The 60948-nt window shown below is 45.9% G+C and overlaps 2 protein-coding genes across 3 annotated transcripts; one reads left to right on the top strand and one right to left on the bottom strand.

Moving 5' to 3' along the window:
• Positions 1-10337: 10337 nt before the first annotated feature.
• Positions 10338-21966, bottom strand: NDUFB9 (NADH:ubiquinone oxidoreductase subunit B9). The gene is made up of 4 exons (XM_068238008.1): positions 21822-21966; positions 17101-17293; positions 14096-14209; positions 10338-10559 (listed from the first exon to the last, which is right to left on the bottom strand). Exons 1-4 carry the CDS (start codon positions 21905-21907, stop codon positions 10428-10430), a joined length of 525 nt encoding a protein of 174 aa, XP_068094109.1. The 5' UTR covers positions 21908-21966; the 3' UTR covers positions 10338-10427.
• A 16-nt stretch (positions 21967-21982) lies between these two features.
• Positions 21983-56911, top strand: TATDN1 (TatD DNase domain containing 1). 2 transcript variants are annotated; one of them, XM_068238007.1, is made up of 12 exons: positions 21983-22069; positions 29858-29923; positions 31838-31887; positions 32764-32827; positions 35191-35334; positions 41735-41777; positions 45080-45165; positions 47913-47953; positions 49839-49915; positions 50754-50824; positions 51237-51363; positions 55465-56911. In XM_068238007.1, the coding sequence occupies exons 2-12, from the start codon at positions 29884-29886 to the stop codon at positions 55565-55567; spliced, it is 846 nt and encodes a 281-aa protein (XP_068094108.1). In that variant the 5' UTR covers positions 21983-22069; positions 29858-29883; the 3' UTR covers positions 55568-56911. The 2 variants fall into 2 exon arrangements, with proteins under 2 accessions (XP_068094108.1, XP_068094107.1); XM_068238006.1 differs by lacking the exon at positions 21983-22069 and adding an exon at positions 22076-22292.
• Positions 56912-60948: the final 4037 nt, after the last annotated feature.

The raw sequence follows: 60948 nt of genomic DNA, 5'->3' as shown, positions 1-60948 counted from the left end.
CCTGTAGGGTCCCCCAAGGTGTCTCCCCATCCCAACTCTTGCTCCCAGGGGCCTCTGCAGAGTTTTTGGCAGAGTAGCGTATGACCTGTGCTGGCGAGCAGGTGAGACACTGTACTGCCAGAGACTCTGCAGGGGCCCCAGTAAGCACAGTTAAGATGGGATTGGGAGGGAGGGTCAGGAGCCTTCTCATGGGCCCAGGAGGGAATTTTTGCTGCAACAAATGGCCCCTAATTCTGCTTTTTGTTTGGGGGGTGTTAGGGCCCCCCAAACTAGTTTTGCCCTGGGGCCCCACTGTCACTAGTACCGGCCCTGTGTATAGATCAGACTACAAGATGAATGCTACTTTGGCTTGTAGTATTCTTTTTGAAAATGTACAACTGGCTGCAGACTGATATGTACAACATTTGTAAAGCCTTTTTATCCTGTAAGACTCAAAGTGCATAAGCATGGCTCAGACTATTGGTTGATCAGTAAATTGTGGTACAGAGAAAGAATTCTACAAGTCTGCAAATGCCAGGCTAAACAGTTTGCTTTTCAGTCTGGATTTGAATAACTCCAGGGATGGGGTTGTCTTATTAAATGGGAGTGGTTGGGAATTCCAAAGGGTAGGGGCAGCATGACATAAAACTCAGGGCCCGTTTCCACTCTCGCGGAAACGGCCGCGAATCTGCAGAGTTTCCCCGCAGGCAAATCGCGCGGGGAAACTCTGCCATAGGGGACAACGGCGCCGCCGGCCGAATCGCTTGCAGTAGCGATTCGGCCGGAAACCCCCACAGAATTCGCGGCGGAGGCTGCGATTCCCATAGCCGTGCATGGCACGGCTGATGGGAATCGCCTGCGATCCCGCCCACCCGCTCAGTGCCGGCGTGCGTCTACGAGACGCACGCCGCACTAGTGGAAACGAGCCCTCAGACTCCAAAGGTTTTCAGGTGCACCCTGGGAGTGACCACATTCATGGATCCTGCTGATCTGAGGCTGTGAGAGTTGTGATGCGGTCCTAGCAAAGATCTAGACATACTACTGTTATAGGGCTGGTGCACACCAAAAGCGGTTCTGAGCGTTTTTTTAAAATGCTTTCGAGGGGAAAACCGCTTGGCTACACAAAAACGCTCCAAAAAACGCTAGGCATGTTTAGAAAATCTCTCTATACATGCCTAGACTCGCTCTGAAAAACTGCTTCAAAAAACGCTAGCGTTTGTGGATCCGCTAGCTGTTTTTGGTGTGCACTGGCCCATATTGATATCAAATTCATGCAGTCCTGATATTGGAATTTCTCTTTCACAGTTGTGACACCCAGGTCAAAGCTATGAGCAGAGGCAGATGAAAAATCACCAGTGATGGTGGCATTAGCCACTTGAGTACTGCACCAAAGCAGTGTGCGTTAAAAAAATAAGTTCTGCCGTCAGTAGGGCCGGATTTCTGGAAAGGCCACAAGGCGTGGCCCTTGGGCGGCTGCAACCCTAGGGGGCACCTGAATATGAAATAGGGGTGTTACATATGAAAGAGGAGGCTGAAAACGGAGAGCAACACATGAAAAAGGGAAGCTGATGCCCAAGGGAGGTGTACATGAAAGAGAGGGGCTGCTGTACATGGAAGAAGGGGCTGCTGCTGTACATGGCATGGGAGGGGCTATAGTACATGGATGACATCAGTGGTGCTCGGTGACCCCTTTTTAAAACTCGAATAGATTCGGATACCCAGATATCTGGATCTGAATCCGAACTTTTGGGTATTCGAATAGAATCGGATTTCCGAACCCAATATCTGGTCGGATTCGGATATCCGGATTGAAAACCAGACGTGGCCTTTAAAATGCTTCTAAAACGGTTTGGAAGGTAAAAAATCTCTCTCTCTTTCTCAGTCTGACTGCCATCAAAAGGGATTTTTGCCATTGAAGGTGATTTTGGCTTCTGCTCGGATATCAGAACTAACTATCCGCCCGGATTTCAGATGGGAAATCCAAGTTTGCTCAGATAGTCTATTCGGATTTTAAAAAATATCCGAATTGCTATTCAAAGTTCGAATAGTGGAAAAAGTTTGGATTATCTGGGTAACTCGGATATATCCGAAATCTTGCTGAGTAGCATTGGATGACAAAAGGGGGCTGCACATGGCATGGGAGGGGCTACAGTACATGTATGATACACATGGAAGAGGGGGCTGCACATGGCATGGGAGGGGCTACAGTACATGTATGATACACATGGAAGAGGGGGCTGCACATGAAGGGGGAGCTAAAGCATTCTTGGCTTAGAGGCACAAAACATATACAGCCAGCCTTGCCCATCAGCAAAGACCTGGGAAGAGGTTACCAGGAAGTGTGGGCAGAGTGTACACATTCCCATTGGCAATAGAAAGGATCCATAAAGCCTAACAAAATCTCACCTCATTCAAATATAAATGCTGTGTACTTATTGCTTTTTATCCCAAATTTAAAATAGAGATGTCACTAGGGAAGGTCAGTGATCTGCTCATAACTGAGTTGATACCAGTGTTATGTAAATGAATGCAGTGGAAATGCACTACTCCTTTCCGTTGTTGCTGCATTTAATTAGGCCAATGCCAAGCTGCATAAATATGCATACAATTAGCATAAATTGAGTTATTCGCATCTCATTGCCCATCAGCACATACCTCCCCCAGCTGACACTTGCACAGTATTGTTGCTCTGTGCCTGTTCTGATTGTAAGCAGTAAAATACATTTTTATTTTTTGGACTATAAGACTCACTTTTCTTCCCCAAAAGTGGGGAAACAAAAGTCACTGCGTCTTATAGTCCAAATGCAGGGAGTTCCTGCCTAGTGAATGCCTGCCAATACAAACCTCCAACCCGCTGCAATGTCAGGGACTCCCTGTACTGTGCCCATGCAGAGGAGGACACAAAGGGGCATAGAGAAGGACACAAGGGAGACACAGGAGGATACATACAAGAGGTACAAGGGGGCATAATCCACAAGATGCCCCTTCACCATGGATGCACCAGGTTTAGTATATATTCCCCCCCCCCCCCTAGTTTTTGTCCTCTAAACCTAGGTGCGTCTTTTGGTCAGGAGCGTCTTAAAGTCCAAAAAAAACGGTAGTCCATGCTGTACACTTGTGTTTGTGGTCTTTGACATTTCCAGAGACGGCAGGACACTCCAGATGTATGCACACGTGTACCATTATATCTCTTTTCGTTAATTTTCTGGTAATGACATATCAGTGACAGTGCCCATCCTTACTTTTTTTTTTTCTCCTAGTACATTCTCCATCCTCACCTGTTTTGGTTTTTCATATGGGTCTGCTCTGCTGTTTGTGCACATTGGTGACGCATTCAAAAACACCCATTGGCGGTATGCAGCTGCCAACTTCTTTACTCCCACCCCCTCCACTGGCCTGGGTAACCCACAATGCACAAGTAACGTCTGGTTTGCTGTGAGCAGATTTGTGGAATACAGTATACAGCACAGGTTGCTGCTCTCCATTGCCACCTTTCTTTTACTGCAGATGACAGGACGCTGCCTTCCCATTCGGAGGAGCCCACCTGTACAGGGGCCACATTTAGATTTTGCGCGTGGCGTATTTAGGGTGCCCACCGGAGACCCCTTCAACCCCCTTTTAACCTCCTGAGCGATTATCCCGAGCTGAGCTCGGGGTATATCGCGCAGGAGGATTTCTCATGCCCTGGTGGGCCGATTTGCATAATTTTTTTTTTTGTTACACGCAGCTAGCACTTTGCTAGCTGCGTGTAACTTCCGATCGCCGCCGCTACCCGCCGTGCCGCGCAGCCCCCCTCCCTCCCCAACCCCTTGCGCAGCCTGGCCAATCAGTGCCAGGCAGCGCTGAGGGGTGGATCAGAACTCCCTTTGACGTCCATGACGTCATCCCACCCCGTCACCATGGGAGACCGGGGAAGCCCAGCAGGAAATCCCGTTCTGAACGGGATTTCCTGCTTACTCTGATCGCCGAAGGCGATCGGAGTGGGTGGGGGGATGCCGCTGCGCTGCGGCTATCATGTAGCGAGACCTGGGCTCGCTACATGATTTAAAAAATAAAAAAAAATAGTGCTGCGTCACCTCCTGGGCGATATAATTGTATCGCCCAGAGGATTAAATGATGCCCGGGCAGCACAGTGGTGTAGTGGTTAGCACTACCGCCTTGCAGTGCTGGTTCCAATCCAAGCCAGGTCAACATCTGCAAGGAGTTTGTATGTTCTCCCCAAGTCTGTGTAGGTTTCCTCTGGGCACTCCGGTTTCCTCCTACACTTAAAAACATAGATAAGTTAATTGGCTTCCCCTAAAATTGGCCCTAGACTACGATACATACACTACACTATATACATGCATAGACAAATTACTATGGTAGGGATTTGATTGTGAGCTCCTCTGAGGGACAGTTAATGACAAGACAACATACTCTGTACTGCGCTACAGAAGATGTTAGCACTATATAATAATAATAATAAAAGCTAAGACTGTGTTCCAAATTTCGTCTCCTTCTGTGATTGTTTGACCCCTCTGCTCTAAGCCATACAGGTGAAACTCCAAAAATTTGAATATTGTGCAAAAGTCCCTTTATTTCAGTGATTCAACTTAAAAGGTGAAACTAATATATGAAGTAGGAACCCTTTGCAGGTGTTTTGGATGAATTCGCTGATTAGAGTCTGACACTTTGAACATTTTCACAATATTCTAATGGGCTGAGATTTTGATTTTAGGGTTTTATAATCCGTAAGCCATAATCCTCAACATTATAACAAACTAGTAAAGAGGCCCGCCAGTTAAAAAACGGGCGCTAGGTCACAGCCACTACCCCCCGCAATGCGCGCACATGCGCGTCCCACTTGCTCGTTCCCCACCACTGTCTGAAGTATACAGTATGCACACAGGGAGTTGCTTGCTTGGCTGTTGGAAAAAGCTGTGGTACTTATCCGTTAGCCGGGCGCATCCGGCAGGTGGCGCTAATTACTATTCCCCCTCCAGGCCGACATGGATAGTAGGGAAAGATGTAACTCTGGTGGAGTTTTGTCGCCACCTGCCGGATGCGCCCGGCTAACGGATAAGTACCAAAGCTGTTATTTCCCATATTATAGACTCCAATGAATGCCTATGGGAAAATCTGCATCAGAAAAATCGCGTTTAGTGGAAACAGGCCCATAGACATTCATTGGTATCAGTTTTTCTGCATTCAATCTACGTGTAGTGGAAACAGGCCCTAATGCAATGAGAACATCTGTGAACCACACACAGCAAACTGTCAGGTCCGGCCCTGTGTCCTAACTACCCTGGCTGCGCACATGCTCAGTACAAAAAAGCCAGGGACACACAACCATTCAGTTGATGACGCAGGGACACTTGCATTTTATTGTATAGGATAAGGGCTGGTGCACACCAGGAGAGCTTTTCTGAGAGCTTTGTGATTTTAAAAGCTCTTGTTAATGTTACCCTACGTGTGTGTGTGCGCATTGGGCCGATGTGATTTTGTAAAAATCTCCTGTAGGATTGCATTAGCAAGAGCTTTTAGGTACCTGTGTATTATCCCGTCTAGAAGGAGACATGTAAACAGTTTGTCAGTTACACAGGCTGGGAAAGTGTATACAATGTTTCTTCAACAGCCGATTCCTCACTACACAGCAGCTGTTAAAGAGGAACTCCAGCCTAAACAAACATACTGTCCTAAAGTTACATTAGTTATGTTAACTAAAATAGATAGGCAATATAATCTCTTACTCACACTGTTTTAAAAGAACAGGCAAATGTTTGATTTCATGATGGTAGCCATCTTTTTGGTTGAAAGGAGGTGACAGGGAGCATGAGACACAGTTCCAAATGTCCCATGTCCTAAGCACCTCTCCCAGTTGCTAGGCAACGTGAACAACATAGGAAATCCCATCATGCTCTGCACAGCATCAGGGAAAAAAAGCCCAGGCTTTTTTTCTTTTATGGGTGGAGCTTAGCTAAAAATGCAGCTAAAAATGATGCTTTTGTAAGAAAAACAAAGTTCTGATGCTGTGAAACTGTTAGACACCAAGCCTTTTCAGTTCTGCTGAGTAGATTTAGTCCGGAGGTTCACTTTAAGCTACGTTGATACACAGCCTGCTTTCTCGTTCAATAGAGGTGCTGTGGCGCCTCTTAGTGGACAGAAGTGAAACGTGTGGGGCCTAGCCAAAAAAAAAACACACACAAAAAAAAAAAAAACAGCGCGTCAGCATCTGGAGTCCTAGCTCAGCGAATTCATGTGGTGCAGACTGCACAAAGACGACGACTATTTATTCCCATTTTATTGGCTATTCGGGACTTTCCCCTTGAAAACTGAATATTCATGGCCTGTAAACACCAAATAGTTAAGGCCTGTGAACAATTAATATATTTATTGCCTGTGTCTTATTAAATTGTTTACAGCCGATTTCTGTATTAAACTCTTTTTTTTCCCCAAATTGAAATGACATTCTGTATATTATGACGTAAATAAATATGTTCACTCTTCATGTATTTAATACACTTCGCATTTATATGAAATTTTCACTTCTGTCCACTAAGAGGCGCAACAGCACCTCTATTGAATGAGAAAGCATGCTGTGTATCAATATAATAACAGCTGCTGAGTAGTGAGGAATCGGCTGTTGAAGAAACATTGTATACACTTTCCCAGCCTGTGTAACTGACAAACTGTTTACATGTCTCCTTCTAGATGGGATAATACACAAGTACAAGCTTTTAAATTCTCTAGTGTTTAACCGCCTTAGCGGTCTGGCCGCTCAGACCCTGCTGGGCCGATTCGTTCCAAATAAAAAGGAGCACACGCAGCCGGCACTTTGCCAGCCGCGTGTGCTACCTGATCACCGCCGCAGCGCGGCGGCGAAAGAGGGTCCCTCCAGCCGCCCGAGCCCAGCCGGAACAAACAGTTCCGGCCAGCGCTAAGGGCTGGATCGGAGGCGGCATGACATCCATGACGTCACTCCGCTCGTCACCATGGTGATGAGGAAAGGGAAACAAGGAAGGCTGCTCATTGCAGCCTTCCTTGTTACTTTCCGGCGATCAGAAGTACCAACTAGGAGCGCCCTCTAGTGGGCTTTCATGCAGCCAACTTTCAGTTGTGTATTTTGTATTTTATTTCACAGTAATATACTGCACCACAACATCAGCGTATGCGCCGGCCAGGTGTAGCTGCTGTCCTCACTCCTTAGCGTGTAAGCGTGTGTACGTCCAAGCTCCGCCCTACGCGCTTCGTCACAGGGCGTGACTCATCAGGGGCTGGCTATTTCTGGTAGTGGGTGAAGTGGTACCAAGGGTGAACCTAGTACATACATTACACCCTATGTTTTGCTTTTCTCTTTTTTTCTCCTACATGTGACACTATTGGATATATATGAGGAGTACAAGCGCAGCAGTATTGACAAGACAAAACATTTATATTGCGCTTTTCTCCTGGCGGACTCAAAGCGCCAGAGCAGGAGCCACCAGGGCGCGCTCTATAGGCAGTAGCAGTGTTAGGGAGACTTGCCCGAGGTCTCCTACTGAATAGGTGCTGGCTTACTGAACAGGCAGAGCCGAGATTCAAACCCAGGTCTCCTGTGTCAGAGTCAGAGCCCTTAACCATTACACCATCCAGCCACTATTGGACATATAAAGCCTGTAGATCAGATGATGGGAGCACACTTGTCTGTGGGGAAAACCAAACCTTTCCTGCTATATGCGTTTTGGGTTTTTGAGTTGCGTTTTTGTATGCGGGTGTGCTTGCCTTTTTAATAATGAGCCATTTTGTCCATTTTTTTCCTTTATCAAAACCCATGCGAATCGCATCTTTTTTCCCAAACCCAAAGGAAAGCATTGAATGCAAATCACATACAGTACGTGGGAAGATCCAACATGCTGTGCATTTTCTAATTATTACATTGCAAATCGCAGATAGCTGTGATAGGCAATGTGGCCCATAGACTTTCATTATGCGCAATGTCACATGCATTTCTAGCACTGGTGGAACCCGCCCACGGTTTAAACAGCTCTGCTGCCAGCCTGAAGCGTGACTGGATAAGATGCATGCTTGTTTGTGTGCGATTCAGACACTACTGCATTCAAAGAGGTCAGCAGGGCTGCCAGGCAACTGGAATTGTTTAACGTGGCAGCCTCAATATAACCATATTTGCTGCCGTATAAGTTGCTACAGAATATAAGATAGACCCAGGTTTAACCACCCTGGCGTTCTATTAACATCGCCAGGGCGGCTGCGGTAGGGTTTTTTTTAAATAAAAAAAAAACTATTTCATGCAGCCAACTGAAAGTTGGCTGCATGAAAGCCCACTAGATGGCGCTCCGGAGGCGTTCTTCCGATCGCCTCCGGCAGCCAGAAGTAACACGGAAGGCCGCAATGAGCAGCCTTCCATGTTTGGCTTCTCCTGTCGCCATGGCGACGAGCGGAGTGACGTCATCCGCCTCCGATCCAGCCCTTAGCGCTGGCCGGAACTATTTGTTCCGGCTGCGCAGGGCTCAGGCGGCTGGGGGGACCCTCTTTCGCCGCTGCTCGCGGCGGATCGCCGCAGAGCGGCGGCGATCGGGCAGCACGCGCGGCTGGCAAAGTGCCGGCTGCGTGTGCTGCACTTTATTTGATGGAAATCGGCCCAGCAGGGCCTGAGCAGCCATCGGCGGTGATGGACGAGCTGAGCTCGTCCATACCGCTAAGATGGTTAAAGGGCAAAAACCAGGGGGGAAAAAAATCAGGGCTGTGGAGTCGGAGTCGTGATTTCATAAACTGAGGAGTCGGATGATTTTTGAACAAACTCCACAGCCGTGGTATAAGACTATCCACTACACGCAGATTGGATGCAGAAAAACTGACTCCAACGAATGCCTATGGGAAAATCGCGTGTGGTGGAAACAGGCCCATAGGCATTCATTGGGGTCAGTTTTTCTGCATCCATTCTGCATCCAATCCGCGTGTAGTGGAAACAGGCCCTAAGGAGTCAGAGCCATTTTGGGTACCTGGAGTCGGTGGTTTCATAAACTGAGGAGTCAGAAGATTTTTGTACCAACTCCACAGCCCTGAAAAAATATATATGTTATGGCCAGAACCCAGAGTCTGGCCACTTCGGGTTCTGGCCAGTCAAAATGCGAAGTGGCCGCGTCACTGCGGCCAATGTGAGAAATAGATTGAATCCTGCCGGCTCTGTTCCTGTCCCCAAGCTCTGGCTCCTCCCCCGCCTATTGACTTCTGGGCTTCTGTCAGCCGGGGACACGCATGCCCCCCGAGTCGTTCATCGCAGCAGGAAAGCAGGGATTTCCTGCAGAGTGGGTTCTGGTAGAAGCAATGACTGCAGCATTTCCGCTCTGCTTTCCTGCCGCGACGAACGACTCATGGGGGGGGTGTTTGAAGGGGGTGGCATGTGTCACCAGCTGCAGAAGTCAATAGGAGGTGGGCGGGGGAGGAGCCAGAGCCGGGGGACAGGAACAGAACTGGCAGGATTCCATCCGTTTCTCACATTGGCTGCAGTGGCCAGACTTCAGGTTCTGGTTGTAACATTTATACTAAACCTGGTGCATCCATGTTCCAGGAGCGTTTTGTAAATGTTCTCCCCCAATCATCCACCTCCTGTCCCTCGCATGTGTCTCCTTCTGTCCCCAATGTGTGTCCGCACCCCCCTCACCTAATTCATGACTCCCTCGGTGATTGCAGACATCTCTCCAGCACTGCTCCTCTAGCGTTGGCTTTTGCTGATTGCGTCATCAGCAGAAGCTGTCACTAGGGGGAGCCGTGCATGACAGGAGAAGTGTGATCCCCGCGGGAGCCATGGATTAGGCAAGACATGCTGCAGCCACACTGCAATTATACACTGGGGAGCAGAGGGAGGGGAGTGGACACAAACTGGGGAAGCGAAGAGAGAGCAGACACGCACCGGGGGGGACCGTTGGGGGGTTGGTGGATGGGCTTTGAGGCTTCGGTGGGTCATATCGGCGGGAGTTCGTAAGTCGGGGTTTTCCTGCATTCAAAGTATGAGAAAGACGCAGGGACGTTTCCTCCACATTGTCTGGAAAGAAATAGTGCGTCTTATACGGCGGCAAATACGATACCTCGCAATGCTGTGCAAAGTTCTGCCTAGAGAGTGGTATTGTCCTGGAGGGGTGGAGCCAGAGCTGGGTGTGAACAATAGAGGTCATTGCCACATTCCTCCAGTTGTGCAGTAAATCTGTCCTGTGTCCCCCCCCCCCCCCCCCCACTACGGTTTGATGTTGCTCTGTAAAGTATGCCCTGTACTGTAAGCCACCATTCACATATCTGCGTTGCCCGCTGCAGACAGACTGACCTGGATTCATTTCAGGGGACAGAGGCAGCTACTCTGCTGGAGAGAGAGATAGAGCAGGCACTTTTTAGGTATACATTTACATTTATTATTACTCCTCGTAGCTAGAGGATATAAGATGAGTCACACTGTGATCAGAAACGGCTCTGCCCTCCTAGAAGGGTCTCTGGCGAGGTCGGGTCACGTAATCCCACCACAGCGGCGGAAGGTCGCCCTCCTTGCGGGCAGGCGGGAGTGCCTCAGTGCGGGGACCGTCCGGTGGGATCTCCTCCATCAGCTGCTGAACCTGAGTGATGACAGAACAAAAAGGTGGTCTTTACACACTGCTACTGTTTTCCCGAAAATAAGACCATGTCTTATATTAATTTTTGCTTGAAACGTTCTGCTAGGGCTTATTTTCAGGGGAGGTCTTATATTTGTATGAACACACAAGTTCCTGTGCTGTGTGTCCTCCTGCCTTCCCCGCTGTGCCACCTCTTCCTCTGCTGGATCCACCTCTTGTCTACCCAGAGTCACCCTTGTACCTTCAGTGTCCCCCTCTGTCTTCCACTTTATCCTGTGCCCTATGTACCCCTGCATTTTCTTCCTCCCCCCCCCCCCCCCCAGCTCTATGCCGCTGTGTCCCGGAGCTTCAGTCTATGAGGAAAAAGTACAGCAACTTGTGGCTCTACTGGAGCCGATGGTCTTGCAAGCAGGGCCATGGCTCAGTTATTGGGCCAATCACTGCACTCGCTGAGTAGCCATGGTCCTGCCTGCGAGACCATGGGCTCCGGTAATAACACAACTTGCCATACTTTTTCCCCTTACTGCCACTAGGGCTTACTTTCAGGTAATGTCTTAATTTCGTGGGCAACACGGTACATCTAGAGCAGTGGTTCCCAACCTTTTATGAGGTATCGCCCCTTAGGGGAAGACTACTCACCCCCTGTCGCCGCCCTTCTCTTAGTACGGTATACCTTTACGCCAGGTGGTGGTGCCAGTGGAGGGGGTAGCGCTGTGACCTTCCCATTTTTCCCGTTTATTACACCGTTTAAATTATGTCCCTATCACAATGTTTGGCGCCAATATTTTATTTGGAAATAAAGGTGCATTTTTTTCAGTTTTGCGTCCATCCCTAATTACAAGCCCATAGTTTATAAAGTAACAGTGTTATACCCTCTTGACATAAATATTTAAAGAGTTCAGTCCCTAAGGTAACTATTTATGTATTTTTTTTAATTGTAATTTTTTTCTTTTTATTACAAAAAAAAAAAAATTGGGGCGTGTGGGAGGTAATGAGTTATTTTATAATGTAAAACTAGGTATTTATGAAAAATGTTTTTGGATGTAGTTTTACTATTTGGCCACAGTAATTTTTTGTTCATGTGACCTGGAAGCAGGGATACTCATCCAGATCCGGGTACCCGACCATTTTTACGCTATCCGGGTCGGGCAGAGTACTGCAGTTAGTTGTTAGAGAGAGTAGTACTGTGTTAGCTTACTACAGATTACTGCAGTGCTGCTGTGCTGAGCATTGTCAGTGTGACAGTTAGACAGATAGTGTGCACTGTCTGTCCTCTACTCTGCGGTCTATCACTCCGTGCTGATTTGATTCAAAGAGAACCCGAGGTGGGTTTGAAGAATATTATCTGCATACAGAGGCTGGATCTGCCTATACAGCCCAGCCTCTGTTGCTATCCCAAACCCCCCTAAGGTCCCCCTGCACTCTGCAATCCCTCATAAATCACAGCCACGCTGCTGACAAACAGCTTGTCAGAGCTGGCTGTGTTTATCTCTATAGTGTCAGTCTGCTGCTCTCCCCGCCTCCTGCGGAACTCCAGTCCCCGCCTGCATCCCTTCCCTCCCTGATGATTGGAGGGAAGGGACGGGGGCAGGGAACGGAGCTATGCAGGAGGCGGGGGAGCAGCTGAGACTGACACTACAGATGTAAACACAGCTTCACAGCACGGCTGTGATTTATGAGGGATTGCAGAGTGCAGGGGGACCTTAGTGGGGTTTGGGATAGCAACAGAGGCTGGGCTGTATAGGCAGATCCAGCCTCTGTATGCAGATAACATTCTTTAAACACACCTCGGGTTCTCTTTAAAGTCCAACCCCGATTTCATTAAAGTAAAAGTACCCCACATCATCTGGTGACATCATCACGTATAAGTTGTACTATGTCTGCTGGCACCGGCAGCCGGGGGAGGGGCAGCAAGGGCAAGAGGACAGGGAGCAACATTACGGCCACCCTCAGAAGGTTTGCCGTGTCAGTGTCGACCCCAGCGGGCAGCCTACCCTAAGTCAGCGAGCTTTTCGCTTCAGGCGGAGGGAGGGTATGATGTTGATGATGGGATGAAGGACCGTGGCTACCATTCACAGGATGGGGATGTCAGCTCTGACTTTGAGGAGGATGCATCGGTGGGTTTGGCACGGAGGATCAGCATTGCAGGCAGTGGCCATGGAATGCGGGACCCACCACATCCTTCTGCCGCTACCACCAGCCGCACCACTCAACCCCCAACAGCCACAGGGAGAAGCAGCATCCCATTCAGGCCGCAAGGGAATCTTCACCTCCCCAATCTGGCGGTTTTTCACTCTGCCCTCATTGGACAGCAAGTTTGCCATATGCAATGTGTGCAAACTACAGATGAGCAGAGGTTGTGACCCCTACAAGTATGGCACCTCCAGCTTCATCACCCATCTGGCCAAAAAACATGTTGTTGAGCATGAGGAGTTCATCAGGCTAAAGCAAGCTGGTGCTGTCTCCCACCGCCACAGTGCCACAGGCCACTGCTGCTGATACCACCACCTATATTCAACCCAAAACACAATTGCGGTGTCATTTTTTTGGAGGTGTCTGGGCTGAAAACTGTTATGTCCCAGTTGTGCTATTGGACTTTGGACACAATGTGGGCTGCACGACCGCTGTCTGGAATCTAGTCCTGATGTTAATTGACAGCTTTTTTTTTTTTGTTTCCCATTTTATGTTCACCAAATAATAAATTAGTGTTTCCCTTTAAAAAACATGATGGTACATGCATCATTTACCCTAAAAACCCTTTTTAAAGCTATTTAAAGGGCACTTCCGTTTTTTCTATGCAGATACCCGAATAGGTCGGGTACCCGCGGGTAATTTGGTCGGATACCCGAATTCACTCGGGTATCCACAAGGTCGGATCCGGGTACCCGAATCGGATCCAGATATCTGGGTACCCGGATCCGGGCGGGTATTAAAGAGTACCACCCGAGCAACCCTGCCTGTAAGCGTCCGGAAGTACACTTACAGGAAGCACAATGAGGCTGGGAAAATCACAATGATCGCGCTGCTTCTCATAGAAGCAGCCGATCATTGCTGGGGGGCTGAGATCAACGAATGGGAATGGTTTTTCCCGTTCATTGATCTCTGGGCGAGCGGGCAACGGCGGGAGCGAGCGAGCGTGAGCACGGACAGCGGCGGTACCACCAGGGGAGGTACGTGTTTCTACGCCCCTGGTGGTAAAGTGGTTAATGTATAGTGTTAAAATACATAGATTTTTAAATGCCGGGGCATGTGGTAAAAAGCTGAATGCAGTTGGTGTTTTGTACAATGCAAACATGAAAACGGAATCACAGACAGACGCAAAACAAAAAAGCAGATTTGGAGCAGATCACAGCGATACCCTGTGTGTGTGGCTCTCTGCGTCCAACGGAAAAGTAGCTGTGATTTTAGCAAGTGCACACCCAGCCTCTATCTCCCATGTTCTCATCTGTATCTGCTACAAACAGGATCTATATCCACGTCTGTGTTTTGTAGGCTGGAGTTCCCCCTTAAGCTATAAAGCAGCAGGTGGACATACTGACCTCTTTGTCCCAGCTCTCCTCCTGCAGCTTCTTCCATTGCTCTCGCTTAGCAAAGTAATCCGGGTACATGGCCTTCTCCGAGGGGTGCCAGTAGTCTAGAGCCCACTCCGGAACCTGTCCAACGCCAGAGAGGAAAGGATGTCATGAGATCCACCACCACACAAAGCTACATTATTAGCCACAGGTCACATGACATCAGGAAAAAGTCCACAAGTGCAAATATACCAGACAAGGTATGAATACTGGACACCAAACTATAGAGGTCAGTACAAACAGTAGAGGAAGGAACCTTCGCATCCAGACCTTGTTTCTCCCTTATGGACCAGAGCAGTTTTGACATTTTAGCTATGTCCCAATTTAATCAGGAATAATTTTATCCTTACTTATGACACCTAAGTGAAATAAAAAAAATATATAATAATAATAATAATAATAATAATAATATATAGATTTTTTTTTTTTCTTCAAGACTAACCCCTAGTTAGTCTTGGAAAAAAGAAAAAAAAAAAAAAAGATATACATTTCATTGTATGGCATTTTTTCCCCTCTCGAACAATTTTGTTTTCTATGCATTTTAGTAGGAAAAAAAAAAAAAAAATAGTACAAAAAAAAACAATATTTCTCAGTTTTACCCAATCCAGTTTGAAAATAAAAAGTGCTACTGTAGATAATTTCTACAGTTTCTTCAGATACTGTAGGCTATTTCTACTATTTATCACAAAACTTAAATTATGTTACTGTCACAATTAATGGTGAAGATATTTGAGGTGGCTGGATGGTGTAGTGGTTAAGGACTCTGCCTCTGACACAGGAGACCCGGGTTCGAATCTCGGCTCTGCCTGTTCAGTAAGCCAGCACCTATTCAGTAGGAGACCTTGGGCAAGATTCTCTAACACTGCTACTGCCTATAGAGCGCGTCCTTGTGGCTGCAGCTCTGGCACTTTGAGTCCGCCAGGAGAAAAGTCATTTATGGCTCATTTTACTCTGAAAAAAAAATCTACTTCTCATTTGTATGTGTTTAAATATATTTTAAACTTTACAATTTCTCGTGATATTGGTCCTTTAACCACTTTTCCCACCATTACAGTATATCTACGTCCTCTGACTTCATCTAAGACTTCATCTAAGCCACAAGGACATAAATATACGTCTTGTGCACGATTGAGTTTGCTCCTGTGCAAAACCTCTGACACTATCTGCTGCAGCACTAATTGGTGAAAGGGAATACATGTTCCCTGAGCCAATACAATTGATTTTTACCATTAAAATATACTTTAATTTTCTCAGTTCATTATTTCAGAATCAAACAAACACAGAACATTTATATCGCGCTTTTCTCCTATGTTGCTGTCACTTACAGTAGGTAGTAGAAATCTGACAGAACTGATAAGTTTTGGACAAGTCCATCTTTTCATGGGGGATTCTCAGAATGCAATCCAATCCAAATATTGAATGAGCGCCTCTGTCCGCTCAGAGGCGCTCATTCAATATTTGGTTTGGATACAGCTTTTTTGAACTCCTGTATAGCCTGAGGAAGCGGTGCTGTGGCCCGCGAAACGCGTTGCATCTTTAGGAGTTACACTGTTTAATAAATGCATTCTACTCTACCTCAGAGTTTTGTTGTCCACTGCTAGAGGGAGGTAAGTCCACCTTACCTTCCCTCTTTTTACTGTTCTTAAGTAATAGTGTTTTTACTCTTTTTGGCGCCTCTGTTCTATCTGCGTTTGATCCATATTCCACTCACTGTGCTTTACATAGGGGGGTGATTATGTAACAATAATAACATTTCTATAGTACTTTTCTCCCATAGGACTCAAAGCGCTTAGGCTCTCTCAGATTCAATAATTGGTAGTAGGATGAATTAACACAGAGGATAAAATGATATTTCGGCAAATGCCAAACTGAGCAGGTGGGTTTTCAGTCTGGATTTAAACACGTCCAGGGATGGAGCTGTCCTGATCTGCTGAGGTAAGGAGTTCCATAATGTAGGAGCAGCATGACAGAAGGGTCTGGGACCAAAAGTTTCCAAGTGGACTCTGGGTGTGACTAGATTATTAGAACCTGTGGATCTGAGATTGCAGGGATTGCTACGCAGCTGTAACATTTCATTCATGTATCCGGGGCCTAGATTATGTAGTGATTTAAATGGAGAAATACTCAGAAGATACAGTGGGGTTGATTCACATAGGTTACTTACTTTTCAACCTAACTATAAGGAGTGCTAATGCAGGAGATAAACAAACAAGGAGAGATAATTCAAGAGATACATAAATAAGGAGAGCTAAACCATGAGTTATGTCAAATAAAGAGGTAAATTGTGAGTTAATAAATAAGGTGAGATCATTTAACAGAAAAGCTTTGTGAATCAGGCCCAGTGTGTCTGAAATAAAAATAAAAGGTTTCCTTAAAGAGAACCTGAGGTGGGTTCTAAGAACGCTATCCACACACAGAGGCTGGGTCTGCATATACTGCCCAGCCTCTGTTGCGATACAGCTGCCCCCCAGGCCCCCCCTGCACTCTGCTATGCCCCCATAAATCAAATGCCGTGCTAGCGACACACAGCGTGTCGCAGCCGGCTGTTTACCTTTGGAAGTCACTCTCGCCGCTCCCCCGCCTCCTCCATAGCACCGCTCCCTGCCTGCATCCCTTCCCTCCCCGCTGATTGGAGGGAAGGGACGCAGGTGGGGACTGGGGCTATGGAGGAGGCGGGGGAGCGGCGGGACTGACAGATGCAGAGATACACAGCCAGCTACGGCACGCTGTGTGTTGCTAGCACGGCGTTTGATTTATGGGGGGAAAGCAGAGCGCAGGGGGGGGGGGGGGTCATCAGTATGGCAACAGAGGCTGGGCAGTATATGCGGACCCAACATTTGTGTGCAAATATTCTTAGAAACCACCTCGGGTTCTCTTTAATTGATTAAATTAAAGTGCCTGTTACTTTCCAGAATACCCCGATACAGGTTGCAATCACAAATGGCCGCTGGCGCACAGTAATGGCCGCTGACCTTATAGCAGTCGTATCTCTCGTAAGACGTTCCTCCCGGGGAGTCTGGAAACAAGTAGGGATAAGGGTGTGACCGGACATTGAACTCTTCCTCCCCTTCCTTCAGCAGCAGAGTAGCTTTCACCATATCCTTCTCGTCTTTATGTTCATCAAAACGCTCTCTCATCAGGCAGGCCTGGAAACGGAATTCATCTCTGCAAAGACAAGACGAGAGAATGAGCTGCAGAGCGCACGTCACACGTTTCTCCAATCCCCCAGCGTCAGCGATGCCCGCTTACAGCACACAGCAGATCATTGCCAAGTCTAACCGTACACATGCTAGATTCATTCTGGGGAGTCCAGTAGACGAATTTCAGGTTTGGAAACCCAGGCACCGGTGACAAAAAAAGCACCAGGAGCACCAATAGTGGTGTATTTCTGGGAAATGAGAACATTTTAAAGAAATACAATTATTTACATAACTACTCACACGTGGGTTGCTATTGGCAACCACAATTTCAGGGATGTGGAGAAGGACCGCCTCCACTCGGTTATGATGACTCGGTTGGGTCACGCTGCAGAAAAAAAAACAAAGGACCACTGGATGTAGTCGCAGAGGTAAACCCTGAGACAGGGGAGGAGACAATGCAAGATGGGAGGAGACTCCCAAATTGTGATACAATATGTAGTGAGTGTAGGTAAGTAATAGGAACAGTCTTTCCTCATGATAAGACGTTAAGATTTTTATTGTTAGACACCAATAAAAAGACAATGCGTTTCATAGTACCTCCCCGATTCCTCGCGTCAATACGAGAGTGTTTGAGCTGCGTATCTCCATTTCAGAGTGCCAAATGAGGTCTCGTATTGACTTGAGGAAGTGGGAAACGCGTTGTCTTTTTATTGGTGTCTAACAATAAAAATCTTGACCTCTTATCACGAGTTAAGACTGATCCTATTCCTTACCTCCACTCACTACATAATGTATCACAATCCTCCTCCCATCTTGCACAGGCTGGATTAAAGTTGGCTGAGGTGGCTAATTCCAACCACCCCTGGCGATGATCTGGCCCACCAGGTGGTTTCAACTCGTCTAAGCATTGGCCGATACCTTTGTGCTCAAGCTCGCCATTTGACGCCACCTCTGCGTTGCTCCATCGGCCTTTTGGCTCCCCGCATAGCGACAAAACGCAACATCAGCCAGTAGGCCGATTATGTATCTGAACAAGCCTCGGCCTAGCGGTGTCACCTGAGGAATTAGGTCCAGATTGCCTTTCGTTGACATCCATCCAGTGAAAAGGCCTCACTTCATGGACCATCTATTCCAAGGCTACCGGCTGGCATTTTGATGGACTGTGGGTGTCTATGATACCGATCTATTGCAGGTTGCTGGTCCTTGTCTAACAGGATTTTTTATGAATTTTGTTTTTTCATTAAAAGCGATATAATTTTGCAACATTTCTTTTGAGTGTGCTGATCCTTGTGAAATACAGAGATTGTGCTGCCACCGAGCGCTCTGGTGTCTTGATCGTGAATGCACCTCAGCTGTGGTAAGGGGAGTGCGGCCAGGTATCCTTACTTGACTGCATAAAGGCCTTAAACATACACAGGTTGATAGCAATCTGATCTGGCAAGTGGTTGATTGCTCAACAACCAGAAATGAAGTGAGGAGTACTGATTCATTTATTAACCCTCTCGCACACTCACATGCAAATTCTTTCACACAAATCATGCAGGAAGCAACGCTATCCCTACAGCTATGTTAAAAGCCGGGATCTTCTTTACAAAAATAAAGTCTCTTGCATAGTCACATACATCGCGTAGAGGTCCCCCAATGTTAGTATGTGTCCTAACTGTGGCCCTGTAACATGAAAGCATTCAGTCAGAGCTGGATTCACCATAAGTTACTGTAGGCTCATGCCTACAGGCGCCTGATGACGGAAAGGCGGGTCACTCTCTTCCTCGAGTACCTCCCTCCTACCCATCCCCAGTGGAGCATAAATGAGAGATTACTCACCCCGAACACTAAGAATCCAGCGCAGGAGATTTGGACGCAGCCGGCGCCACCATAGGCTGTAATAGGAATTACAGCTATAGCAGCGCACAGAGTGTAACTTCGGCGCTGTCAGAAGACCGAGCTGAAGTAGCATTTAAAACACTGTAATTCGTGCTGGAAGCCGAATTACATCATTCCCCACTATCCACGTGGACCTTTAGGAGGAATGGTAATTAACGCCGCTGGGAACTTGTGCAGCAGCAGGATAAGCCATATACCGGCTGTATCCTGTGCCCAAGTCTCCCAGCACCGATTCATCTCGTACTCTACTCACACAGCTCTCAGCATTCCACTGACAAGATATCCCTTCAGTCAGAGTCATAATCATTTATTTTGCCAAGTACAAACGGGGGTTTGTACCCGGAATTGGTTTTGGTTCATACAAGTTTTGGAAGGATGGGTGGGGGGATTATGTCCGTAGTGTTCTCCCCAGAATTTTTTTTTTTCAACCGGGTGGCATGAAAAAGTAGCCGGGTGGGGCCCAACACAGTAATGCAAGACTAGTGCATCTTTGCTTGCAGCATAGGAGGAGGTTAAGGAGGTGAGTCGATGGTAGCCGGGTGCTCACCAAAATTCCACCCAGCTAAAAGAGCCTGGGGAGAACACTGGTGCAAAAGTCAAGAGCCGAGGCTCCCATACTATGGCGCCACCAGTCACACTTGGCATTCATCTGGTATCCCTAAGGAGACATGGGGGGGGGTGGACAGAGAGAGACAAAGGTTCAGCAGTGATGACCAGTTCTTCACCCTCCTCCCTCAACCTGGGGTCCTCCATGTGCGCTCCCCCGCCAGCTTAAGTTCAGCAGCAGACACCGCAATTAGTAAGATACAGCGGGGCGGGGATGACTCACCTCTTCTGCGTTCCACTGTAGTCACTTCCTGCAATGCCGGCAACTGTATTGTAAGTGGACGACATTGCAGGAAGTGACGACAGTGGAACACACGCTGGAACGCGGAAGAGGTGAGTCATCCCCACCCACTGCCTATTACTAATAGCGGCGGCTGCTGCTGAACTTAAACTACAGACTAACCAGCTAGCTCATGGTGAACCAGAACTCATTGGAGTGTGTGAGCGGCTACAATGGTCCTAAAAGCCCCCTTACTAAAATGTGATGGAAAACAAAAGTTTTGCTTTCTTAGAACAGAAAGAATTTGCCATAATTCAGGTTGGAGTGACCTTTAGATGTCTCCCAGTGCATCACTGCTGAATACATGCAAATGAACCATTGTTACCCTTAGAAGCAAAACACACCTCCAGAACCGCTGGAATGCAGTGTTTAGCTTCTAAGGGCAACAATGGTTAATTTGCATATATTCAGCAGTGATGCACTGGGAGACATCTCAAGCTCACTCCAACCTGAATTATCACAAATTCTTTCTGTTCCAAGAAAGCAAACTTTTGTTTTCCATAGAACTTAAGCTAGAGGAGGAGCGCAGATGGGGGACCCAGGCTCTCTAGCTCGGTGGCAAGTGTAGGACCGCCCCTGGGGGCAGGGTGATACTTCTTATGGCTTGGCCGGCCCCTTTTTCTTGCTTGGACCGGCCCTAGGGGCAGGGCGATACTTTTTCTTGCTTGAAGGTTGAGGCACTTAGATAGATTATATATATCGACAAAAAAATAAGCCAGATACTTACCTAAGGAGAAGGAAGGCTCCGGGTCCTAATGAACCTTCCCTCTCCTCTCCTGGTGCCTGTTCCAGCGCAGGATCCCCCATAGCAGTATTCATCCAATTTGATCAAATAGGAGGCTTCAGAAGTCTTTCGGAGCCCAAGTGCTCCCAAAATCAGGCCACTCCATACTGCGCACACACGACCGCCCTCTTTCATGTGCAGTATGGAGCCACCTGTCCTCCAGAGGTCTCAGCTTCCGAAGTCCCGTGCGGCAGGGGATTCAGACGGAAAAGCTGCTGCCGCAAAGAGAGGACAGTGAGAGGAGCGGGAAGATTCTATAGGACCCAGAGCCTTCCCTCTCCTTAGGTAAGCATTTTTTTTTTTTAAGACAATTCCCAATGACTTCAAATGCAGGGGTCCCCAAACGTTTTGGGTCAAGGGCCGGGTCAACATACTTCAGACTGCTGGGGGGCCGGAGTATACATAAAATGATGTAGAAGTCTTTGCGGACCAGACAGTGAAGCATACCCAGGTGACAACCTGCAGTCCTATTGGACAGCAGTGTCACCTGATGTGGAATTTGATTGGAAACCAGTGAATTACTGCTTTCTGCTTTCCATGTGGAGGGGTGGTGCCAGCACTGCTATTCTATATGCAGACCACCAATATTTAAAGATGCAGCTGACCGCAACTATAAGTTATTCCTTTTGTGTGTGGGGGGGCTGGTAAAAAAAAAAAGCCTCAGGGCGCCACATTCGGCCCACGGGCCTTAGTTTGAAGACCACTGCTCTAATGTTTATGAGAACCAGGGCAGTGCTGTACTCTCAGCACTAGTCTTAATATAAGTTTTTCATTTTTGCCTTTACTCTGCTCTTAACACTCACCACAGCCAAGGCCCATCCAGCATTTCCATGACTGTTGTGGGGAGGAACCCCACTCAAAGATGCTGAGATTAGAAGCACACATACATACAATATTCTAATAGATAGTGTATAGTTGGCAGACGCCCCTCCCTCAGCTGTCATTGAGTGTCCTCCGCCCCTCCCCCCTCCCGCACGTGCAGGCGGCTCCCGGCATTACCTGAACACACACCAGGACTCTATGTGCCGCATCGCCCTCTTATACAGCCGCAGCACCATCTGCTTGTGGCTCAGGTAGGCCGCCATGTCCCCAGCCCACCGCTCCTGCGGCCTCCCGGCGTCCTCTGCTGCGATTGGTCACTCGCTGGGGCGGACTCGTTTTTCCGTTGCTTTGACGTCACCGCGGCCATTTTCTCGTAGACCATCTCACTTCCGGGACGACTGCAGAGAGCAACAACTTCCCTAACGGTAGAACTAGCCAGACAGGGGGATTTCCTGGAATGAGTGTCTGCGTGAGAGAGGAAACGGGCACTCTGGTTGTATTTTGACATCAGGTTCTCCCCTGTGTGGTGGCAGCCGCCATATTGGTGAAGGGCTGGGTGTAGCAAGATGGAGTGAGGGCAGCAGGGCATGCTGGGAGTGGAGAGGTTCAGACACGCTGGAAGCACCATGGCTCGCCTCAGATTCATTGGTGAGATTAGTGATAGATGTCTCTGTGTAATAGGGAGGTGGGGTGGGGTCATTTATTAGGACCCTAGAATAGATAACTGATTCAGCTGCTCAGAACAACCAATCAAAACCCTTCTTTCATTCATTTGGAATTTAATAAGCTGAAAGCTGATTGGTTGCTCTGATCAGCTGCTTCCCCTTTTCACTTTAGCTCTCATTTCTAGTCTGGATAATTAATTTCCCTTTGTGTGTCTAGATTCCTGCTCAGTGGAGATTTCTAAAAACATGCAGATTATTATCCTGCACACATAGCTCCCAACTGTCCCTCTTTGGGAGCCCTGTCCCTGTTTCCTCCTCATTTGTCCCTCTTTCAGGACGTTGGCCCGCTTTCTATGTAAATATATATATTTCTTTACAAAAAATGTATTTAATTGACTCTAAACTTTATTCCCAGATATATTACACATTTTAAAATGTTAATATGAAGGAAAATGATCAAGGATAGAAAGGACCAGTGTGGTTTGAATTATAAAACCACATATTTTTCTTATGAAATCTTTATGGTATGCGTGACTAGCGGTGTGATGGAGGCGTGGTCAGGGGTGTGACAAGGGCGTGGCTTAAGTGTCCCTCTTTCTCATCTCAAAAAGTTGGGAGGTATGCATCAGGACTTCCAATGCGAAATATATAATCTGTTTTTTACTCACCTGGGGCTTTTTCCAGCCCCTTGCAGCCATTTCAGTCCCTCGCCGCAGCCCCGGTCCTCTTCTGTGTCCCCGCTGCCCGGCCGCAATGATGGCGACCCGCCGGCGGTATCAGCTCTTCTGCGCCTGTGCGGGCACTCGTCTGTGTCTGCCCACAACTACACACCAGATGACCTGGATGCACAGGCACGAGTGCCCATGCAGGCGAAGAAGTGCTGGGGCTGTAGCAAGGGGCTGGAAGAAGCCCTAGGAGAGTAAAAAATAGATTATTTATTTTGCATCTGAAGTCCTTTAAGGGCTCGTTCGCAGTAGAGGCATTTTTTTTTATTTTTTTAACGCAGGCGATTTGTGCAAATCACCCTAAAAGCACTTACACTATGCTTTCCAATGACATGTCACCAAAACTGAATACCACGTTAGAGAAACCATTACTTGTGAAACCAAGTACATTATCTATGTCATTACTTGCCCTTGTAGGCTGCAGTATGTGGGCAGAACCACCCAACAAGCACGGAGTAGAATAGAACAACACAAAAGGAACATAATAAAAACAACACAAAAGGAACATAATAAACAAATACCCCCTGCACAGTGTTTCGCGTCACTTTTCCACCCACCACAACAGCGACCCCACACTCTTCCGCATCACGTTTATCGAATCTATTCCACACAACCGCTCCGACTCCTTTGACTCTCTCAAGAAACGGGAAATGTTTTGGATTCAAATTTAAAACCTATCCCCAGGGGGCCTAAATGAAGTACTTGAAAAAAATCTATTAATTCACCATATCAGCAGTAATTTTTCTCTTTTTAATCTTGTCCTCTCTTTTTAAACTTTTTATACATTGTACATAGGTATCTAAAGAAAAAGATATATCTCTTGTTTATCTTCTTTTTTTCTCTTATTTTTATGTTGGACCATTTCATCTGTTAGTAACTTATGCTTTTATACAATAAGTGCTGTAATTTATGTTTTTTATATATATACATAACATCTTTTTTATATATACATAACATGTTCTTATTTTATTTTTATGTTATAATTTATGCTTTTATTGGTCCTACATAACAATCTGTGTACAAATAACTCGGCATTTTGTGAAATCCGCATTCACACCACCAGGGGGCAATAATATATCCCTGGCATCTACTGTTACCCTATCAACAACCTTATGTACCATCTTGGGTTTTCTAACCCGATACACAGTTACTCTTGCAACAAATTTACTGTAGATGTCGTTATAAATATTGTTTTTTTTGTTTAGATATGCTAGAAAAGACCGGATGAAATGTTGGCCCCTTTTCCCACAACAAATATGGCAGCGCTACCACTCCTCGCACCCCCGCGCATGCGCACTTCATCACCCAGGCCCCACCTGCTGTTCATAACCAACAAGAGCCATAAGCTCAGAATACGCATGCGCAGTTCCCTATGCGGCCAGACTTACGCGTCACGCCGCCCATACGCACGGCGTGACGTCCGCGTCATGCCGCTCTCCAACCCGCCCACATACCCGGCCCTCTCGTACACTCTACTATCCCATTCACCATCAATCCCTTCCATTACCCAACTCCCGCCCACGACACACGCCGATTGGTGGTGAATCGGCTCGTAATACACGCCCCCCCCCCTTCCTTCCCACGCTCCTGACCCGGCAATCAAACAAAATCATTATCCAATCAGTCTCCCTATATAAACCCCACAGGCAGACACCACAGCACAGAGGTGCCAAGCTATCATTAGACTCAGAGCTGGTAAGTGCAACCATCATTTATATTCCTTTTTTTGCCTTCACTCTTCCTTAACTATTGATTGCTAGAATTTATATCATTGCTTTTCAGTACCTTGGTGTTCACTCTAGCCAGCGTTAACTGTGATAGATTCCTCCTTTGCCCCCACTCCTCCTAAACTGTTCCTATTACAAATCTGCACCAGTCGTTCTCAATATTTCGATATTCACTTATGCCAAATATTCACCTGGCACACATTTTTACAACCTTGTCCCTAATTGAGCTACTTGTACTCACCCCCGCCTGTCACCTGTACCATCATACTGCACTCATCATCTCCCTATACCAATTCATCACCAGGTCCTCAACACTCACACCCCTTCACATACATTCTGCCCCCCCCATACCATTTACCACACCGACCCCACACATACCATTGCAATAGTCCATATATTATGCACCAAAATAACAAGTGTTCTCATGCTATCTTATTCATGCGACACCTTATATTTATATACAGCTCCCTGATATGCTTTACATTTCTGTCATTTCTAGTGAGATATGGCCCGTTCAGATCAGAAATGCGGATGGCCATGCGTGCGGAACGCGTGCGGACCGCAACGCGTACGAACGCATGGCCATCCGCGTTTGTGTGCGTTGCGTGGCTGATCCCATCACTGAAAAGTGAATGGGACAGCCACGCGTTTTTGCACAATCTGCGTGCAGCATGCGTTCCCGGACCGCACAGGTCCGGAACGCATGCAGTGTGAACATCAGACATTGCACTCTATGCAATGTCTGATGTCGTGCGTTTTGGCCACCTGCACGCGTTTCCAAAACGCGGCTGGAAACGCGTGCAGTGTGAACGGGCCCATACTCCGATTGTTCATTGCCTGATGAAGCGGGATGTTGCCCGTGAAACGCGTTGCACTTTTATGTAGGAGTATGTGAATAAACTGTTTTTTCTACAATCAACAGCGGTTTGGTCTGTTTGTGTGTGGACGGTCCACCACCGCCACCTAAACCGTTTTAAACCTTTTACCTTATTTTATCCTATTGGCGCCTCTGTATTTTTGCACATAAAGTTATCCACCCTTGGTGGAAGGGTGACATACCCTCCTTTCTTCTGTCTACAGAGAGCGACATCTTATTCCTGAGTGGGGACAGGCCTAATCTCCCCACCTGCATATGCAGTGGTTGCCTTAGAGCAACCCAGGTTTGTAAGTACAATACTTACGATTTATATTTCCTCTATTTTTACATAATATACTGCACTATATTGGGCTCTCGGTCTCCATTTCTTTTCCAATGAGATAGTTCTCATTGGGGCGTTCTGTTTGCTTGCCGCTGACAAAAAGCGATGCATGCACCATTTTCAGGGCGATTTGCCCTGAATGGAAGGTATAGGGAAATCGCAAAGATGCTTCAAAAAGCGATTTAATGAATATATACATTGTATTTATTCATTCCCAGGGGGAAAGTAATCACTTCCTGACTGATGTCAGGAAGTGATTTAAATAATTGCTCTGCTAAAGCACTTATAAAAGCGATTATAACATGCTGATCGTTTTGAAAAAAAAAAAAATCTCTCAGTGCGGGCGAGAGCGCAACACAATGTGAACGAGGCTTGAAAGTATCTAAATCACACCAGAAACAAGCATGCAGCTAATTTTGTCACCTCTGACAATAATGTCAGAAACTCCTGATCTGCTGCATGCTTGTTTCAGGGTCTATGGCTAAAAGTATTAGTAGTAGAGGATAAGCAGGACTGCCAGGCAACTGGTATTGCTTAAAGTGTACCTAAGATTAAGTAAAAATTCATACATACCTGGGGCTTCCTCCAGCTTCTTCGGCCTGATCACTCCCCTACCGTCCTCCGTCTCCTGGATCCTCCGGAATCCTCCCAGTAACTTCGACCAGATTTACTTTTTAAATCTTATGAGCCCTTTTCAGTATTCCAGTTCAGCCCTTGCCAATTCCTGTGTACATTTGACAGAAAGTCAAACTGATCGCTCATCTCTTAACATTAAATCCTGAGCCCCAATGATAAGACAGTTACGCCACATATACACAGAATTTTCTGGACTCCTTGAAAAGCACACATAGGTTTAATATGCATCTGCCCAGGTGTTATTTAAAGGACAACTGAAGCAAGAGGGATATGGAGGCTGCCATATTTATTTGCTTTTAACCCATTCGCGTTCCGTCGGTTTCACTTGAGAAATGTTTACCTCCCATTCATTAGCCTATAACTTTATCACTACTTATCACAATTAACTGATCTATATCTTGTTTTTTTCCGCCACCAATTAGGCTTTCTTTAGGGGGTACATTTTGCTCAGAGCCATTTTACTGTAAATGCATTTTAACAGGAAGAATAAGAAAAAAACGGAAAAAATTCATTATTTCTCAGTTTTCAGCCATTATAGTATTAAAATAATACATGCCTCCATAATTAAAACTCACGTATTGTATTTGCCCCGGTTATTACACCATTAAAATTATGTCCCTATCACAATGTATGGCGACAATATTTTATTTGGAAATAAAGGTGCATTTTTTCCGTTTTGCATCTATCACTATTTACAAGTTTAAAATAAAAAAAAATATAGAAGTATTTCATCTTTACATTGATATTTAAAAAGTTTAGACCCTTAGGTAAATATTTACATGTTTTTTGTTTTTTTTATATTAAACATTTTATTTGGGTACTTTTGGGAGGGTGGAATGTAAACAAGTGATTTATAATGTAAATGTGTGTTTGAATTTTATTTTTTTTACTTTTAGTTGTAGTTTTACTTTTTGGCCACAAGATGGCGGCCATGAGTTTGTTTACATGACGTCACTCTAAGCGTAACATACGCTTAGAGGGACTCATGGGGGGACGCTACAGCCAGAAAAAGCGCAGCTTCCGAGAGAAGCTGTCGCTTTTTCAGCGGGGGAGAGGAATCAGTGATCGGGCACCATAGCCCGATTCACTGATTGCCTGGCTAACGAACCGCGGGCCGGGGGCTGCGGGAGCGCGCGGTAGCGCGCATGGTTCCTGGACGTAGTTTCTATGTCCAGGAACCAAAATAGGTTAAGCAATACCAGTTGCCTGGCTATCCTGCTGATCCTCTGCCACTAATACTTTTAGCCATAGACCATGAACAAGCATGCAGCAGATCAGATGTTTCTAACATTATTGTCAGAGCTGACAAGATTAGCTGCATGCTTGTTTCTGGTGTTATTCAGACACTACTGCTGGAAGATAGATCAGCAGGACAGCCAGGAAACTGGTATTGTTTAAGGCTGCTTTCACAGTAAGACATTACAGGCGCACGTTAGTGCAGCCTGTAACGCACCCCACCGCACAGCAATGAAAAATCAATGGGCTGTTCACAGTGCCCACGTTGCGTTACACAGTAACGCTGCACGTTATTTTGAAGTGCAGCATACTGTGCGTTCTAGCGGGTTAAGCCGCGTTAGACTGTTTGCACATTCTCAGTATGGGTGAATTTTTTTTATTTTATGGGCGGAGAGGAGGCGGGGAGAGTCCGCTACGTAGCCAGGCACATGGCTACTTATTATTCACTGCACTTGCAGTGTTTACATCCTGGAGCGGCCACTAATTGGCTGGCGGGACTGCGTGATGCGGAGAGCTCAGCTCACGTGGTCTCCGCAGCTTATCCGACAGAACAGGCGCATCAAGAGCTGCTTTAAACGCGGCTCTTGGTAGCGTCCACCTCCACCACCACCAGGCATTGCGTTAGGGGCACGTTATGCGACCTATAACGTCCCCTAAACGCAACGTCCTGGTGAGAAAGCAGCCTTAAGGCTACTTACACACCAGGACGTTGCGTTTAGGGGACGTTATAGGACACATAACGTGCCCCTAACGCAACGCCTGGTGGTGTTGGAGTTGGACGCTACCAAGAGCCGCGTTACAAGCAGCTCTTGGTGCGCCTGCTCTGTCGGAGGCGCTGCGGAGACCACGTGAGCGGAGCTCTCCGCATCACGTGGTCCCGCCAGCCAATCAGCGGCCGCTCCAAAGAGCAAACACTGCAAGTTTAGTGAATGCCAAATAGCCATGTGCCTGGCTACTTAGCAGCCTCTCCCCTCCTCCTCTCCGCCCCTAAAATAAAAAAAAAAACACCCGTACTGAGCATGTGCAAGCAGTCTAACGCGGCTTAGCCGCGTATAAAGTACTGCATGCAGTACGTTGTCTTGACGTGAAGCGTTACTGTGTAACGCAACGTGGGCACTGTGAACAGCCCATTGAGTTTTCATTGCTGTGCGGTGGGGGTGCGTTACAGGCTGCTCTAACGTGCGCCTGTAACGTCCCACTGAAAGCAGCCTAAAGGAAATAAATATGGCAGCCTCCATATATCTCTGACTTCAGATGTCCTTTAAACAAACAGCTATGGATATATTTATAACAACTCTTAGCAGTGAAATCTGGAAGAAGCAGCAAAAAATGCACCCAAAAAAATCCAGTAATTGTGAGCAGGCAAAGCCACTATTTTCAGAGTCATGTGACCCTACCATCCACCTGTAGCCACTTTTGCACTCAGCATAATGGAAAATGCTGGTGTAATAAATTAAAATAATAATGCCTGATGTCATTTTAAAAAAAGGTAATGTTGGAATGCCAAGTATCATGCAGTGACGGGTGGAGGTTTCCTTTAAAGTGAACCTGAACCTATTAAAATTATTTAAAATAAACACATGCTGTAACTGCAAGTGAATATTATATACTTCCCTCGCCGTCAGTTCCTCTCAGAAGCTCACCATTTTCTTACGATTCCTTCCATTTCTAACAAGATTCAGAACTAAAATATATCTGTTGCTGTAGTTATATATCAGTTGCTGTCAGTTATAACTGAAAGGACAACTGATGAGCAAGGTAATGTCCATGTTTCCAAATGGCTCAAGTGGGCGATATTACAGTTTAGCAGTGAGCTGACCAGGAAGCTGTTATGGGGTAATGGCCATTTTAAAAATGGAGGGCGAAGAATTCCATTGATCATAGTGGACACACAGTATGTAGGAGAGAAGAAAAAGTTTAGGTTTGCTTTAAAAACTGGCAGGTAACTGTTTTATGAAAAGGTTTTTTTCTACACTCCAGTTCCTTACTTGTTTTCAAATGTCTGTGGATTTGGCTTTTTTGCAGATATCGGTATCAATCTAACAGATCCCATGTTTAGAGGGGTCTACAGAGGCACGAGAAAGCATCAAGGTAATATTTAATTTTAAACACAAATGTAATTTGTGTCTGCTGTTGTATTATTATTATTATTTTTACTGGATTTGTATAGTGCCAACATTACACAGCGCTGTATAATAAATCAGGTTACAGACAATGATAATGGGGGTGGGTGACAGACAAAACAATACAGGTAATGAAAAATAAGATATACAATGCCAGATCATACACTGTTAGTCCTGATAATACAAGTTCATGTTATTCTGTGGGTAGAGTTCACAGCCAAGTATGATGAAGTATGAAACACAAGGAGGGTGGGCCCTGCCAAAGGCTTACAATCTAAAGGGAGGGGGGTAGTATACAATATATATATATATATACCTAGAGACAGTTTGTTTTTAGATTATATTTAGTAAGGAGTACAACTTGGCCAGATGTTGAAGTGGCATGACCTAAGTTAGAGCGTATCTCAGAAAAAGTAAGTGTTTAAAGATTTCAAAGGTTGGAGAGTGACGCATGTGCTTTGGAAGGGGATTCCAGAGGAGGGGTGAGGCTCGTGAGAAATCTTGTATACATGAATGTGAGGTGATTCTAGAGGATGACAGACGGTTGTGTGCAGATCTGAGACAGTGGTTGGGTTGGTATCTGTAAACCGGTGAAGAGCTTGTACGGAGGAGAGCGAGAGAGATTGTCGAGAGCTTTGTAGGTTAGGGTTAAAAGTTTGAAATACTGCAAATAATCTTTCTGCTGTTTAGTTGTGCAGAGTGATTTTACCGGTAGTACAACTGGAGTTCAAACCCAAACTAGGTAGTGCTTTGTAAATTACAGCTGTGCTCATAAGTTTATATACTCTAGCAGCATTTATGATTTCTTAACCATTTTTCATAGAATGAATGATAATCTTTTCTTTCGCTCATGGTTAGTGGTTGGCTGAAGCCATTTATCGCCAAACAGCTGTGTTTATTTTTTTTAAATCATAATCACTACACAAACTGCCCAAATGACGCCAAACAAAAGTTTACATACTCCAGTTAATATTGTGTGTCCATTTTTTACCCATTGTGACATAAACTTCCGTGATAACTATGTCATCCGAAGTTGAGTGTTCCTTATATAAGCAACCTTGTGTTGTTACTAGGGATGATCAATGATATGAAAATACCTTATACACTCGCGTATAAGCCTCATTTTATATGCGATTCAGTGGAGCAGATAGGATGGTGGAGCAGGTTTTGTTACTGACAGAGGTGCGTAAGGATTGTGCACTAGTGATCCTTCTCTTACCAGCTGGCTCCCTGCTTTGCCCCCCCCCCCCCGCAACATGATGTGCAGAGTGCGCTGCTTAGGACTACCTGTGTCCCCTGACTTGTGTTGTGGAGCAGAGCGTGCAAGCATCGTGTCAGCGGTGCATTGATCAGGGATTCTTCCTGTGTGGCATTCGCTGTCTCATGTCTATGACGCCATCTAGTGGCATCTTGAGTCACAGCTGTATCATCCTTGGGGCACATATGGCTGTGGGGAGGGTGTCTGACTTGTACTGGGGGCACACCTGGCTACTGTGGAGTGGGCTATACTGCGGTATACACAAGTCAATCACTTTTTCCTGTTTTCTGAGGGAAAAGTTGGTACCTCGGCTTATGCGCGGGTCGGCTTATATGCGAGTATATACGGTACTTCTGAGTTTATGCAAATGTATGTACATTTTTATGCAACTTGAAAATGGACCAATCAAGTCCCACCCAGCTTTAAACTGATTGGACCAATTTCAAGCTGCATATATTTGCATAAACATTTACATAAATGTGCATAAACTCTAAAGTATTTGCATACCATTGATCATCCCTAATTGTTACGTCACACTACGTCACAGTTGGACTGGTCTACTTTCAAATAAGGGGTGTCTCTAATTTTTTGTCCACTCAGTGTACATTTCTGTTTACTTCACAGATGACTTTATGGACATTATTGAACGTGCTGTGAAGGTCGGTGTACAAAAGGTAAAACTATCGTTATCTCCTAATCGTTGGCTACTGTATTATCAGACCCCAGAACTTCCATGTACAGGTAGTCCTCGGTTAACGAACGAGATAGGGACTGTCCGCTCGTTCTTAACCTGAATCTGTCCTTAAGTCGGGACAGCTACCTTTGCCCCCGTTTTAAATGCAGAGTAAGCACAGCGGAAGGTAAATAGAGGACATCTCACCTGATCCTCGGCGGTAGAAGGTCCCATCGTGGTGCCCGGAAGCTGCGCGTTCCGTCCTCTCGCTCCGTCCACTGTTCCCTGGCCGCTTCACATGCGTCGCATAATGACGCATTAGCAGGCGCCGCCACTAGGGGGCTTCTCCTGATTGCATCATTATGCGATGCATGTGAAGCCGCCGGGAGGGCAGTTTACGGAGCGAGAGGACGGGCCGCGCAGCTTCCGGGCACCACGATGGGACCTTCTACCGCCGAGGATCAGCTGAGATGTCTTCTATTTACCTTCCGCTGCGCTTACTCTGCATTTAAAACGGCGCAGAAGAGGTAGTCCCCGGCGGCGTGACGTCATTGTGTCGGGGCGGCGCTATGATCGCGGCGTTCGTATTGGCGGGTCTTACGTAAGTCGGGCGTTCGTAAACCGGGGACTACTTTTATTGCCCAAATACAGAGTGTGACAGTAACTAGCATTCTTAATGTGCAGTACTGGAGAGACAGGTTTGTATCCCGGCTCGGGCACTAGCTGCATGGAGTGTGTATATCTTTGTCCATTTATGTGGGAACTTCCTGTGGGCCTTCTGGTTTCATTCAACTTCAAAAACATAGTAGGAAGGGAATGATGTTGCACACGGCAACAGATGACTTTACCATAACCAACATTCTCCTTCATTTCACAGTTCATGATTACCGGAGGGAACCTTCATGAGAGCAAAGAAGCCCTTGAACTCACACAGAGCAATGGTATTATTTCTTATTCATTCTTCAGTTGATCTCACATAGAGAGAAATCTGGAACAGTAATCACTAGGTGGTATCAAGAGGAGGTTTGGATAGGAACAGTCTCATAATGTTTATTTTCAGTTATATAGCTTCTCTTTAATAACATTGCATCATTCTTTTATATTTGCAGTTTAGAAACCACAGTCTGTCTTTTAAAGCGGACCCAAACCAAACATTTTTTTTAATTCAAAATATTTAGTTGCACCACTCTGACACATACAAAGATAACTAAACACTCCTTCAAGCCTATGAGCATTTCAGTGCATGCTTTTCACCTTTCTCTTTTCATAGCTAGGATTATACTGGGGGCAGCCATTAGCAATTCCTCCTTTGCCGGACACCATCTACTCCACCAGTCTGCCGGATTTTGTCCCGGCAATATGAAAGGAAGGGAGGGGTTCCTCCAATAAATGTAAAATATTTTATATTTGTCATCCTGCAGCTGAAAAACGGCTGCTATTTATTATTATCATTTAGAAAATAGATTTTATTTCTGAAATCTTGTATTTTTAATTTGGGTCCACTTTAAGCTATAAAACAAAGTAGAAATCATGACCCTTTGAAACTTTCCTGCAATAAAACCTTATCTTCAGCTGCCTCTCACTGTTTCTTGGCTGTTTAAGTGCTTCAGAAAACAGGACTATATTGACCCAGTGGGTAGAATAGCTCAGAGTAGCTCTTTTATAACTGAAGTTTTTTGTTTTTGTTTGTTTAACTCTTTATGTACTGGACAACACTATGAGACTCTTTTCTTTGATACCAATGTTCTATTTCTTAGCTGTACTACAAATGCAATTCACTATCTCATAACTTTATTTGCACTTCAGGTATGCTTTGAGAATGTAAAGTGGGGAGACAAAAGATTTGCCATCTTGATTAAATAAATTCTTGTAGGACAGGTCCGAGGAATTAAAAAACAAAGGATCTACTTACCCAGGGCTTCCTCCAGCCCCTGGCAGCCGATATGTCCCTCGCCGCAGCTCCGGTGTCCCGGGATCCCCTCCAGTGTTCTCCCCGGAAATTTTTCAGCCGGGTGGCATGAAAAAGTAGCCAGGTGGGGCTAGATGAGAGAATGCAGGGCCGGCACTTCTCTGCACAACTCTGCTTACAGCAGAGGAGGAGGTGAGCTGATGACAGCCGGGTGGTCACCAAAACTAGCTGGGTGGAGCACCCGGCTAAAAGAGCCTGGGGAGAACACTGCCCTCCATTAAAGATGCCGACCTCGCCAGGTCGGCATCCTCTGCACCTGGAGTGATCCTGGGACACCGGAGCTGCGGCGAGGGACATATCGGCTGGAGGAAGCCCCGGGTAAATAGATCCTTTTTGTTAAAATTCCTCGGATGTGTCCTTTTAAGTAATATTGTTAAAAATAAGCTATTTTATTAATTAATCTGTATTCAGTAAAGTTCCTTTTTAAAGGAATTCCATGGTTACAAAAAAACCCCCATGATTTACATTCTGAAATTTATCACAGGCGGAGACATCTTTAGTCCTGTCAGGTGCAGCTCTGCTGAACGTTCATTTTCTGAGATTTCTGAAGCCAGTGAAAATAATGCCTGGTCTCCCAGAATGCCCTGGGAGGAGAATTCCGTATAGCTAAACAGCCTAGGCTAAGCATCACTGGGAGGGCGGGGCTACATACCAATATACAGCAATATATAGTTATAGGAAGTGTTTTCTGATGCTAAGACCAGGATAATTACCATAAAAGTGGGTATCCTAAATAATTGACTACATTCTATTATATGTCACTACAGGGCCTCTTTAAATTCGGTTTGAAATGTGGATCACGTGACCTTCGTTTGACTATTTTAAATTAGAAACAGTCAGCACTGTGGTTGGAGACTTACAAGCCAAACACACAAAAGCAGTGCTGGATTTACCATAAGTCACTGTAGGCTCGTGCCTACAGGCGCCTTATATAGGAGAGGTGGCTCCCCACCCCAAATGTCCCCTTACCTTTTGAAGGGGCTCCTTAATACTGAGGTAGGAGCACACCTGGCTCCTTTATTTGGTAGGTTTAACATCTTCTACCTAGATTAATGGGGTTACCAAATACTGGGCAAAAGCTGTCTACCTAGTCTGGGGAGGAGTTGAGGGGCGGAGTTTAGGGCACCAGAATGCCTGCACCTGCAGGCTCTTGAGCTGTAAATCCAGCTCTGCAAACGCAGTATGAGCCTTTCTATATATCTGCTATATGTGTCCATGTAATCCGAGCCTTGCTCTCTCCCTGTGTTCCTGTGGTGTTTTGGTTATTGTGACTGATGTACGGTAAGCGGTTGCCTGTTCTCTGTTAGGGGTCTTCTAACCATGTGACTTTGTCAGATCGGTTTTACAGCACGGTCGGCTGCCACCCCACCAGGTGCGGGGAGTTTGAGAAGGGCGATCCGGAGCAGTATTTATCCGATCTGCAGAAACTGATAGAGGACAACAAGGGGAAGGTTGTGGCTGTTGGAGAATGTGGCCTGGGTAAGTCAGCAATGTTCTGTGCTGAAGCTGAACTCTGGTGAAATCTTGTGGTGTAGCCTGGAATGGAGTGACAGCGTCTGTTAGGTTTTTTATTCCTGTTGTGTCTTCATTTGGGAGAGAAATCCTCAGCTCCTGACTGTCCTGACAAGAAGTCTGGTAGATCTCTACATTAAGGCTAATTTCACACCAGGACGTTGCGTTAGAGGGGGCGTTAAGGTCGCATAACGTCCCCCTAACGCAATGCCTGGTGGTGCTGGATCTGGACGTCTGAGTGAGCCGCGTTGTGCAGCTCACTCTGGCGTCCGTGATGCCGTGATGCGTACTCTTGGACGCATGCGGCATCACGTGGTCCCGCCGGCCAATCGCCGCACAGAGCGGTTGCTCCAGGATGTAAACACTGCACGTCACAACGTGCAGTGCATATTAATTAGCCATGTGCCCGGCCGCTCTCCGCTCCTCCCCAACGTTACTGAGCATGTGCAAGTAGTCTAACGCGGCTCAGCCGCGTCCAAAGTACTGCATGCAGTACGTTGCCTTGTGACGCAGCGTTACAATGTAACGCAACGTCCGCACTGTGAACAGCCTCATTGATTTTTCATTGCTGTGCGGTGGGCTGCGTTACAGGCTGCTCTAACGTGCGCCTGTAACGTCCCACTGTGAAACCAGCCTAAAGCGGATCCGAGATGAAAAAAATAACTAACTAGTAACTCGTCGATATATCTTATCTAACGTTCAGATAGTTTACACAGCAATCTAGCTGCAAACAGCTTCAACAGTATATGATTATTTCTTCCCCTGATACAATGAGAGCAGCAATGTTCTGCTTGTCATCATTACACACAGGCAGGCTGCTCTGCATCTCCAGTCCTCAACCTGTGAAAACTTAACTCTCCTTCCCTTTGCCTCTGAATTCTCTGGCTAGTTACACCTCCTCCTCCTCCTGCCCAGCCTGAGCTCCCATAAGCCCTTGCTACATGGATCTGAGAGTGCCAAGGCACTGGAGAAGCTGTGGGCGAGCCTTGTTTAGTTTACAGAGAATTTGAGTATTAAAACAAAACAAAAAAAGTATTTGGCTTGAGGAATGCCCTATAATCTATATGAAAGGAACACAATTATGCAATGAGTAGAAGTTTATCTCAGATCCACTTTAAAGGACAACTGAAGTGAGAAGAATATGGAGGCTGCCATATGGCAATACCAGTTGCCTGGCAGCCCTGCTGATCTGTTTGGTTGCAGTAGTATCTGAACCTTAAGCTGCAATATAGTAAAACAGCCACAAGATTCCACTGTGTGTAAAATGTGATGGTAATCTTTAGGGGATTGTCATTTCCTGTATTCTCTCTGTTCTAAGTATGCTGCACTTCCTGATGGCTGTGTAGGAAACATCTCTGCACGTTTTTCTTCAGTAAAGTTTCTTCTAACTTGTTATACTGGGTGCCTCTCTGTGTGCACAAAACACTAAGCTCCAACACCTGTAACATTGAAACCAATTATTTTTTTCTATGCTGTGTTTAATGTTTTAGAGCAAAGATGAAATTAGAGTTTCATCTCTTGTTACACTGGTGGTAGCAAACCGCACGAAAACCATGTATCAAATCTAGCAGGAATTGCATAAATTTAGCAACATTCAGGTGGGAGACTTCGGTGGGATGTAATCATAGATTATGTCACTCAGCAGGGACTCCAAGGTGCAGGTAACCCCCCACTTGGTCCCCTCCCTAACCACTCAGCTATTATCCGCATCCTGGAAGCTGCAAAAAGTGAACTTTAAAACCACAAAACACTGGTTCACACTGGTGGTACACAGGGATTTTAAGCTGCTTGTCATTGCTTTTCTTTTCCTTATTGCAGTTCCTCTTGCAATCTGAATAGATCCACACAACCACATGTGTATTGTTTATTGTTCAGTCATCAATGCATGTAGCTGTAATTATCTAATACAGTGGGTTGCAAAAGTATTCGGCCCCCTTGAAGATTTCCACATTTTGTCCCATTACTGCCACAAACATGCATCAATTATATTGGAATTCCAGGTGAAAGACCAGTACAAAGTGGTGTACAGGTAAGAAGTGGATCGAAAATCATACATCATTCCAAACATTTTTTACAAATAAATAACTGCAAAGTGGGGTGTGCGTAATTATTCAGCCCCCCGAGTCAATACTTTGTAGAACCATCTTTTTGCTGCAATTACAGCTGCCAGTCTTTTAGGGTATGTCTCTACCAGCTTTGCACATCTAGAGACTGAAATCCTTGCCCATTCTTCTTTGCAAAACAGCTCCAGCTCAGTCAGATTATATGGACAGCGTTTGTGAACAGCAGTTTTCAGATCCTGTCACAGATTCTCGATTGGATTTAGATCTGGACTTTGACTGGGCCATCCTAACACATAGATATGTTTTGTTTCAAACCATTCCATTGTTGCCCTGGCTTTATGTTTAGGGTCATTGTCCTGCTGGAAGGTGAACCTCCGCCCCGGTCTCAAGTCTTTTGCAGACTCCAAGAGGTTTTCTTCCAAGTTTGCCCTGTATTTGGCTCCATCCATCTTCCCATCAACTCTGACCAGCTTCCCTGCCCCTGCTGAAGAGAAGCACCCCCAGAACATGATGCTGCCACTACCATATTTGACAGTGGGGATGGTGTGTTCAGAGCAGGGCTGTGGAGTCGGAGTCGTGGAGTCGGGCAATTTTGGGTGCCTGGAGTCGGAGTCGGGAAAAATGCACCGACTCCGACTCCGACTCCTGATGAATTTGTAACTGTAATTAAAATAGAAAATATGATACATTTTTCTATTTCTCAGATAATAGTCATTAAAAATAATGTATATATACAGTATATATACAGTAATAGCTGTGCTTAGTCCACAAAAATGAAATAAACCAATCAAAATTAGTTACTTGTGCTGCTTCAATAAAGCAGTCCCCGTATTTTTAAGGTCAGATATACATATCTGATTGTGACTGTATATATGATGTGTACACAGGAATCTCTTATATATACTAAATAACATCTATGCTGTAAGAATAAAGCCTGATGTGTAGCTGTGTCACTAATAGAGATGGTCAACGAGATGGAAATAATTCTGCATTGATGCGGATTTATGCAAATGTATGCACTCCCTTTGCTGATGAAATCAAATAATGTGATATGTTGTTAAAATTTGGTTTGGTGACTACAAATTAAAGGGTAACTGAGACGGATGAAAAGTAAAGTTTTATACATACCTGGGGCTTCCTCCAGCCCCCTTCAGGCTAATCAGTCCCTCGCTGTCCTTCACCACCCGGATCTTCTGATATGAGTCCTGGTAATTCAGCCAGTCAGCGCTGTCCGGCCGCATGCCGCTCCCACAGCCAGGAACATTCTGCACCTGCGCAATAGTGCTGCACAGGTGTAGTATGCTCCTGGCGGCGGAGTGTGTGCATGCACACTACGCCCGACTGGCTCAAGTACCTGGACTCATAGCAGAAGATCCAGGTGGTGGAGGAGGACAACGAGGGACTGATTATCCTGAAGGCGGCTGGAGGAAGCCCCAGGTATGTATAAAACTTTAATTTCATCTGTCTCAGGTTTACTTTGTTACACAGTAGTACTATACTCTACATATGCACTCCCCACAGAGCTGCAGGGAATCCACTGAGAATGCTGTGCACATTGAACACAGAGGTGTTGTCTGTTTACAATCTCCTCATTCCCCTGCAGAGTACCTGCACATCATTCTTACATGTACCCACACTTACATTGCCTAGGGCCTGATAGATGTTCTTTGTTCCGGTTTGTACCTTTTACAAGTACTCTTACCAAGGACTAGTTTTAGTCTAAAGGGAATAAATATAGTAGTCTACATATCCTTCTCACTTCAGTTGTCTTGTAAAATTCCTAAGCGTTGGCAGTCAAGAGACGAGTTTCATGTTACATACTTTTAATCAACAAAATTGTAATATGCAAATTAGAGAAGTCGGAGTCGTGGCGTCGGAGTCGGTGGAATCCTAAACTGAGGAGTCGGAGTCGGTGGATTTTTGGACCGACTCCACAGCCCTGGTTCAGAGTGATGTGCAGTGTTCGTTTTCCGCCACACATAGCGTTTTGCATTTTGGCCAAAAAGTTCCATTTTGGTCTCATCCGACCAGAGCACCTTCTTCCACATGGTTGCTGTGTCCCCCACATGGCTTGTGGCAAACTGCAAACCAGGGCTGTGGAGTCGGAGTCGTGGAGTCGGGCAATTTTGGGTGCCTGGAGTCGGAGTCGGGAAAAAATGCACCGACTCCGACTCCTAATGAATTTGTAACTGTAATTAAAATAGAAAATATGATAAAATGTTCTATTTCTTAGATAATAGTCATTAAAAATAATGTATATATACAGTAATAGCTGTGCTTAGTCCACAAAAATGAAATAAACCAATCAAAATTAGTTACTTGTGCTGCTTCAATAAAGCAGTCCCCGTATTTTTAAGGTCAGATATACATATCTGATTGTGACTGTATATATGATGTGTACACAGGAATCTCTTATATATACTAAATAACATCTATGCTGTAAGAATAAAGCCTGATGTGTAGCTGTGTCACTAATAGAGATGGTCAATGAGATGGAAATAATTCTGCACTGATACTGATTTATGCAAATGTATGCACTCCTTTTGCTGATGAAATCAAATAATTTGATATGTTGTTAAAATTTGGTTTAGTGACTACATATTAAAGGGTACCTGAGACGGATGAAAAGTAAAGTTTTATACATACCTGGGGCTTCCTCCAGCCCCCTTCAGGCTAATCAGTCCCTCGCTGTCCTCCACCACCCGGATCTTCTGCTATGAGTCCTGGTAATTCAGCCAGTCAGCGCTGTCCGGCCGCATGCCGCTCCCACAGCCAGGAACATTCTGCACCTGCGCAATAGTGCTGCACAGGTGTAGTATGCTCCTGGCGGCGGAGTGTGTGCATGCGCACTACGCCCGACTGGCTCAAGTACCTGGACTCATAGCAGAAGATCCAGGTGGTGGAGGAGGACAACGAGGGACTGATTATCCTGAAGGCGGCTGGAGGAAGCCCCAGGTATGTATAAAACTTTAATTTCATCTGTCTCAGGTTTACTTTGTTACACAGTAGTACTATACTCTACATATGCACTCCCCACAGAGCTGCAGGGAATCCACTGAGAATGCTGTGCACATTGAACACAGAGGTGTTGTCTGTCACCCATAAACCTGGTTCAGATTGTGCATGAAGAATGTGTAATAGAGGAAGAATCTTCTCATTCCCCTGCAGAGTACCTGCACATCATTCTTACATGTACCCACACTTACATTGCCTAGGGCCTGATAGATGTTCTTTGTTCCGGTTTGTACCTTTTACAAGTACTCTTACCAAGGACTAGTTTTAGTCTAAAGGGAATAAATATAGTAGTCTACATATCCTTCTCACTTCAGTTGTCTTGTAAAATTCCTAAGCGTTGACAGTTAAGAGACGAATTTCATGTTACATACTTTTAATCAAAAAAATTGTAATATGCAAATTAGAGGAGTCGGAGTCGAGGAGTCGGAGTCGGTGGAATCCTAAACTGAGGAGTCGGAGTCGGTGGATTTTTGGACCGACTCCACAGCCCTGCTGTAAACGGGACTTCTTATGCTTTTCTGTTAACAATGGCTTTCTTCTTGTCACTCTTCCATAAGAGCCAACTTTGTGCAGTGCACGGCTAATAGTTGTCCTATGGACAGATTCCCTCACCTGAGCTGTAGATCTCTGCAGCTTGTCCAGAGTCACCATGGGCCTTGACTGCGTTTCTGATCACAGCTCTCCTTGTTCGGCCTGTGAGTTTAGGTGGATGGCCTTGTCTTGGTAGGTTTACAGTTGTGCCATACTCCTTCCATTTCTGAATGATCGCTTAAACAGTGCTCCGTGGGATGTTCAAGGCTTTGGAAATCTTTTTGTAGCCTAAGCCTGCTTTAAATTTCTCAATAACTTTATCCCTGACCTGTCTGGTGTGTTCTTTGGACTTCATGATGTCGTTGCTCCCAATATTCTCTTAGACAACCTCTGAGGCTGTCACAGAGCAGCTGTATTTGTACTGACATTAGATTACACACAGGTGCACTCTATTTAGTCATTAGCACTCATCAGGCAATGTCTATAGGCAACTGACTGCACTCAGATCAAAGGGGGCTGAATAATTACGCACACCCCACTTTGCAGTTATTTATTTGTAAAATATGTTTGGAATGATGTATGATTTTAGATCCACTTCTCACGTGTACGCCACTTTGTATTGGTCTTTCATGTGGAATTCCAATAAAATTGATTCATGTTTGTGGCAGTAATGTGACAAAATGTGGAAAACTTCAAGGGGGCCGAGTACTTTTGCAAGCCACTGTATATCATTAACAGTGTTTTATTCTCTCCTGCAGACTTTGACAGACTGGAGTTTTGTCCCAAGGAGACACAATTAACGTAAGAAGCATTACACCTGTCTAAACTCCAAAACTGCACGATCTTAGTTCTGCAAACTTCTGTGTGGGAGTGTAGCCTTGCCTCTCTCATCTCCCAACTGACTGCAGATATCTTTTTATGATTTTGTAATGCTGGGAATATACGATGAGTTTCTGCTACTCGATTCTGCAGTTGATTCTCGTATCTTCCACTCGTTTTTTTTATCTTTTTCTATTCACTTCTATGAGAAATCGAGCTGGGAAACGATCGAACGTGATATCGGACATGTCGGAAATGATCTATCGAGCCATCTATCTGCGGTAGTAACCACCCGTGTATTCCCAGCATAAGGTCTACAGGCAACGCAGATAGAAAGCAGAGAAAATTGTCTATTGTGTCATTTTCTTCACCTTTTATAATGAAAATAGCAAGAAAAAAATCTCTGGCTGGGGATCCTCATCATGTCATCCTACCTAGATATTTTCTACCAAGATGCATGCTGGGAGATGTAAATCAGCAGAGCCCCGCCCACTCCACTTCTCCATAGCTTTGCAGCAAAAAAAAAGCAAGTTTTTTTTTTTTTTAACAAATCTTTATTTTGTTCAATATTTACAAACATTGGACCATATGCAATTCACTTTTCCCCCCCAAGTTTTCTCCTAGGATATACTTTTTCACCTTCTATTTAGAATAACTTTTCAGCACTTAGCAATTGAAAAAAAGTACCAAAAGTAGGTGGGATAGTACTGTCAAAACTATTTTAAAGGGGGTCTCTTGCATACCTAAAAAAAACAAAAACTGACACTTACTTCTATCGGCCTCCTGCAGCTGTCATGTCCTGTGCCGTCCTCCTCCGATGCTCCGTTCTCTGCCGCCGGCACCGGTCTAATTATTCGTCTAACTAGACAAATAGAACTGCGGCTGTGCAGCCCTGGCCGCGCGCCTGCTCACTCCCGCGCGTCATCGGGAGCTTACTGTGCAGGTGCAGTACAAGAAAACTTCGTACTGTGCCTGTGCAGTAAGCTCCCGATGACGTGCACGGGAGCGAGCGGCCGTGCAGCCGCAGTTCTATTCTTCTAGTTAGACAAATAATTAGACCGGTGCCATCGGCGGGGAACGGAGCATTGGAGGAGGACGGCGTGGAACATGACAGCTAAAGCAAACCGAAGGTTCGGGTTCAAAATCTGCTACTTGCTATTTAGAGAGGGAAGCCTCAGGATACTAATGATGCTTCCCTTGGTTGTAACAAGCCCCTCGTTGCTGAGCGCGGCCCTCCTTCACCTCGGGGCCCCGCAGCTCCTCTTCCTGGTTTAAGTGCGTGCAATGGCCAAGCGTGCCCGCGACTCAATCCGCCATTACGTGCACTTGAGCCAGGTAGAGGGGCTGCACAGCCCCAATGTGATTCGCGACAATGCATTGTTGCTAATCTTCCGGGAGGAAGGGGGGGGGGGAGTGCTCTCAGCAACGGGGGACCAAGGAATAGAGAGGGAAGCCTCAATAGGATCCTGAAGCCCTCTCTGAAGGTAAATATCTGTTGTTTTTTTTTACCCAAGCTCGGGAACACTTAAAGAGGAACTCCAGTGAAAATAATGTAATAAAAAAAGTGCTTCATTTTTACAATAATTATGTATAAATGATTTAGTCAGTGTTTGCCCATTGTAAAATATTTTAAATCCCTGATTTATATTCTGACATTTATCACATGGTGACATTTTTACTGCTGGCAAGTTATGTAGCTGCTGCTTGCTGTTTTGGCAGTTGGAAACGGCTATAAACAGCTAGTTCCCACAATGCAACAGGGTTCACAGACAGGAAACTGCCAAGTGTACGTACTCAGAATTTCTTTGTGGGAGGGGTTTCACCACAATATCAGTCATACAGCGCCCCCTGGTGGTCTGTTTGTGAAAAGGAATAGATTTCTCATGTAAAAGGGGGTATCAGCTACTGATTGGGATAAAGTTCAATTCTTGGTCGGAGTTTCTCTTTAAAGTATTTTCTTGCTTGCTGGTGATTTAAAAGGCATTCTATTGACAAGTTTGAAAATATCACTAACACTTAGGAGAAAAAGTGAATTACATTTGGGCCATGTGTCTGACACAAGACAAGACATTAAACTACTGCATGTAGATTTGTGAAGATTTGAATACATCAATCTTACTCCACTTACCGCAGTAGCTTCCACCACATGGCAGTGTTGTTAAAAATTAAAGTACCTTTTTTGCTAAGCTGTTTGTATCCATCATGTGACTGTTTGGGTATTTTTTAATTGGCTTTTAAGAATTTGTAAAGCTTGTCTTAAGGTAGCCATACACTGGTCGGTTTGCCATCAGATTGACCAACAGATAGATCCCTCTCTGAACGAATCTGATCAGAGAGGGATCGTATGGCTGCCTTTACTGCAAACAGATTGTGAATTGATTTCAGCATGAAATTGATTCCCCATCTGTGAAGCTGCCGCTCCCCTGCATACATTACCTGCTCCACTGGCGCGACTCCCCCGGTCTCCACTGTCTTCTCCGCGCTGGGCTCCGAGTCCGGCTGGCTTCACTGAACCTCCTGTCCAGGGAACAGTAGAGGGCGCTCTACTGTTTAAACTTCCTGCCGGGACAGGAAGTTCAGTGAAGCCAGCCGGACTCGGAGCCCAGCGCGGAGAAGAAGACAGCAGAGAGAGCGGGGACACGCGCTGGCGGAGCAGGTAATGTATTGCAGCTAGTGTCGGTCGTCTGGCATTCGAACGCCGCTATCGACGCACTCCCGACCCGCCGGCGATCAAGCAAAATCTTCCGCACGGACGGATCGACGGGAACGATTGATTTCGGACGGAAATCGATCGTTCTGTCAGCGTTTGCGCAATGATTTCACAGCAGATTTGATCACAGTGATCGAATCTGCTGTATGTCGGTGGGAAAATCGTTAGGTGTATGGGCCCCTTAAAAGGACTTCTGATGCAACATAATGTAAACAGACCATAGCAGCCGTCTCGTGCCCTTGCCCCAGCCCTCTGCGTTGTCCTGCTGGCTGCCCGTCAAGCTTGCGACCCTGCTGGCGGATCAGGTCTTCTGCACCTGCACGGGCATCCGTGCCCGCGTCATCTGGCGCAGACGCAGTATGAGCCAGATGACGTGAACATGAGTGGAAGAAATGCAGGCGCAGAAGACCCGCCGGCGGGGTCGCAATCTTCACGGGCGGCCAGCAGGATAACGCAGAGGGCAAGGGCATGAGACGGCTGCTGTGGGCTGGAAGAAGCCCCAGGTGAGTAAAATCTGTTTACATTATGTCACATCAGAAGTCCTTTAAGTCGTGTTTTCCTTCTCTCTGGAAAGGTATTTTGAGAAGCAGTTCAGTTTGGCTGAACACTCCAAGCTGCCCATGTTCCTGCACTGCCGCAACGCCCACAAAGAGTTTTTAGGTAAGTCTGATATTTATGAATGGAAAGTGTATGTTGTAGAGTTAGGGCCCTTCCATACTGCATGCACTTCCATATGATTTTCAAAGAGCGTGCGTTTTGCTGATCACAACGGCACTGTGATTAAAGAGGAACTTCAGCCTAAACAAACATACTGTTATTAAGTTACATTAGTTATGTGAATTAAAATAGATAGGTAATATAATCTCTTACCCACTCTGTTTTAAAAGAACAGGCAAATGTTTGATTTCATGAGGGTAGCCATCTTTTTGGTTGAAAGGAGGTGACGGGGAGCATGAGACACAGTTCCAACTGTCCTGTGTGCTGATCACCCCTCCCAGTTAATAGGCAACGAGAACAACAACATAGGAAATCCCAACATGCTTTGCACAGCATCAGGGAAAAAAATGCACGCACAGGTCTCTTTGATGGGTGGAGCTTAGCTAAAAATGATGCTTTGGTAAGAAAAACAAAGTTCTGATGCTGTGAAACTGTTAAAGAAACACAAAGCCTTTTCATTTCTGCTGAGTAGATTTTTAGTCCGGAGGTTCACTTTAACTTAGTAAATGTGGAGCCCTGTACAGAGTGGCGCGGTCTGTTTTTAACCCAATCACAACCTCAGTGCCTGCTGCTGTTTTTCCTGTAGATTGCAGTTAAAGTGACACTGAAGCGAGAGAAAAAAAACGTATGATCTAATGGATTGTATGTGTAGTACGAATAATTCATAGAACATTAGTAGTAAAGAAAATATTTTTATTTTCAGGTATATAGCTGTTTTCTTTAACATTGCATCATTCTTTAATATTTGCAGTGCAGTTTAGAAACCACACTCTGTATTTTAAATGATGAAACAGAGCAGAGCTAATGACCCTTTGAACTTCCTGGCAGAAAAACGTTAAATGAACAAGAAACAGTGCGGACAGGTTGAGATAAGTGCTTCAGAAATAGCATTGCTCTCTGAGTAAATTAGTTGGAGAGCTCAGAGAAGCTTTTTTGCATAGATAATAACTGAAGTTTCTTAACTCTTCCTGTACTGGAAACAATATGAGACTCCTATCTGTGTTACTAATGTTGTATTGCTTAGCTGTACGAGACATACAATTCATTATCTCATAAGTTTATTTTCACTTCAGATTCCCTTTAAATGAATGGGTGCACATGCAAGTCACACAGCAAACATGGTGCTATGCTATTTGCTTTGTGATTTCCTGTTTGAAGAAACTTCCCACAGTTTTTTTTCACATCGGAAAATGCAATTACACCCGTAACGGTGGCAAAACGTGCACATTAAAAGTGATGATTGTAGTTGCAGCGCCTTGCGATATTTCGTTTGGAAGAATCCTTATAAACAGAGGCGCTGGGTACTAGAGGCAAAGCGAGAGTCCTAACCACTACACCACTGTGCTGTCCAAAGTAATAAGTATGATAGCTAGGCAGTTGTCATCTGTTTTAAAATACTATAAAGATGGCAGCCCCCATATTCTTTTCCCTGCTATTTCTTTTCAGCACTTAGGGCCCGTTCACACTTATAATCGCAGAACACCGGCGACTACCGCCGGCGTTTTGCGGGAGTGATTTTCCTGCGATTAGCGCGGAAAAATCACTGGACACTGTGGCGGTTTTGGAGCGATCGCGATTAGTGTGCTTCGCATGCACGCTAATCACGATCGCTAATTGCGGTACGCTCATTGCCAGCAAACCGCTGCATGCAGCGCGGTTGCGGTTATCGCTAACCGCGGCAGTGAGAACACTGCCACTCGCTACACTGTGTTGCGGTTTTTGCAGAACCGCCTGCGGTTTGCCGTGAGCAGGGTTCGCGCGATTCCCACTCAGGTGAGAACAGGCCCTAAGCCCCAAGTCACTTCAAGACTCCAAACTGGTTCACAGTACTAACCTTTATCCCCATGCAGGGGCGTAACAATAGACCCTGCAAGGGATGCAGCCGCAGGGGGGCCCAGAAACTGCAGGGGGTCCCGGGGTAGGGTGAGGCAAGAACTTGTCCTGAGAGACTGACAACTAATGGCAAGGAGAGAAAAGCTTTCTGCTCTCTGAACAATTGTTCTAATGATTACATCTGCTCAGCCACTGATAAGGAATCCTACAAAGTTTTATAGTAAAATATACCTATTCAGTGTGCAGCAGGCTCTTGTGTACAACGCCCTGCCCCTCCCCTCGTGCTCTGTACTGTAGTGATGCTGGAGGAGACTGCAGAGCCAGTTCTGTTCCATCAGAGATGGACAGAGTGAGTGTAATAAGCTGAGGCTAGGAGCACACTTATCTGTCCATCTTCTGTATGCATTTCCTGCACACCATGTGTGTCTGTATGTGTGAAAATATGCACATTTATCACAGAAGCGAATGTAAATTGATAGAGAAAATGCTCCCAGTGCTTCACTGCTGTTACTGTGCATGGGGAAAATACATTCAGGTGTGCACTAGCCAATTGAATAACATTGGTTCCTCGTTTACCTGTGCAGAAAGTGAGGGAGGTGGGGTGGGGGGGCCCCATCCAAAGTTTTGCAGGGGGGCCCAGTGATTTCTAGTTATGCCCCTGTCCCCATGTTATGTGGTGGGCTGAGTTCGGCGTTCAGCTATACACAATATGGTGGGGAAGTTCAGGTTGATGGCCAAGGTGTCTCCATTTTGTTGGTTGGATGTACTTCGGTCTCATAGATGCCATGTTTAGCAGCTGCACAGACCTCCCTCAGGTGACATCTGATGGACATTTGTTTTATTTCCTTTACTATCAGATATAATGAGGAGGAATCGGGATCGCTGTGTTGGAGGAGTGGTGAGTACAGGTCCCTGCAGTGATGATGCCGGATATGTATTAGACAGGAAGATGCTGTCAACATCTCATCAGTTTACATGATTACAGCTTGAGGTTTATTCAGTAACAAGTCGTGGTGATTGGAGGGGCTGATGGTTCTGGCTTGTGAGAAGATTGTATGCACTTTGGAATTAAGCCAATCAAAATTGTCTAGAAGCCCATCAGCCCGAACGCCCTGCCCCATCCACAGCCTGAAGCAGATGCAGAGCCTGTCTGTTGGCTACACACATAGGCCCTTATCCAATTAACTTTTCTGCTGAGTTTTCTCCCTGGAGGTAACATTTCCTCTCCTAAAAAAAAACAAAAAACTTTTCAGTGCTTGGCAATTCAAAAAGTACTGAATATACACACAGATAAGAACCAGTAACCTGCCGATAGGCTGCCCCTCCCCCCCCCCAATAGAGAGCCTAGCTCCTTCATGCCAGAGCACACATTGGGAGCTGGAGCTCTATTGGCGAGTTACCTGTAGCCTCATAAGTTGCTGCCAGTCTCTTTATCAAGTGACCACGGCGAGCCTGGAGCTCTATCGGCGAGTTCTAAGCTGCAGAGGAGATGAGTGGGCAGAACAAGGAGAGGTAGCTATGATCTCTAAGTACTCTCCCAACACGCTCTGCAAAGGGGGACCCCGCAAAGACAGTATCACTGCTGATAAGCTGACCTCCCCTCTTAGCTCAAAAATGTGTTACCAAAAGTTGGCGTATCTACTGTGATATGTGGTATAAAAAAAGTAGGTGAAAAATAACATCAAACTCATTTTGAGTAATATCTTGCTTGGTGGGAGCTTTTAAGCCAGTTGCAGATCTAATATTACCGTATCGCACCGCAGATATCAGACGCCATATGGCCCTGCACCATGATGTAGCGACAGGGCCATATGCATAGCGCCGCCCCCTGGCTAGTGACGTATTCCATGCTGGGCAGGAAGTATGTCATTGGGATTCCTGCCATTAATTAACCGTGTCCCACCCCACTCCGGTGGTGCGCACTGCCTGCCATTGACTTGCACTGCTGCATAATTTGTGCGGTAGGCACGGTCATGCAGCAATGCACTGCAGACTTTTGCGTCGGCATTGCTGCGATTGGGATACTTCCGGCGCACCGCGTGAAGCGTCTCCATACACTTGCATGGCCCTTGCGGCGGGGATGAGTAACGCAATGCAATGCAGTGTGCAAGGGACCTATAGGTATTCTATTGAAAAGGTTTGAAAATTTCTCCTGGCAGAAAAGTCCATAGGATATGGGCCATAGCACTGCCTGCTAGATGGGATCATTTGACCCAAGAGCAGAACTGTAATCATGTGACCTGATCTATAGCTAAAGGGGTTCTGTGGAGTGTAAAAAACAAAACAAAAACAGACACTTATGTGGGGCTTCTATCGGCCCCCTGTAGCTGTCATGTCCCGCGCTGTCCTCCTCCGTTCCCCGACACCGGTCCTGATTTAATTATTTCTCCAGTGAGACTGCGGCTGCGCGGCTTAGGCAAACCTCGTACTGCGGAGGAAAACCTCGTACTGCGCCTGCACAGTAAGCTCCTGGAGATGCGAGTAGGAGCGCGCACTATTTGTCTTCTTAGACGAATAATTCACGGTAGGGAACGGAGGATCGTAGGACGGCGCAGGACATGACAGCTACAGGGGGCCAATAGAAGCCCCAGGTGTCTGTTTTTGTTTTGTTTTTTTACACCCCATAGAACCTCTTTAACCAATATAGGTAGATGGCTGCTTTATTACAGGTGAAATGTGTACCGGTAGATTAGGGACCTCCTACTGTCTACAGTTCAGCTCTGTCTGCTGTTCAGCCGTGCGTTTACACGTTATAGATGGCTGCTAACCTCTGCTACATTTAGGTGCATTCTTTTGATGGGTCTAAAGAGGACGCAGAAGCCATAGTTGACTTGAACCTCTACATCGGCATTAATGGCTGGTAAGATATGATTTTTTTTTTCCTCGGTAAGAAAAAGGGTTGACTATAGAATACTGGGCAAGAAAATGTCTTCTCGCCTTTTAGGGGACCTTGAACCTCCCTTTCCTCCAGCAAAGGTGAAGGAATGTGTAGCATAACCCCCCCCCCAACTTTGTTTTCCCAGCATTCCTACCTTATCTTTCAATGATTCTTTCACAAGTCATCTTTGGCCCGATTCTTTCACAAGTCATCTTTTTGCCATATTCGTGTGATTCACTTACACAGCATACAGCCCTGCCCCAAAAATCTTATTAAAAATATCATAGTTTGAGTGGAGAACTTTGTAAGAGGTCTTGTTCTGCTATTTTGTAGAAAGTATGGTTATCAGTAGTCAAGTCCGGGGACACCATGCTTGTGCTGGTGAAATCTTGCAGGCCAAAAAAAAATGCTCCTGGCCAAGAGAGAGCAGTCCAGGAGGTGGGCAGAACCGTGTATGAACAGTAGCCCACGACTAGTCTAGTCTGCAAGTTTTGGGAGGCAACAGCACAACAGAGAGGACTGAGAGGAAACAGAGTGACCATGTGAAGGATTATGGGGGCTGTAAGAAGCCCCAGCAGTTATGTATGCAGAATGTCGCTGTGTTGGAGGCTGTCAATCCTGCCAGAAGATAATTACAATGGTTCAAGACATAAGACATTGGGGGGGGTGGGGGGGGGGGAGAGAAGAGTTAGGGGAGAAAGCAAGATCTTAGGAATGTTAGGATAGCTACAATAAAGACGAGTATTCTTCACAGAGTGACTGCACTTTAGGTTTAGAGTTCTACTTTAATGCCTTTATTATATATATTTTTGTCTTCCAGCTCTCTAAAAACTGCCTCCAACCTGGAGGTTCTGAAGACGATTCCCAGTGAGAGGCTGATGATTGAGACAGGTACGATACATATCACAGATGGATGTGATGAGCTATGGTTGGATCAGGAGCGCTGGGCAATAAAGTAGATTTTTTTTTTTGGGGGGGGGGGGGGGGTTGATGCCATGCATTTAAATTATAATTTGTAATCTGATTCACTGCCCAATCCACCTTAAAATGAGTCCTCCTTCACTGACACAACGTAAGACGTACCTGCCGGCCACAGAGGATGCTCTATATCACACGGGGAGTCCAGTGCAGTGAGAGGCCCATCACTCCTCACAAACAAAGTCCAATCTGCAGTAACGATCCACACAGGACTCAACCCTTCAAGGAGTGATTTCCTCCTTCACTGATCCATCTCTATAACACTTGCAAATTGTCCTTATTATTGACAAGTTAATATGCCTGTACTTTCCTGTTTCGTGAACAGATGCCCCCTGGTGTGGGGTGAAGAATACACATGCTGGATCCAAGTATGTGAAGACCACCTTTCCAACCAAAAAGAAGTGGGAGTCCGGACACTGCTTAAAGGACAGGAATGAGCCCTGCCATATTGTGTAAGTTTCGCCGTGTTTCACTGCTTCGTCAGAGGCCTATCACACATTGTGTACATTTTGCAGTGTGTTACTACTTTGTCAGAGGCCTATCACACATTGGGCTATATTCACAAGATTTTCCATAAATATCTTATTTATTACCTAATTGATAAAAATAACCTTTCAGCACATTTTACAAGCAAAATAATCACTCAAAGTAAGTTGTTCCTGATTAACTTAATTTCAATATTACTTTTCTTACCTTCATATTATATTTTTGCTCTTTGTGAGCTTAAAAATGTAACAGATAAGGTGAAAACAGAGGAAAATGGGTGAAAAAGCTTTGCGAATCATGCCCAATGTGTACGTTTCGCAATGTTACTGCTTCGTCAGAGGCCTATCACACACATTGTGTAAGAGACTGAGGAGTTGAGTCATTGTAACCTACAGCCACTTTTATGTAATTACAGCATATATCTGATAGGCCTAAAATCCTAGTTCAACGTCACCTTTTATGAGTAGAATAAACTTGCATTAATTACCCGATTTAAAGGGAGCCTAAACTGAGAGGGATATGGATGTTTCCTTTTAAACAATACCAGTTGCATGACTCTCCTGCTGATCAATTTGCTGCAGCATTATCTGGATCTAACACCTGAAACAGGCATGCAGCTAATCCAGTCTGACTTCAGTCAGAGCACCTGATCTGCATGCTTGTTGAGGGGCTCTGGCTAAAAGTATTAGAGACACAGGATTAGCAGGAGAGTCAGGCAACTGGGATTATTTCAATAGAAAATATCCATATCCTTCTCAGTTTAGGTTCCCTTTAAAGGATTGGTTCAGGTGATGTAAATCTAGTTTATATATGGATTTACTCTTGCCAATCCGCCTAGTGACCCTCCCCAGCATTCTTTATATGTACTCCTCCTACCACACTTAAATGTCTGCTCCTGCCTGACTCCTCCCACCATGCTTTCTCTGCCCTTGACTCCTCCCACCACACATTGCCTGTTTGCACTCACCCATTCCCTTCACTTGCTTCCTGTCAACCTGAGAATATAATTCACGTCATCTTCCTTTACCTTAAAATCACTTTACCACTCATGTCCCTTGAGGTGTCAGATTCACAGGAATTCTTCTCCTCATCCTATTAGGCTAGCCCTTATCTTTAAAACAAACCTGTCGGGAAGGAAAGTTTAAAAGACAGGTACTTACCTAAGTAGTGGGCGCCTCCTTGAATCCACCAGGACACCCTCTTTGTGATTGCGCTCCTGTCTGTGTACAAGTGCATGGGTAAGGTCAGCACAGGCCCACTAAAACAATGTTGCTCCACGCACAAGCAGCTTTGTTCTACTGGGCATGTGCGGATCATATCCCTGCTGGCCAAGTACGGAGGCATTCACACACAGACAGGAGTGCGGCCACGAGAACATATTCGACAAGCACTCGTGGGATACGTTCAGACAGACCCAGTGCTGGAACGGAGAGCTTCAGGAAGATACCACTGATGGTAGGCCATCACATAGGATCACTAACTAACGATTTAGATCTGGTAGTCCTTGCAGCAGGACATCTCTCAACCAATCCTCATCTAACAGCACAAGCGGCCAAGTACTGTGTCTGTACAGCAATTGTTCCTAGAGGATTTTGTTGTCCAGATGACCGTTGTGTGTGCACTACTCAAAATGTACTGGAGGTGACCTGTTTAAATAGTTAATGTACAGTTCTACGCATACAAATAACTAAGCTGTGTTCCATTTTTTTCTGCCTGAGTTAACATTCATGTGTGTGAAGTTTTACACCAGTCAGGCGCCCAATCTGAATATAGCACAATCCTAGCTGATAAACAATATAAGCTATAAAACGACATCCTGGAAGAGAACAGCTTTTGAGTGCAGGACATTGATCAAGGTGAAACGCAAAAAATTAGAATATCGTGCAAAAGTCAATTTCAGTGATACAACTTAACAGGTGAAACTAATATATAAAATAGGAACCCTTTGCAGGTGTTTTAGATTCATTAGCTGATTAGATTCTGACACTTTGAGTCTAGACCAGTGTTTCTCAAACCTGTCCTTGTGACTCCCCAACGGTGCATGTTTTGCAGGCAACCTCACCTGTGTACAGGTGGGGTAATTACTGTCTCAGCTACAGGGAATCCACCTAGCTGAGATACTAATTACCCCACCTGTGCATAGATGAGGTTGCCTGCAAAACATGCACCGTTGGGGAGTCACGAGGACAGGTTTGAGAAACACTGGTCTAGACTATTGAACATTTAAACAATATTCTATTGGTCTGAGAGATTGATTTTGTATAAGCAATAAGCCATAATCATCAAAAGTGTAAAGGTCAGTAATTGATTTATTTTAGCTGTGGGACACAAAAAGGCTGTGTCATTGAGCGGACAAAATAAAAAAACTTAAAAACTAGATTTTTATGTTTAAACATAAAACTGTGGGATACCTAAAAAAAAAAAAAAAGGGTACTTATCCGTTAGCCGGGCGCATCCGGCAGGTGGCGCTAATTACTATTCCCCCTCCAGGCCGACATGGATAGTAGGGAAAGATGTAACTCTGGTGGAGTTTTGTCGCCACCTAGAGGATGCGCCCGGCTAACGGATAAGTACCAAAAAAAGTGTTGTACCAGTTCGGGAATGTGTGGGTCAGAACCTGAACCCATGCATTCAGCACCATTTAAAGAGACACTGAAGCGGAAAAAAAAATATGATATAGTGAATTGGTGGTGTACTATGAATAATTACTAGAAGATTAGCAGCAAAGAAAATATTCTCATACTTTTATTTTCAGGTATATAGTGTGTTTTCTAACATTGCATTATTCTATAATATGTGCCGATTACACAACACTCAGCATTCAAAATGAGTCTTTCAGAGCAGTCTGTGAAGTAATGACATCTCCTCTGGCAGAGGAAAAGTAAATAGTCCAGGAACAGTTGAGATAATAAAAGTCAGATAACAGCCCTCTCCAGGACTAAAGGTAGCCATACACTGGTCGATTTGCTATTAGATCGACCAGCTGACAGATCCCTATCTGATCGAATCTGATCAGAGAGGGATCGTATGGCTGCCTTTACTGCAAACAGATTGTGAATCGATTTCAGCCTGAAACCGATCACAATCTGTGTCCCCCCCCCCTCCCCGCATACATTACCTGACGCTGGCTCCCGGGCATCTTCTCCGCATCTTCTCAGCGCTGCACCCGCTCCATCCCGGCGCTTCCTGTGTCACTCCGTGACCAGGAAGTTCAAATAAAGCGCCCTCTATTTGAACTTCCTGGTCACTGCAGTGACAGGAAGCGCCAGGATGGAGCGGGTGCAGCGCGGAGAAGATGCAGAGAAGACGCCCGGGAGCCAGGGTCAGGTAATGTATACCTGATCGGCCGCCGCTAGCGACGCGCTCCCTACCCGCGGAGGATTGAGGGTAATTTCCCGCACGGCGCGATCGACGGACCGATCCGACTTCGGGAGGAAATCGGATCGGCGGGTGCGTTTAGCGCGAACGATTGGCAGCAGATTCGATCCCAGGATCGAATCTGCTGTCGAAACGGCCGCGAATCGTGCCAGTGTATGGCCACCTTAACTTAGTCGGAGAGCTTAATGGCTTGTTTGCATAGAGATAACAACTGGAGTTTCTCAACTCTTCCTGTACTGGAAACAATTACACTGATGTATCGGATCTTAATGTTTTATTTCTTAGCTGTGCTACACATACAAATCATAATATCAAATTTTTTTTCGCTTCAGTGTCTCTTTAAGCATCCAATAGCAGGACCTCAACCTGCATTGCCGCAGCCACCAATTAGGTTGCCACTGCTGAGCTAGGGGCGGGCCTTGGCAGAGAATTTGTAAAAACCTGCATGGAGGAATTACAGCTGATCCATTTTGTAACCTTTCCAATGGCTCTGTCTTTTTTTACTTTAGGTAATCTTTAACTCCAATACTTCTTGCTGGTGTGTGCTGAATGTGTTTAGTATCAGAACCAGGCATTGCAGAATTCGGGCAATACCAGTAGGAGGATAGATAGGATAAGACCTATGTAAATTAGCTTCCTGTAATTTGCATGTCAGGTACTCACTAATAACCTTCCCTGTAATATTGCAGACAAGTCCTGGAGATAATGGCGGCAGTCAGAGAGGAGGAGCCGGAGGAACTGGCGAAAACCCTCTACAACAACACATGCAAAGTCTTCTTCCCTGATCTATAGCAGAATCACCGCATTTACATTTGGTCAAAGCCTTACTCTAGTGTTATTTTATATATTATTTCTGAGATGGGGAAAGATTACAATCCCTCATTTGTTATTGCAGTCTGTGTCCCATCACTTCCTGTATTCTGTGGACAGGCAGCGCTTAAAGGACAACTGACACGCGAAGTATACGGAGGCGGTCATATTTATTTTAAACTACCGTATACCAGTTGCCTGGAAGCCCTGCTGATCTGTTTGGCATCAGTAGTGTCTGAATCACACCAGAAACAAGCATGCAGCTAATCTCGTCAGATCTGACAATGTCAGAAACACTTGATCTGCTGCATGCTTGTTCAGGGTCTATAGCTGAAAGTATTAAAGGCAGCAGGACAGCCAGGTAACAGGTATTGCTTAAAAGGAAAAATATAGAAGCCTCTATAATCCCTCTCGCTTCAGTTGTCCTTTCATCAGTAGCCGATGCCCCCTTTCCTACAAGAAATCTTTACTTTTTCTCAAATAGACCATCGGGAGGGGGGGCTTATATTGTGGTGACACCCCTCCCACCGTGTGATGTAATAACCATGGTCCTGGCAGTTTCCTGTCTGTGAACCTTGGTGCATTGTGGGAAATAACAGCTTTTTCCAACTGCCAAGTAAGCAGTATCTCCTGTGTATAGATCCTGTGACGGTACATTTCATAACTGGCTTACTGTGGACCCAGCCTTATAGCATTATTTCAGAGACTTCAGTGTAAATAATGTAATGGAAAAAAAGTGCTTCATTTTTACAATAATTATGTATACATGATTTAGTCAGTGTTTACTTATTGTAAAATCTTTTCTCTCCCTAATTTACATTGACATTTATCACATGGTGACATTTTTACTGCTGGCAGGTGAGGTCAGTGGAAGGATATCCTGCTTGCTTTTTTGGTAGTTGTAAACAGCTATTTCCCACAATGCAACGAGCTTCACAGACAGTAAACTGCCAGGACCATGGTCCTTACAGTTTCCTATGGGAGGGGTTTCACCACAATATCAGCCATGCAGCGCCCCCTGATGATCAGTTTGTGAAAAGGAATAGATTTCTCATGGGAAAGGGGGTATCAGCTACTGATTGGGATAAAGTTCAATTCTTGGTCGGAGTTTCTCTTTAAGTGGAATGTAGTTCATTACAGTATTAAGCATGGCTCCACCTCTAATGTAGCATGAGGGACAACAGATGTTGAACACTAGGAATAGATTGTACAGGTAAGCTTATGTACTACATGGAGGGGGTAACATTGGCTAATAATAATTGGATGCGTGTACAAGGCTTAGCCATGCTGTCACAGGAACAAAAATAAAGGATTATTCTCTCCAGACTACAGTGTAATGCTTAACCTCAAAGAGCCGGCTCTAAATATAAAAACTTTCAGAAAACCTGAAGTGAGAGGAATGTGGAGGCTGCCATCTTTATTCCCGGATAAACAATGCCAGTTACCTGGCTGCCATGTGAGCTTTAGGCGTTGTGTTTGAGTCACACACCTGTAACAAGCATGCAGCCAGAGGAGTCACAGCGTCTGATCTGCAGCTCATTCTGGGCCAGTGATTTACAGAATTAGAATCAGAGCATCAGCACAGAAGTCCAGCCACTGGCATAGTTTATAAAGGTAAGAAAATGGCAGCCCCTGAATTTCCCTCACATCAGGTACCCTTTACTAGGATTTCAATACCTCAATTCCCTTTACCCTCTTATTGACCACGTCACGCCGAACGCGGCCACTCCCCCAGGACCGCCTGACGATGATTGGCTACAAGTCCTGGGGCGGGGTTTTGCAGGAGATCACATGCGCATCTCCTGTTGTATGTCTGGGCTCCGCTCCGTCATCAGTCTACCAGCGGCGATCACCTCTAGGAGACTGTTAGACGGCGAAATTGCCGTCTATTTACTGTGTACAGCGGTGCAATCTAAGGCGGCGCTGTACTGGGGACAGCCGTGACACTCGACGGTCCCCCTGGGGAGCTCAGAGAGCAATAGGCTGATGTCTAAGAGCCAACAATCGCTGGGATTGGCTGCCGGGGGGGAAGGGAGAGGCGGTAATTAACCACTTAAGGACCAAGCTTGTTTTCCTTGATCTGTGCTGCACGGGCTCTCCAGCCCACAGCACAGATCGTGTTGCAGCCAGGGCGACCAGACTCCCCCCCCCCTTTTTCCCCACTAGGGGGATATCCTGCTGGGGGGTGGGGGTGGGGGGTCTGATCGCCACCGGCTATCTGCATGTAGCGTGGGGGGGGGGGCTCTTCAAAGCCCCTCTCCGCAGCGATATTTCGCCTAAGTCCCTCCCCTCCTTCCCATGGGCAGTACAGGACAGCGGCAGCGGTCCGTCCTGTACCGCCTCTGATGGGCTTCAGTCTGGGTTGAATCACTTGTGTGCTGAGTTGTACAGCCCTACAGCGAGCCCTAATGCTAGGTACACACCATACGAACGTTGTGTTAGCTAGATGGTTCAATAGATTGTAAGCCTTTGGGCAGGGTCCTCCTCCTTATGTATCCTACCTGATCATGCACCTCTATTACTGTGCACCCATACTATGGATCTGAGTGAACCTAACTTGCCTAATCTCCATGCTCCCCTCCAGTGACTGACTAAGCATTACCTGGTACTCATACTGTGCTGTGTGATCTGGTTTTCTTGTATTCCTGTATTGTCATATTGCTGTTTGTCACCCCTAAATATTGTCTGTAACCTAAACTAATGTCCAGCGCTGCGTAATATGTTGGCGCTTTATAAATACAATAAATAAATAATAATAGATCATTTCCAACATGTCCGATCTTATTTTCTGATAGATTTCTCATAGAAGTGAATGGAAATAGATAAGAAAAGATAATGGGATAAAATATCGATTGGAAAATCAAATCGGAAATAGTTTGGACAGAAAATAGACTGAAAAAAACTCATTGTGTGTTCACAGCATTAAAGCTGCAGCGGCTGGAATTGTAAAAAATAACCTGGTCACTAGGGGGGGGTGTAAGCGTATGATTAAGCAGCCTAAACCATAATGTTCCTGCATACCATTCATCAGAAGTAGTGGACAGGGAACTTGACACAAACCCCATTGCTGTCACTGCTTCCTGTGAGATCAGAGCGGCAAGCTTTATGGACCTTTACAGATCAGTAAACGCCAGCCATTAGCGCTAGCGGGCTGATAAAGTATACTCCTCTATCAGCTGTAACCTTATCAGGGCCTATGTGGCAAGCAGAAAAATGTTTTGGGTTTTTTTTTTTATCAAACAACCTGTTTACACTTTTACAATCAGAGCCAATACACAACCACTGTTGGCTAAAGCTATATCTGATGTCACTCTTGTTAGTATCATCCTGGCCAAATGCCCAAGTTTCCCCATGTCATGAAGCTGGTCAATAGTGAAACATTGCACATGATTTACAAAAAACTTTGACTTGTTTTCACCTTATCTATGTTACATTAAGCTCCCAAAGAGCAAAAATATAATAAAAAGGTAAGAAAAGTAATATTGAAATGAAATTGATCAGGAACAACTTACTTTGAGACCCCGTTCACACTGCACACGTTGCCGTCCGGATTTCAGCAACGCGTGCAGAAGGCCGACACGCATGACATCAGACAGTGCATAGACAGCACTGTCCGATGTTCACACTGCATGCGTCCCGGACCTGTGCAGTCCGCGAACGCATGCTGCACGCATTTTTTGCAGAAACGTGCGGCGGACCCATTCACTTCCAGTGCAGTCCTGACCCTGACTGTGCGCAGGATGACCTCCAGGTCGTCCTCTACTGCGCCTACGCGAGTGCCAATGTCAAATCACCTCCACGTTCACTTCCAGGGAATGGGATCAGCCACGTAACGCATACAAACGCGAATGGCGTGTGTTCGTATGCGTTGCGTTAATGTGAACAGGGCCTTAGTGATTATTTTGCTTGTAAATGTGCTGAAAAGTTTTTTTTTATCAATTAGGTAATTATGAGAAGTTTTGTGAATAGAGCTCATTATATTGAATTAACCAGCTGAGCGGTCTGGACGAGCTCAGCTCGTCCAACACCGCCAGCGGCTGCCGCTCAGGCCCTGCTGGGCCGATTTGAATGAAATAAAAAGCAGCACACGCAGCCGGCACTTTGCCAGCCGCGTGTGCTGCCTGATCGCCGCCGCTCTGCGGCGATTCGCCGCGAGCAGCGGCGAAAGAGGGTCCCCCCAGCCGCCTGAGCCCAGCGTAGCCGGAACAAAAAGTTCCGGCCAGCGCTAAGGGCTGGATCGGAGGCGGCTGACGTCAGGACGTCGGCTGACGTCGATGACGTCACTCCGCTCGTCGCTATGGCGACGATATAAGCAAAACAAGGAAGGCCGCTCATTGCGGCCTTCCTTGTTTATTCTGGGCGCCGGAGGCGATCGGAAGATCGCCTCCGGAGCGCCCTCTAGTGGGCTTTCATGCAGCCAACTTTCAGTTGGCTGCATGAAATAGTTTTTTTTTTATTTAAAAAAAACCCTCCCGCAGCCACCCTGGCGATTTAATCAGAACGCCAGGGTGGTTAAACGGTTGACCTCTTTTCTTGTTCTTTAACAAGGGCAAGAAGGGATAATTTGCATATTTAGTAGGTGTGCATTGTGGGTAACCACAATGTTCACAAATGTTCATTTATAACTGAATTATTGCAAATTTCCTTCTGTTTTAAGAAGGCAATTACACCACCTCTTTTCTTGGATAATCTTCTCTTAACCTCCTTGGCGGTAACCCTGTGTGTGACACGGGGTAAGCCGCCGGAGGGTGCTGCTCAGGCCCTGCTGGGCCGATCTACATAATTTTTTTTTCTTCAAACACGCAGCTAGCACTTTGCTAGCTGCCGGTTTGGTCTAATCGCCGCCGCCGATGCGCCGCTACCCGCCTCGCATACAGGCCCCCCCGCATACCCCTTGCGCAGCCTGGCCAATCGCCGCCAGGCTGCGTTATGGGGTGGATCAGGACTCCCTGTGACGTCACTCCATTCGTCGCCATGGCGACGGGGGAAGCCCTCAAGGAAATCCCGTTCAGAACAGGATTTCCTTATGGGCAAGCGGCGATCGGAGGGGACGGGCGGGTGCCGCGGGCTAGCTACATGCTAAAAAAAAAAAAAAGTGAAAAAACCCTCCCACTGCTGCGCAGCCGCACATATCATACCGCCAGGGGGGGGGGGTTAAAGGAGTCATCAAGCAAGTAATAGTACCTAGAGAGCTACATACCCGGGGCTTCCTCCAGCCTCTGGCAGCTGCTATGTCCCTCCCTCACAGCCCCGCTCTCTGTCGATGGCTCCCGACTGCCTCACCACGTGTCCTCCACTGCGAACACGGTGAATCCAGTGCAGGAGATTTGGTCGCAGCCAGCACCACCATAGCCCGTAATAGG

Source organism: Hyperolius riggenbachi, chromosome 5 (genome assembly GCF_040937935.1).
Source record: "Hyperolius riggenbachi isolate aHypRig1 chromosome 5, aHypRig1.pri, whole genome shotgun sequence".
NCBI lineage: Eukaryota > Metazoa > Chordata > Amphibia > Anura > Hyperoliidae > Hyperolius > Hyperolius riggenbachi.
Note: the sequence above shows the minus strand (reverse complement) of the source record. Positions and strands in the feature narration are given on the sequence as shown.

Bases quoted from the DNA above. Each gene is read 5' to 3' on its own strand.
- NDUFB9 (XM_068238008.1), bottom strand. From the start codon at position 21,907: ATGGCGGCCTACCTGAGCCACAAGCAGATGGTGCTGCGGCTGTATAAG. The intron at 14,210-17,100 runs GTCAGCGGCCAT...GGCGTTGGACAG, and splicing joins AGAGATACGACTGCTATAAG to GTTCCGGAGTGGGCTCTAGA. The intron at 10,560-14,095 runs GTCAGTATGTCC...GTCATCACTCAG, and splicing joins AGGAGAGCTGGGACAAAGAG to GTTCAGCAGCTGATGGAGGA.
- TATDN1 (XM_068238006.1), top strand. From the start codon at position 22,232: ATGCTGGGAGTGGAGAGGTTCAGACACGCTGGAAGCACCATGGCTCGC. The intron at 31,888-32,763 runs GTAAAACTATCG...TTCATTTCACAG, and splicing joins TGAAGGTCGGTGTACAAAAG to TTCATGATTACCGGAGGGAA. The intron at 41,778-45,079 runs GTAAGAAGCATT...CTCTCTGGAAAG, and splicing joins CCCAAGGAGACACAATTAAC to GTATTTTGAGAAGCAGTTCA.